The following is a 72,089-nucleotide window of genomic DNA, read 5'->3' on the forward strand; positions in this document are numbered from 1 at the left end:
AAGCAAAATTAAAACAGATGAGGAGTTTTGATATTGTAGGTTTGTTTGCTGAAGGAAAATTGGTATTTTAAATTCTATAATTCATCTGAACATTTTCAGCACCTGAAGATGAATCGTGTGCAGTTACATTTCTTTCTTCCAAAGTGCCTCTCAAACATACGACTGATGTCATATTTGGAACCCACAAATTAACTTTTCTCTGCAATCTTGTCAAGTCGCTCTGGGAACTTCGCCATAACGTCATATTGCTAGTAAGACAGCATGCAAGTGACCGTGAGATCTGCAGTTTGATCACGGAGCTCTATTTAGAAGCAGCAGACGTGAGTTGGGAAAGTATCCTTTTGAGATTATTTCTTTTTTTACTGTTTGCATCTTTTAAAATGGCTAGGAATTGAACTGAACCCAAAATTAGAGAACTGCTCTCCATCTGGGCCAAGGATGAGCTAATGAGGTAGCAGAATGGAACATCTCAAACAATTTATCCAGCTTCCTGCTTTACCAAATGAAGCCATATGAGACATATTAGATGAGTTTATATAAGTTGCACTTTTTGTTGTCTTTAAAGGGACAGTTCTTCCTCTTTCAGCTACTCCCATTATGGGTAGTCACTGCAGGTCAGACGTTTCCATCTCACCGTGTCCTCTGTATCTTCTTCTGTCACACAACCACCTGCATATCTGTCTCAGCACATCCATTGACCTCCTCTGTGGCCTTCCTTTTCTCCTCCTGCCTTGTGGCTCCACCCTCAGCATCTTTATGCCCTGGGTCTCTCCTCTGTACATGTCCAGACCATCTCAATCTTGCCTCTCTGACTTTGTTTGCAAAGTGTCCCACCTGTACTGTCCCACTGAAATGTTCATTCCTAATCCTGTCCATTGCTGCCATTCCCAAAGAAAATTGCAACATCTTCAGCTCTGCCACCACCAGCTCTGCCCCCTGTGTTTTTGTAAGGGTACTATCTCACTGGGTTGCAACAGTTGGAGAGTAATTGGAGATGCAAATTTGTGACTAAACACGCGAATGACTGACAAATTCACACTTGGTATCTCACTGAATTCATAACAACACATTAGCTCAAGTTGAGGTGAATGTCAGCCAAATATCACATGGACTTACTGCAAAAATGTCTGCACACATATTGCATGAGTGCCGCTAGAATGCTTCATGGGAGTCTCTTGAATGTCGAGTGCCAATTGCAGCTGAAATGATGACATGTTTGCAAACAAAGTGCTCAGGGCAGTGCTGGTATTATCCTGCTGTTATCCTGCTATTATGTGAAAAGACGCAGTGGAAATTCCCTTGACTGCAGCCAGGAAGGTACAGCCCTATAAATAATAATGAAATAAACTAAAAAGTATATATATTTTTTAAAAAAGCCTAGCATGGCCACACATAAGGGGAAAAAAAAACAGGAACAAAACTATGGACAGCACACTCACCACCTTGCAGAATGATGTCCCTGCTGGATTCACTGGCCGCTCCTTCTAGGAAAAGCTGGCACACATGTGCGCTCAGCTACATGTGTGCACGCTCAAAAATTGCTGATCACTTTCCTGCATGTGTGCCCACACCAAATAACTGATTCTCTGGTGGGTAAGAGAGAGAGGGTGGGCGTACCACGGGGGGAAGGGGGGCTGATGCGTTAATGTCAGGACCTGCTTTACCTACTGTATTTTATCCAATATATGGCCTGTTGTGTGTCATATAGGGTCATCTGTATATGGGTTCACTGCATTGCACTGAGACTGATGGCCATTCAGTAATAATGGCTGTGGATGTGCACATTGGTGATCAGATGTCCACAATAATCCAATCACATATGCGCTACAGTGATGCAATAGTCAGGTGACCCTGGTTTACATGTAATCTGTCCATGGGTTGGCACCCAGCAGTGTGACATGGCAGGTCTTCAACAAAGCGGACCATTGTGGAATATTTCATGCTGTTCTTTTTATTCTTTGTCTTTTATATTTTATTTTGTTTTTATTTTCTCATGTTATGTGCTGTGTTGTGTCACAGTCGACCTGTACTCAGGTAGTCGAAGAGCTGCTGCACGCCGAATGTGTGCTTATCATTCGAGGTGGTTTCAAAAGACATTCTGGGTATTCGTACAGCATTCTTACATGGCTGTACGAATGTCTGTCCTGGATGAATATGGCTCAAATTCTGTCTGTTTATCCCCTTTCAGCTGATTCGTCTGGCATTCAAGTCTGGGATATATCATGTTTCTGGATCAAGACTAAGAGACTGGCTTTTAATGGCTTTGTGGTCTTGGCCATCAGATGTGTATCTGAATGTGGTGAAAGTGTTGAACTTGTGGAGACATTCACTTGTTTTGACAGTGATGTGCATGTTTCTGAGTCCCTGGCTTTTGATATTAAGATATGTCTGTGAAGAGCTCATGCAGTTTTTGGTGATGCTAATGTCTTTATGGGACAATGATGATCCAAGTGTTTGGAGTCCTAGTGCTTCATGTCTTATTATGTGGTTGTGAGACTTTGACATTAACCAGTGACCTAAGGCAGTGACTGGATGCTTTTGATACAAAGTCACTCTAGGAGTACCCAAGGATTCTCTGAAGACACCTAGCACCAAATGAAAGTGTTGAGGACTCCAACAGATGCAGATGACCAAGGGAATGTCCATGCTTGAACTGGCTGCGTTAGACAGATTTGTACGTTGGAGGGGTGAGGGTGCCTACCGAACAAGGCAAACAAGGTTGACCTACATGCAGCACCAGTGCTGCACACAAAAACACACACCCATCCATTTTCTGTACCCACTTACTCCAATTAAGGGTAACCAGGGGAAAGCAGTCATAGGGCGAGAGGTAGGGCACATCCTCAAATGGATGTCAATCTATCGCAAGGGTCACATATAGACAAACAAACACATTCACACCTGCACCCACACCTAAGGACAATTTCAAGTGTCCAATTCACCAAATGCAGGTCTTTGGATGTGGGAGGGAACTGTGCAAACATGAGGCGAACATGCAAACTCCACACAGAAAGGCCATAGGTGGGAAGCAATCCAATGACCTTCTCACTGTGAGGCAATATCCACAAATCCAGCAAGGATGGCATATGGTTCTCACCACAAGTACAATAAAAAATAATACATATAATTTTTAAGATGGCAATGATAATCCTTTGAGATAAATGCCATCTGTCACATTGCTATTGGCAGTGTGTGGAATAAATTAGCTGACTGTTAATGGATGGGAACACTGCCATGAAGTGATTTACTGGGTTTATCACATACATGATACATGACGTATTAACAGTGAGCAACGATTGTGTATTTAATTTATGATTCAATATTAAGCACCTCTATACAAATTGGCTCCTTTGATTTATTTCTTGTTGGTGATTATGTGGCAACAATGGGAACCAAATCAGCTAAAATAAAAAAAAGGGCTTTTCTTATAATTGCTAAAAACAGAAAGAATATTGTTATTAGATGCAGTTTTTACTCCCTTTGGCTCTGAGTAAGAAATTATTTCAGTGCATATCAATAATAAAACTGTAAAATGAAGCATTATGATGGATGTATCAAAAGAACTTGACCGACAAAGGAAAAAAGGAGCATCATGCCTGACTGGAGTTCAAACTGTGGGATGACAGGAAAACAGAAACAAAGCAGGACATGGGACAATGAGCTCACAGGGTTATATCTGTCTGCAGCTGTATGGGCAGGAAACATATTGGAACATCCAGCAAAGGTAGGATGGCGGCTGGTGAACAGCCTGAGGAGGAGTTTCACACAGATCCATCCCAGTTGGTACATGAATTATTCCAGCTCTACTCATTGCACAGGGTTCAGAAAACAACAAAGGCTGCAAAGCAGATTATAAAGATGAGTGAACAACTACTTGAATGAAGGGTGTCGGGGAACTGATCCATGACAGGCTGTGAACACCAGATAGCTTGCAGTTGATGCAACAAAAGACAAAGGTGAAATAGAACTCGACTCTCCTGTTGTCCCAGCATGCTTAATTTTTCATTTGAATAAGGCAATGCAGCATAACATAAGGCAATGTTGGGAAAGTGTAGTGACATGGACCCACAACAGGGGGCGCAAATGATCGGACAATGAAAGAGTCGAATATGAACACTTTACTGTTGTGAAAGAGCACAACAAAAACACAGAGGATTACAGAATTTGAGCAAACAGTCAATCCACAAAGGTGACATGTGGGCAGGCTCGAGGATAGAAGACATCTGTCCTGAGAAGAACCGGAACCACACGATTTCCTCCGCCACCGAACCTGGAGAATACTGGAGCCGCCAAGTCCCGAGTCCCCAGGTGGCCACCGTCTCCGAATGTCGGATCTGGTACTGCTGGCGAGGAGCAAAAACAGTCATATATTGACCCCTACTTGGCCCCCTATTGAAAATTCAAATGGCTAACCTTTTTATTTTTATCTACCAAAAGGTATACACAGTCAAACTTTGGTGCTTGTAACCAGATTTGAAGGATTCCCCTGCAAATATTCTGTTATCTGATGCACTATACAGCTTTATTCCAAAATGGATGAAATTCTTTTTTTTTTTTGTTTTTTTTACAAATAATATGACATATAATGACAGTGTGAAAAAGTCTGACATTTTTGCAAATTACAAGAAATCACATGTACATAGGTATTCACAGCCTTTGCCTTGAAGCTCAGATTTGAGCTCAGGTGCATACTGTTTCCACTGATCATCCTTGAGATGTTTCTACTGCTTTTTTGGAGTCCAATTCAGCTGATTGGACATGATTTGGAAAGACACATACTTGTCTACATATAAGGTCCCACAGTTGACAGTGCATGTCAGAGTACAAACCAAGCATGAAGTCAAAGGAATTGCCTGTAGCATTCCAAGACAGGACTGTCTCGATGCACAAATGCGGGGAAGGGTACAGAAACATTTCTGTTGCTTTGAAGGTCCCAGTGAGCACAGTGGCCTCAATCATCCATAAATGGAAGAAGTTTAGATCCACCAGGACTCTTCCGAGAGCTGGCTGCCCGTCTAAACTGAATAATTAGAGGAGAAGGGCTTTAGTCAGAGAGGTGACCAAGAAGCTGATGTTCACTCTATCAGCACTCTTCTGTGGAGAGAGGAGAACCTTCCAGAAGGACAACCATCTCTGCAGCAATCCACCAATCAGGCCTGTATGAGAATGGTCAAATGGAAGCCACTCCTTAGTAAAAGGCACATGGCAGCCCACCTGGAGTTTGCCAACGGGTACCTGAAGGACTCTCAGACCATCAGAAACAAAATTCTCTGGTCTGATCAAAGATTGAACTCTTTGGCGTGAAGGGTAGGCATTGTGTTTGGAGGAAACAGGCACCGCTCAATATCTAGCCAACACCATCCCTACAGTGAAGCATGGTGGTGGCAACATCATGCTGTGGGGATGTTTTTCAGTGGCAGAAACTGGGAGACTAGTCAGGATTGAGGGAAAGATGAATGTAGCAATGTACAGAGACATCTTGGATGAAAACCTCCTCCAGAGAGCTCTTGACCTCACACTGGGGTGACAGTTAGTCTTTTAGCAGGACAATGACCCTAAGCACACAACCAAGATATTAAAGGAATGGCTTCAGGGCAACTGAGTGGCCCAGCAAGAGCCCCAAACATGAGATCTAAAAATCAGTGAAATCTGTGCACCGGCGCTCTCCATCCAATGTGATGTTGCTTGAGAGGTGCTGTAAACAGGAATGGGCAAAACTGCCAAACGATAGGTGCACCAAGCTTGTGGCATCATTTTCAAGAAGACTTGAGGCTGTAATTTCTGCCAAAGGTGCATCAACAAAGTATTGAGCAAAGGGCATGAATACTTGTATGCTTTCTTACTTTTTAATTTTAATACATTTGCAAAAAAAAAAAAAACAAAAAAAAAAACTTTTCATGTTATCATTATGGGGTGTTTTGAGTAAAACCTTGGGGGAAAAAATGTATTTACTCCATTTTGGAATAAGGCTGTAACATAAAATGTTGAATAAGTGAAGTGGTGTGAATACTTTCTGGATGAACGATGTGTGTGTGTGTGTATATACTCGTATATATACAGTGAGGAAAATAAGTATTTGAACACCCTGCGATTTTGCAACTTTTCCCACTTAGAAATCATGGAGGGGTCTGAAATTTTCATATTTGGTGCATGTCCACTGTGAGAGACATAATCTAAAAAAAATATAAAATCTGGAAATCACAATGTGTGATTTTTTTTTTTAATATTTTATTTGTATGTTACTGCTGCAAATAAGTATTTGAACACCTGCGAAAATCAATGTTAGTATTTGGTACAGTAGCCTTTGTTTGGAATTACAGAGGTCAAATGTTTCCTGTAGTTTTTCACCAGGTTTGCACACACTGCAGCAGGGATTTTGGTCCACTCCTCCATACAGATCTTCTCTAAATCTTTCAGGTTTGGAGTTTCAGCTCACTCCAAAGATTTTCTATTTAGTTCAGGTCTGGAGACTGGCCAGGCCACTCCAGGATCTTGAAATGCTTCTTACGGAGCCCCTCCTTACGTGCCCTGGCTGTGTGTTTAGGGTCATTGTCATGCTGGAAGACCCATCCACGACCCATCTTCAATGCTTTTACTGAGGGAAGGAGGTTGTTTGCCAAAATCTCGCAATACATGACCCCATCCATCCTCCCTTCAATACGGTGCAGTCGCCCTGTCCCCTTTGCAGAAGAGCACCCCCAGAGTATGATGTTTCCAACCCCATGCTTCATGGTTCGGATGGTTTTCTTGGGGTTGTTCTCATCCTCTAAACATGGTAAGTGGAGTTGATTCCAGAAAGCTCTATTCTGATCTCAACTGACCACATGACCTTCTCCCATGCCTCCTCTGGATCATCCAGATGGTCACTGGTGAACTTCAAATGAGCCTGGACATGTGCTGGCTTGAGCAGGGGGACCTTGCTGCCCTGCAGGATTTTAAACCATGACAGCATCATGTGTTACTAATGTAATCTTTGTGACTGTGGACCCAGCTCTCTTCAGGTCATTGACCAGGTCCTCCTGTGTAGTTCTGAGCTTTCTCAGAATCATCCTTACCCCACAAAGTGAGATCTTGCATGGAAATCCCAGAACGAGGGAGATAGACAGTCATCTTGTGTTTCTTCCACTTTCTAATAAATAATCGTAACAGTTGTTGTCTTCTACCAAGCTGCTTGCCTGTTGTCCTGTAGTCCATCTCAGCCTTGTGCAGGTCTACACTTTTGTCCTTGGTGTCTTGAGACAGCTCTTTGGTTTTGCCTATGGTGGACAGGTTGGAGTGTGATTGATTGAGTGTGTGAACAGCTGTCTTTTATACAAGTAACAAGTTCAAACAGGTGCAATTAATACAGGTAAAGAGTGCAGAATAAGAGGGCTTCTTAAAGAAAAATTAACAGGTCTGTGAGAGACAGAATTCTTGCTGGTTGGTAGGGGTTCAAATACTTATTTGCAGCAGTAACATACAAATAAATTATTAAAAATCATACATTGTGATTTCTGGATTTTTTTTTCTCTGACAGTGGATATTCACCTAAGATGAAAATTTCAGACCCCTCCATGATTTGTACGTGGGAGAACTTGCAAAATCGCAGGGTGTTCAAATACTTATTTTTCTCACTGTACATATATATATATATATATATATATATATATATATATATATATATATATACGAGGTCTATTAGAAAAGTATCCGGCCTTATTTTTTTCAAAAACCATATGGATTTGAATCACGTGTGATTGCGTCAGACAAGCTTGAACCCTCGTGCGCATGCGTGAGTTTTTCCACGCCTGTCGGTTGCGTCATTCGCCTGTGAGCAGGCTTTGAGTGAGGAGTGGTCCAGCCCCCTCGTTGTTGTTTCATTGTTCCATTTTCCGGCAGATTTCACTTTTAACAAGAGATTTTGTCATGGAAAGCCAAGGGGAGGCTTTGCGCATCACGATGGATTCGTTACTGGAGCGAGACAAAACCACCTCCATTTTGGTCTCACAGGACAGCTTTGAGATGGTGTTCAGACAGCTGTCGGTGGTTTTTTCCATCGAGTGATTATCCGAGAAATTGTGGATGTGCCTGGACATGCCAGAACATGTCCCGTGAGGCTTCATCACGGTGTTGCTGTGCGCCATGCGGCACCGCCACGACGCGCGGAATTCCTCCGCACGTCTGTCTCAATGTGCCGAAAAAGTGCTGATGTCCACGTCTTTTCACAATTCCTGTCAGACGACGTCCCGGATAAAACACAGCGTCCAGTTTGGAAATGAACGGCACATTCCACTGTTACAGGAGTTTTTGTCATGGAAAGAGGAGTGGAGGCTTCGCGCATCGCGGTGGTGCTGCATGACGCACAGCAACGCCGTGATGAAGCCTCACGGGACATGTTCTGGCATGTCCAGGCACATCCACAATTTCTCGGATAATCACTAAATGGAAAAACCACCGACAGCTGTCTGAACACCATCTCAAAGCCATCCTGTGAGACCAAAATGGAGGTGGTATTGTCTCGCTCCAGTAGCGAATCCATCGTGACGCGCAAAGCCTCTGCTCGGCTTTCCATGACAAAATCTCTTGTTAAAAGTGAAATCTGCTGGACAATGGTTGATGTCCAGCTCTTATGATAACCAGAGAAATGGCACACGATGGTCACGGATCCAGACAGCCATCAGTTTAGAAATGAAATGGTCGTTCAGCCTGTCGATGGCGGTTTCGGAGCGCGGCACGCCCCACAGCTGCTGGGGGCCGTCCTTAAAGCGACAGTAACACTCCTTATTCTCTACCAAGCCCATAACATTTTCACCGAAAGCCAGATAAATTTTTCTAATGGTTTCCAGCTGCCTGTCTCTAACAGTTTCTGAAAAAATTCTGATGGAAAAAAAGCCCAAATCATTCCGCCATTTCCTGGCAATGAAACGACGACGAGGGGGCTGTACCACTCCTCACTCAAAGCCTGCTCACAGGTGAATGACACAACCAACAGGCGTGGAAAAACTCACGCATGTGCACGAGGGTTTAAGCTTGTCTGACGCAATCACACGTGATTCAAATCCATATGGTTTTTAAAAAAATAATAAGGTCGGATACTTTTCTAATAGACCTCGTGTATGTATGTATATATATATATATATATATATATATGAAAAAGTGAGACCTATACAGGTCCTTTGTTGTCAGTGCTTATACCCTATACCCTCATCCCACAGTGGGGACTGGATGAGCGACTACATATGAATCCTCCTTGGATGGGTTATTCCCCCAGCCAAGGTTCTTACCCACAAGTGTCTTGTCCAAGGACACAGACATGTAATATAACTGGGAATTGTAACTAGAGCTACATATTGGTAACCCAGCTACTTTTCCCACTGATCCACTTACTATTCTGCACCTGTCTTACATACACCAAGTTGAATTTGTCTTTAAACAACATGGAAAATTCCAGAAGCTGTATTATTTTCTGGTCTGCTGTGCACTCCAACTATAAGTCTTCCAATGGTTCAAAATACAATGGCTAGAGTTTTAAACAAATGCTAAAAACTTGAATACACCTCAGCATTAGCTTCACTTTACTTTCTCCTTGTGCAGAAAAGATCAGATTTCAAGGCTTTCTTATTGACATGTAAAATGGTATGGTGCCTTCTTTTTCATAAGGTAGTCATCTATAGCCCGCTGACCTCTTTGTAACCCTTGGGACACACTTGAAGCCTGCATTCTGATCCATGTGATATGAAAATGCTTAACTGTGAAAAATGTTAGCAACAAAATGTTATAAGTTACATTCACAGAATGGTGACATTGGCAGCACCGCACATTTCACTGCACCTTTATTACTCCAAATGGATTGTTTTATTTTCTCTGCTGCTATTCAGAACCTGATAAATCCTGATTGCTGCTTTTGCTGAGTGTTCTGAACTTGCAGAAACTGTAACAAGGACAAGACATACCTTTAGAAAACACACTTGTGTTGAGGTTTTTTTTTTTTTTTTTTTTTACATTTCGTTAAGGTTGATGTACTTGACTCTATGTGGCCAGACTACCAAAATACCAATAATATTTACAGTGTCATTTGTTAGTCAGATATTTTTATGTTTCCTTGTCAAGAGAATCCTTTACCTGATGAAGTTCAAGGGTGACATCAAGACTGAAAGAGATGCCATAAACTGCTACAATTCCATCTAAATTTCACAGGCAGCCTACTAATTCAGAGTGCCATGCTCACTAAATGAACAACAATAAATACAAACTTGCCTGTCAGAATAATCTACATCTAATGAGCAATCACAGACGCTTATGTTTCTGTGCCTAATTGCACTTTTAATTTACTTGATCCCCAGTTTAAGAGTTAAATGCATTTCTAATTGTGAGACACTCCAATTATCTATTTTTTTCTACATCCATTTTGTATTGAAAATGGATCCATTTTTTATTATAACCCTTGATGCCTCTTTAAAACTCATCTAATAAAAAGACTACTTATTCAAATTCCTGAGAGGCTCTTTCAACACCATTTTAGAGAGTTATTAGCAAAAGACAGCAAAGCTACAATCTATAAAAACCTGTCAGCTTTCAACCTTTATTAGTTTTCAATCGAGAAATGCGTATAAAGCTCCTCATGTATGAGACATCAAACGTCTCATATCTGCATGTTTTTACTGATCTTATCAGCAGAAAACCAAGTTGCAAAATAAGAACATGAAGCAGAACATAGAATAAAATAGTCACCCTGCTGACTAAAATGGGCACAGACACATAAAGCTTGTAGAGCATGTTTTGCATTTTATGGTTTTCAAAGATATCTTCAACAGATCTTTATTCAACATTTTAAAGTATTGGCATTTATGCTGTAAGATTCATTAACTAGTTAGATGGATAGATAGAGTCCCACCCAGTTTGTTGACATGATACCTCAAAAAGATTAGTTGCTATCATATGACAATGAGGACAAACGTGGAAACTGGTGAACCTTGATGTGTCAGGTCAATTAAAAAAGACACCTGGTTTTGTCTATTTAATATCTTATAGATGTCTCTGCCACCTGCTGGATGTTAGTATACGCTGGAATGATGATTGATTAGGAGTAGATGCCTACTAGCCTACTAGGTAGCAATCAGTTTATGTGTATGTTCAAACACAGTTTAAATCACCAAATTGAATCCCCAAAAATCCAAGCAGTCAAACATACTGCAGAAAGTAGGTGCAAATGCCAAGATGATTTATTTTTCCAATACAAAATCCCACAGTGCAAACATGAGTTCAAAAATGGGTCTAGCAAGGGGCTGAGAGTCCAAAAAACAGAAAAACACTACAGAGGAACCAAACCCAGCAAACACAGAAACAGTAAATACGGATAATAACAAAATATTTAAACAGAAGAATAGCTGGAACACAGGGAATCTACAGGCAACTGAACAGGGGACTGGTGAGGGCTTAAATACAAAACAAACTAATGAGCAACAGGTGTGTCGAATCAGGGGAATGAGTAGGAGCAAGTGCATGAGGAACCGACTGAACAAAATGGAGGACTGGTGTCGCAGACCGAATGGTCCCTCCTAAAATTCTGTCCTCCCTGCCTTCACTGCATGCGCAGTGAAGGCAGGGAATGGCCTCGTTTCTGCTTAAAACTGACTTTAGAATGATTTAAGAGGTTTTACCTCGTCATCTGATGGTTAATAATTCCATTAATCCATTTAATCACTTTGGGCTCTGTCTCAGAGCTCCGAAATAACGCATGCGCAGTGGAGGCAGGCAGACCAACATTTAGGGGTGGACCGTTCCGTCTGACACCGGTGTGTGATAGGGTCAAAGGTGATGTGCCAACTAATAACAAAAGGTGAACAGAAACTAAACAGTCATCGGCAGGTGAGTGGAACATATTTATCATGATGATGAACACATGAACTACAATAGGGGAAGTCACAAAACCAACAAACACGTAAATAAAAGTGTGAGATACAACAACCAATGTGGAACTCAATGGTGAAAAGAAAGTGTGAGAAAGCAAAAGAGGGGAAACTAAGGGCCCTGTCCCACTGGGGAGAGGATTAATTGTGCATAAATTGAGTATATAAATCGCGGGCGTTCGTTGTCGTTCGCAACAAAAATGGCCAAAAATGACAAATGTCCCAGTATGAATTACGGATATATTAATAATATATAGTGAATATATGATGAACAATCACAGTTATATAACTGATCCGACACATTGAGATTATCACGGCAGTATTACGTGTTGTGCGTGCACGGCATCTGCATTGCGGTCATAAAAGAAGCGCATTCGGGCAGTCGGCATCACTATTCACACCAACAATACAACCTCTAGACCATTTGCTGGACTTGGACAAGTTGATCACAGAGTGTTGTCATGCAAGGGTTAACTGTTCATGAGTTTGAGGAGTGGGAGTGGGGAAGCCGCTCTGGGTGTGAGACGGTGTTTTTTTTTTTAGTGAGTTGTGGATAAACAGCAACTCTTCCTTTTGTTGGTGTTAAATAAGTCCTGGATTGCAGCAGCTATTATGTCTTTGTGGATCTACACAGCCGGACCGGCACTGACTGGCAGGTATGTCGCTTTCTCCCACACGTTGGCTTTACGTGACGTGTTTGATATGCATTCACAGACTGTCCGCAAATCAGCTGCAAAGCAGATGTAATAAAAATGCTTTATTCGTGGCCAGTTTGTATGCACTCGCTACAACATATTTTAGTTTGTGATGTGGACATGATGGGCACGATATGTATCTGTTTTACACACTGTCCCAGTCCGCTGCCAAGCCGCAAATCCCCGTCAGTTGCGGATATCAGCGGTTAACGGCAGATATACAGCGCATAGAGTGAGTATGTATTGTGTATGAATTGAGTATATATGTAGTATGTAAGGCGGATGTCATTCGCATTCAGATTTTTGAACAGCTCAAATATCCTGGCTGCGGACGTGCGTGCCTCTGCGGATGATCACGGGCGTGTTCAGATGACGGCCAACTCATACAGGCATGTTACATGGATATTGCGGATGTTTGGAGAATATGGGCCAGCCTTGTGTGCAATACATACACAAATCCTCCTAAATGCCAGTGGGACATGGCCATAAAGTACACAAATACAAACATAACCAACAATTCTGAAACTCGCATAAAAGCAAAGCCAGCAACTAAAGTGAACAATAAACCAATGCAACCTGACCTTGTAAACTGATGGAGAAAGACAGAGGCACAGGCACACTAGGAATAACCACCAGAGGGAGACAGAGGACAAGGACCAATACAGAAAGACGCAACACCAAGGACAGACACAAGAGGGTGGCAGAGGATAAGACTAGCAGACAGGGATCAACACAAAGACACCAAGAAAGAGGCACAGAGAAGCATACCCACAACAGTAACCCCCCCCCCCCCCCCCCCCCCCCATGGGCTGACCCCGATGGCCTAAAACAACCCTACTCCCAATATAGAACAGAGAAAAAAACAAGAAGACTGGGGAAAAAGCAAGAACCCAAAAATAACAAAACAGCTCTAGAAACCCAAACAGAACACAAAACCAGATTGGAGGAGGGGGCTGGAAGGTGGAAACATCACAAAACACATCAGCAACACTCAAGTGGCCAGACTGCAACAATACATCATGACAAAAATGGCCAAACGGCCAGTGAAGTCCACAGTTCCAGTGCAGTGGCAGGCCCAGCAGCCAACTGGAGCTATAGCTGAGGTCTTGAGGCTGAAAGTGCAACCATCCAGAGTCCTGTAGTGTCTGGAGGGTGGCCATGCAGCCAGCAGAATTCCAAAGCTGTGTCAGGTGGACGACCGTGCAGTTGGCTGGATTAAACTGCAGAGACAGATGCCCGACTGTGTGACCCTCTTGCGTCTACGGCAGAGTCAAGTCAGAAGCCATGTGACCCTCGTGGGTCCACGGTGGAGTCAGGGCATAGGCTGTATCACCCTCCTGGGTCCATGGTGTAGTCAGGGCAGAGGCTCTGTGATCCTACTGGGTCCATGGCAGAGTCAGGGCAGACACCATGCAACCCTCTTGGGTCCACAATGGAGTCAGGGTGGCGATTGTGCCACCCTCCAGGGTCCATGGTGGAATAAAGGCACAGACCGCACGACCCTCCAGGGTCCACAGCAGAGTCCAAGCATCGAAGAGTCCAGATGCCTACCTGTAGCAGACAGGTGTTTACTTTGAAAAGGTGGAGATGGATTGTTTCTGCTTGGGTGGATTTCGTCCAGGACCCAAGGCAGTTCTGTTGTGTGGTGAACGCAGCATCTTACCTAAACTCCGGTTCTGTGCAGAGTGGGATAGTCCCTTTCTTCTTCCCAGTGGATTCTGGTGTTAATGAGGAATTGATTATGGCTCCTACTCTGTCCAAAGCTCACATGAACTGGGTGTTGGGTGGGGTTGTGGAGTACTGCAACAAAGGTGTCATTGTTGTTGAGGAAACTGTGACTTTGTGGTCAATTCTGTAATCTTTGCAGAATCAGTGAATACCTTGATTTTTGCACCTCTGCAGGTCATTGGATAAATGGAATATCTGGCTTTGTGACTGTCCTGGACTAAAGCCCCGTTTACACATAGACGGTAAGAGCTCCGGGAAGCATCCCGGAAGAGTTTGTGGCCGTCTTAAGGATCAAACACCGTTGTCAATGCCAGCACTAGGGGGGCGTGGCTTACTTCCGGCTTTACCGGGAATCGTCGAAAAAATTATTCAACATGTCGAATAATTCCGGGAGCGCTCGCGGAGAATTCGCGTGACAATGGAGACAACGCGAACAACGGCGTTTGATACTTTTTAATTGCCATTTTTTATCCTGCCCCTTCCTGTAGTGCCGCAGTTTACACCGCCGTAACTGGCGGCCGGCGTTGTATCCCTTACCAACGGCGTGTAAAACGACGATAGAGCCCACATCAGCGTCCTCAAAGGCGTTTTAACCGGCGACAGAGGCAGACAAAACAGCAGCGCTAGCGGACAGTACGCCATTCTAAACGCCACCTCCCGGTTAACGGCGTTCCAAACGGCCGATAGGCGGCGGTCAGTATAAAAACGCTAGCGCGCTGCATGCAGGCCTCTCACTCATGGCCAGCTCCAGATATTTTTGCAGAGAAGCTCCAGTATGACTCCTAAAAGAAAATTGGCAGCGTCAAGGACTTACCAAGAGGTCTGGTTCAGAAGCAGAGGGTAGCCCTGTGGTGGAGACGAGTAACACATTGAGGAGGGGAAAAAGGAAGGAGAAGAAAAGGCTGAAAGATGAGCTCCCTCCCCCTGCAGTGACAGCTGCTTCAGCCTATTATACTCTGGGGGCGGTGCCTATATGCAAAAGTTCCTGGAGTAACACAGCATTTGCTTGGATAAATCCAGCGGTACACAGGGCATTATCGGTGGCAGCAGAACACCGCCATTCTCACGCGCGTCTTAACCTGTGATTGTAAAGGATAGAACTGGGTATTAACCCCTGTTGCCTGACGTGTGCCGGATGCTACGGCGTCAAAATGCCGCTTTATTCGGCGGATTTAGCGGCGTTTTATCCACGTATTTGCAGCTAGTACGGCGCTCAAAACGCTGGCGAAATGCTCCGCCCCTTTCCACCACGAAAATAGCTGGAACTACCGCGAACTTCGGTCTACGTACTACCCGCCGACAAAACCGTCTATCTGTAACCTGGGCTTAAGATGCAGATCCAGGCTTTCAATGACTTCTTGTACTGCCATCAGAAGTGTTATCTGTTTGCAGTGAAAGTGTCAAATGCACAGATTCACTTATCTCATCCGCAGCACTTATGTCACTGAATCTTCATCTTTGAGACCGATAGATGCTTGGGACAAGCTTATGGATTCATGAGGTCTCCAGCAATGCCATTAGCTTTCCAGGATAAGGTTGATGTCTTTATGGTCCTGGTGATTCTGTTCTTAATGTATGGTTTTGAGGTGTGGACACGAAACAATGACTAAAGTGACTCTTTGCGAAGTACTGGATAATACAGTATATTTGCCTATATCATTAAATACTAAAATAAAACAACACAAGCCATGGAATTTTATGATAAAGGGGTTAATAGTTCCTCGCTGACTTACCTCTGAAATATTAACTTCTTATTTTCTGATGGTTCCTCCATTCCACCTTTTCTCAAATCAGTTAATTTTAAAAATGATAGACAATATTTGCCTCATTTCTCCTCAATGAGCTCTTTTTTTAAATGAATGGCAAATGTAACTCAGTGTACTATCCCAGAACAGATCAGTTCCCAGAATGCATGGGATTTGTGTTGTCATTAGTTTGAAGTGATAATTAGTATTTTATCTGTGTTTCTGTGTGAATGGTATTCATGCAGCAAGTTTTCAGAGCACACCTGGTGTAAAATTGTGACACCATATATGAGGAGTTCTTCCATGTGTTTGAAGTTGTGAAGGAATAAGACTGCTGCTTTTATCGTGATTGCATCAAAACAGTTAACAGTTATCACTTAAAAAGGAGTCATTATAACACAACATCACACTTATATAAACATTGCAATTAATCTGTGGCTCTGTTCTTAATATAAGCTGCTACATTCCATTCAAGCATGTGCTGGAACATTTCATCAAAGCTATGTAAATGCTGTCGGAAGCACTCGTAAAAACAAGTACTCTGATTTCGGCAGCCTCTATAGCTGTTTGTTGCAAATGTTGTATACTTTGGGACTGGTGGCAGAAGTGCACAAAGTAATTCCAGGGTATCATCAGATGTCACTAACAGCCTAAATCTGAGGGTTTTTTTTAATGATTTTTGTGTGACATATCCTATAATTAATATATCAAAATGCAAGCAGTCCAAATGTTGTTATGTTTTACAGCAAGGTGGTATAAAATTTGGTAAATCCTGACCCGGTCCTTAAAATATTGATAGTTCATTCTTTAAAAGAATTAAATGAGGACTGAATGTACCTGGGTTTTTTTTTTTTTTTTCTAAAATGGAATTAAAAAGCCTTGGACTGGTTTCACTGAGAAAAAAAATGCAGATTTACGAGTACAAATTGTGAACCCATTATGTTTATATGGAAAAAAAAAATAGGTGCTACAAAATCCATGATTTTAAAAGTTCACAAGTTTCTCTGCCAGTGGGTCTGACCATAGATAATACATTTTACCTCACCTGAGGATGATGGAGTTTTTTTGTTTGGTTTCTTTGCAGGATTAAGCAGAAATTGATTATCTATTAATTTAACTGGATAGTAGGGTGGGACATAGGCCAAGCAAAAAAAAAAAAAAAACCCACAATGTTTTGTACTAATTCAGATCAAGATCTAACCAACATTTTTGTGTGAGCCCCACATGGATTATGTTTTGGCTAAAGGGATAAGGAGTGTAGGCTCAAAAAATGGACATGTTGTCTTGGTAGGACCAAGTCAAGTGGTTTCTCTGTGTTCTTGTTAGATGCCTAGTATGAAATAAGTGCCTATGCTCAAAACTGGATGCAAAAATGGGACCTATGAATGGATTTGAGCAGTGCAAACACAATCAGTCCCATTTTGACTGATTACATAGGTTCCAGATAGTACTTGTACATATCCACCATTGAAAACTATACTTTTCTAAGTCAATCTAATCTAAATATTAAGTTGAAAAATGCCAGCATTCATTTTACAGTTTTCAGTGTCCAATTTTGTGTTCTTTCAGTCATATTGCTACTGTCACAGTATTACTTACTGTGGGCTCATTTTGCACTGCATCTGCATGTCCATCACCTCTATGGAAACACCACAATCATGGCAAAAAAGCCTTGAGAACTTAAAGTATTTTACTGAGGATATCCAATGTTAATGTCATAAATTAAAAAAAGAGAAGATGAAGAAGGGCCTCTTTTGTAATCATATATGCATAAAACAAAATGTGTCCTCTGTATTTAATCCATCCCAATTACAGTTAGACACAGTCCAACCACTAGGAGCAGTGGGCAGCCACAGTCCGGTGCTTGGGGACCAACTCCAGATGTATACTCTCCCTCGGTTGGGGGCAGAGAAAGGAGAAGACCCTAAATAAGCATGAAACCCACGCAGACACGGGAGGAACATGCAAACTCCACACAGAGAGGCTGGGAATCAATCCCACGCCCTTCTTGCTATGAGGCACTGTGGCTGGATTGAGAGGATGAATGCATAACTAATTTTCTTTTCATCATATGAATTACATGCAGCCCATGAAGGAAGATAGAGGAAAAACAATACAAGCTGTTCCCACCAAACCTTTGCAGAAGTTGCACTGTATTTTTATTATTATTATTTTCAAGTTCTTCAGTGTACAAGAACAGCACAAGTTGTTCTCAGTAAAACCTTACATTTTCTTAATAAAGTATCTGCAGTCATACCACTCTTTGTACACCTGATCCTGTCTGAAATCAGAAGTGAAGCAAAATACATCCTGGTTTGTACTCTTAAAGTGCATGTAACTGTAATGCATTGGTTACAAGATAAATAAAATGGATAGAGCTTTTAGAATTAGTTGAAAAGTAACTGAAAGTATTTTGGGCTGCAATATGTAAACATTCTACAGATATCTTAAAACTAGAACACTCTTAACACTCTTAACAACCTTAATTCTTACACAATAATAAGATTTTATCAGTCATTGTGTCAAAGTTACAACCACTCAGTCACTGGTCATATGTTTTTGTTTGCATCAACAGACAACCTATAAAATGAAAATGGGAATGAATCATAAAAATAGATTGGGAAGAGTGTAGTGTGGTTACGTAACTGAGATTATAGTGTGTAAGTTGGGGAGGATACTGTGTGTAAGTTAAAATATTGCAAAGTTTGAATATGGAGAGTACACTAGATTATTAGTAGTGAATATACCAGCCATTGTCCTATGTTTTCAGTACGTTTTGTTTATTTTTGTTTGTTTATTGCTGGAGTGCTTAAGTGAAGTACTGTGCCACTGGTCTACGTTTTCCAGATGAAATGGTTCATGCATTTTCCATAAGAAAAAAAGTTGATTAAAATCCACAGCATGCAACAGGAATATTTCTGTTAAGGATAAAGAATCAAATAACTTTCTGCAATATAATCTCTCAAACACAACGATCCTTGACTTTCCTTGGTTGTTTCTCTTTTCTTTTCTTCCATTGAAGCCCAAAAGTGAAAAAGGTATCTACTTTGTTGTTGCTGTCTGTGAGTTCCACGTAGTTCGACCATTGGGGTTTTTACGTAATTATTGTATGGCCTTGCCTTACAATATAAAGCGCCTTGGGGCAACTGTTTGTTGTGATTTGGCGCTATATAAATAAAATTGATTGAATTGATTGATCGTTCCTGGAGAATTCTTTTTGGCATTTTTTTTCTTCCGATTTTTTCCCCCATTAGTAAGTAATCTGCATGACCCCAGCCTCGCTTTCAAGCAATAACAATGAGGTTTCCCATAATGGATGCCAGCATTCTAAACATCTTGAGGTTAAATCTATATATCAGCACACTGGGGATGGTGGTATGTGTGTTCCTCGATCTTGTGTCCTCTACTAGTCTGCTTTGAGTTTGATGGTTCGGTGCAGTGTCTTGGCTGTTCCTAAGACTGCACTGTTCTGGACAGAGACCTCTGATGTTCTGCCTGGACTCTCCTAGAGCCATTCTTGTAATTTTGGGGTTACATCTCCTAGTCCTCCAATTACCACTGGGATCACTTTGAACTTTGCCTTCCACATCTGCTCCAGTTGCACGTTCAGCCCTTCATACTTCTTGATTTTTTTCATGCTCCTTCTTGCTGTTGTTGCTATCAGCTGGGATTGGCACATCAATCACACTGCAGTCTTCTTTCCTTTGTCAAGCACCACTGTGTGTGGTTGGTTGGCCAGTAGCTGCTTGTCTGTCTGGAATCTGAAGACCCTCAGGACCGTAGCTCTGTCGGGATGTGGGGACTTCTAATACATATGAGGCACTAATGTTCCTGTACATAATTCCCAGCACTTGGTTGTGCATCTCAGTGTATGCTGTTCCCGCTTCTATCTTACATCCTGCTACTATGCACTGGACTGTATCTGGGGCACATTTGCACAGCCTGCAATGTGGGTCCTGTCAGCTGTGGTAGACTCCTACCTCTATGGAGCTGGTACTTATGGCTTGTTCTTGTGCTTGAGCAACAGGCATATAAATAAAGCCATACCGGCTCAGATGTCACCTGGGTTAAAAAGGTCCCAGTTAGTTGTTGAGGAACCAGAGCACACTGATGGGAAATGGGCTGCTGGAACAAGAAAAACATGGATAAAGACTGACAACATGGAATATATATACAGTTTGAGAAACCAACATTTCTCAACATTTCACCCATTGCTTCATCATAATTGAGTGGGCTGTATCAGCCTCATAAAATACAATACTTTAAGTCAAAACTTCACACATTGTAAAGAAATGTTTGTTTGTGTGTGTGTATATATATATATATATATATATATATATATATATATATATATATATATATATAATATAAAACTACTGGATTCATTTTCATTAATTTGTCAAAACTGTGGGGGCCTTGGCAGAGAAAATAATAGCGATTTTTAAAAATTACATTTCAGTGTCACTTTGATGCATTAATTGTCTTGGCAGTGTTTATTTGCTTCTGCTGCTTGTGATGATGTTTGTGTAATTCTGCCATTTCCTAAACACTTACATGGTGTGTCGTGTTCTGTAAAATTTGCCATGTTTCTATTCCAGGTTAAATCCAAAAATTTTTTACATGTTATTTTAATAATAGAGGGGGAAAAAATGGTTTCTGCACAGTTGTTAAGATGTGATGTTTTCTGTCTGCAAAAAGCTCCATCAACATTTCCCAGAAATCTGCTGATTTTATTCTATCATTACAATTCAGATGATGAAAAGAAGAAAAAAAAAATCAATGACTACAGTTTTTTCAGGTGAACAAACAGGTTTTCATTGGAAACCACGTTCTTTCATAACTACAGTACCGCAGAGTTTATCTTTTTTAATTTACTGTAATGCATGCAGAGCTTGCCCATGGCATCAATCGTATAGACAAATGGTAAAAGCGACAAGGACTCACACTGGTTCACCAAGTAAGGGGGGGGGGGGGTGTTGCTAGGCTTAGGGGTAATGGGTTCCATAAAGAAATATTTTGCACCATCTGTCATACTTAGTTAAATGTTATGTGGTAGCATATGTCATATGACATAGAATCCAAAGGCCATTGACCTTGGTTAATTATTCCTTTGTAGCCAAAGCATTCACTATTCATTCAGAATTCTTCCTTTTGTTAACCCTATTAGCACAACCAATCATTTGCATCACTTCTTAAAAGAATTACTTCAACTGCTGACAATGTGCAAACTGAAAATTCCCTTTGTCACCACTTTTGCTGTTTTTTTTTTTTCCCCCATAACACCTTAACATTCAGTCATCGACAGTCCAAACTATACCTTTTTGGAATCCCTACACTCAAACTGTCAGGTTTCAGTCCTGTTATGTTCTTGGTTCTCGTTTTTCCCCATTTCACGGTTTGATATTATAGGCTTTAGTTTTGTTTTCAGTTTTTCATTTATTCTCTGGTTATCTTTCTTTCATCATGTGTTTAGTTTTTGCCCAGTCTGTTTTTTTGTTTTTGTTTTTTTTTTCCCATTGTATATTTTCCATTTTGTTTCTGGTTTTATTTTCTGCTTATCTTTGTGTAATCATTAGTTATATCATTCCTTTTTTTCTGTGCTTTATATGGTTGTCTTGGGTTTTGTTTTCTGTTCTGTCGTTATGCTGTTTATGCTTTAGGTTACCTTGTTATGTTTATTATTTTTTATATTTTAGCCATGTCTTGAGGGTCAGTCTAGTTTAGTTTCATCATCATTCTGTAGTCACTGATTGCACTGTCTGTTGTTTTTACCGTTAGTATTTTATTTACTCACACTCTTGCATCTGCCTATCTCATCTTTGTCTCTGTCTGCCTCGTTCATTCACTCACACTCTTGCGCCTGTTTCATCTTTGTCTCTGTCTGCCTCGTTCATTCACTCACACTCTTGCACCTGCCTGTTTCATCTGTCTCTGTCTGCCACATCCATGCCCTCACTCTCTTGCCTTTCTTCCCGTCTCTTGGGTTCACCTGACCACGCCGCCCTTTCCTGAACATTCCCCAACACACACATCTTGTTCCCCTAATTACATCACCTGTGTATTTAAGCCCTTCACTTTCTCCACTCCCCCACCAGCTTGTTGATCTCTGTATCCTCATTCCAGCCTTTTCTCATAGTCCTGTTTTTGACACATTGTGTATTGACCTTGCTTTGTTTTTCGGACATCGCTTTGTGCCTCAGCCCATGTTAGTGTCTCTCCGTGCCTTCGAACCCAGCCTGTTTTTGGACCACATTTTTGCCTTGTACTTACCTGTACCTCTGCTTCACTGCCTGCCTTCCTGTGTACTGTACTCCTGCCTGTCTTAAAGATAAAGTCTATTTTGACATCCAACACTTTGTCAGCAAGTCTGCATTTTGTGCCCTCCCACTTTCTGTGCTGTGCATCCTCAAGTCTTGACACAAACAAAGAATGTGGTACACTTCTCAATATGACTGCCTGACTTGCCAGGTAGGGCTGAATGATTACACAGCGTTCACAATTTAAAAATATTCCAGTCATATTGAGAAGCATGAAGTATTACATTATTTGTCATATTATTTGTCATGGGTGTCTTGGTGGCTTCCCTCACAGTCTCTGTGTCTAACGTAGATATAATGACCATGCAGTGCCCTACTGTTTGTTTTTCTTAACCTTTGATGTCAATGGAGCCTAAGACGTATTAAGCAACTTGGAAATAAATGCTGCAGCTTATTGTCACAAAAAAAATGTTGTAAAATGTATGGAAAATTAATACCCAAAAATTCATACATGTTGGACATAATTTCCACTGGGAGGCAGTGATGACATCACAACAATAACTTGGCAGATTGTCTGAATGAAAATAAAATAAGGTAAATTATATTACTATTGTTATAATTATTTTTGTTATTCTAACCCTTATCCTAGTGCCAAGCCTAAAAAGTGAAAGTCCTGGTTCTGAACATTAAATGTGAAACACACATTGTACATGCAAGGATAAATTCATAGAAACATGCATGAAATATTGCGCTCAACTTTGCAAATCGTATCATAAGAAATATGTCATGCAAATGTGTTGAATGTTCATATATCCATTCCCTGACTTGTCTAAAGAAAATTGCCTATATAACCCTTGATTTGTGTACAAAATAGTCTTTATATTTAGTTTGTCCAGTTACTTATGAGCTCTGAAAGTGGAGGCATGATGTAGTATAGAAATGGCTGTAATTCAAAAAATGGTTAATGTTACATTTTTTAGTTAAAGAGCTTGAATTAAAATTACAGGTCTACTCTACAAGCACATATTGATTGTTTCATTTCAACTCCATTCAACACAGAGGCAAAATTAGAAAAATTGTGCCACTGTCCAAGAACTCATGGACGTGACTGTAGGTACCTTTACAGTTTTAGTTGTTATTTGTTCCATCTGGAAAGCCCACTGAGTTTGTGTGAATTGATTTTCAAGAGTTCAGAGCTCTTTTGATGTGTTCAGGGACCTCCAGGAAGTAATTTGTAAACACAAAGTAACTTGCTCAGCCATTTCTTCACCGTGCAACATAAAGGTCTCAAACTCGGAATGCCTGAGGGTCACTGGCCAGGTTCTGTTTCCCTGGTGGTGCATTTTCACTTAATCGGTCAAACAGAATGATTCATATTTCTCTCATAATAATTCAGTGGATTGTATCAGCCTCATAAAGTACGATACATTAATGAAGTTGAAGGCTCCTGAAAGAGTCGGTGAAAGAGTCTTTGCTTGTTTCCAACTGAAACTGTTTTTTTTTTTTCACACCCATTGACCAGTGTTTTAATAGTAAGGGTACTTGCACTCATCTCTGTTATCATGGGTGTGTTGGTCAAAAAATGAGGCTCAGTTTTGTTGCATTCCTATCTCAAGGTAGCAGAAGGTGATTGCACCATAGAGCACCAAAGTGCAATTTTTTTGTGCTGTTTTGCAGAACATCATACTACGATAAAACAGAACTGAAAATGGCAACTTGACAATGCAATATAAATAAAAATGAACAAGAAAATGCAAAATATTAATGATTCCATTGTTATGCTGGTTTTGCAGGTGGGGACAACCAAGATGGGGCTGGTCATAGTGTCCAGGTGCACCTGGGATGGGGGAGGGCAGCTGTGTGTGCATGGTTCAGGTTGTTGCAGGAGGATGATGAAGAGGTTTTGCAGAAAAGAGGCAGTCAAATGCTTCACCTCAGGGAGCTGTGGTGGATGACTGTTGCTCTGTGCTTGTACCCTTTGACACATCGCAAGGAAACTTTTTTCCTCATATGAAAACCACCCACATTTTACCATTGAAATAGCAATACAATAGATGGTGCCACATTTCTGTCTGAAAGAGAAGGACAGATGAAAATCTGTTCGGTTTATTGAATGTTTTGTGCAAAGCACAGCTGAGTAATTAAGTGACTCAGTACAAGCTTTTTTACACTCTCTCTTACTTAGATTACACAAATTGCAAAGCAGTGCTGAACATACCTCAAATGCATTTGCACTATGCAAAATGCACTTTAAACTGCGTGCCATAGATTATCAAGACAGGGCCTGTGTGTCACATTTTCCAAGTCGTAATTCCTTTTTACTTTTGAAACTGTGCATTTTAGTCGCCAGCTCTCTCCAGTGTCTAACTAGCAAAAATAAATAAATAAATACATAAAATAGGCTAACCACAATTTGTTGTATGATTTATACAACAAATTTACACAGAAGCTAAAGTTGACATTGCACACAGTTAATGTTGACATGATGCCCAGATACTGCTTTACTCTGTTTGAAAATGTATTTCCTAATTATTTGGGTGGGAAGACAATGATTTGATATAATATCTGGCATATTGGACATCTTGTATTGTTTAACATGAAAAGAAAGTGATCAAACAAGGAGAACATATGTCTGCTGTGAGCCATATGGTTTAATATTCAACAGTTTGAAATAGAATCAGAATTGAATTTATTGCCAAGTAAGTTCTTACATACAATGAATTTGATCTGGAAGTGTTGGTGCATAAACAACAATAAAAAGCAAAAGGAAAAAAAAAACACTTCTATAAGAACTGAAAGAGTCAAATAGGCAAAACTATGTTCACTGTCAAATAAATATAACATAGTGGAATAGAACTGTGCAAAAAGCATGCGATTGGTGTGCAGATGTACAGTACCTTCCAGTGCAGGGATGACCAATCTGTACTTTGTGGAAGTGGGGGGAGAGGGAGCCAGAGTAAATGGGGTTCTCTGACATTATTTATTAGTCTAGCTGCAGATGTAACAAAGCTGTTTTTGTGTCTTGAGGTTTTAGTGTTGATGCATGTCAGCCATCTGCCAGAGGATCGGCCACTATCTTCCTTGCACACCTCAGGGCCCTGGAGGTGTACAGGTCCTGTAGGGATTGCAGATTGCAGACCTTTGATGTAGTGGTTATCATTATTTTGGACCTCTCTGTGCAAAGGTTAGTGGAATGCAGGTTATGTGGGTCACAAACCAACAAGCAGGTAAAAACTAAGCGTTCATAGTGGAGTTAAGAAGGTATATGTGATTAATAAGGAACCAATGCAGATGGCATCTGTATGTCAGATAGAATATGTTGCAATGGGCATTCGTCAAGAAGAGCAGTAGTTGGTAATACATAGTTCCCACATGTAACACTCAACATTTGTTGTGGGAAATATTTTTGTTAAGACAAATACCAATGTGCCCATGTGGGAAGGTCATTTCATCACTGAGGAGAAATGAGACATCTAGGTGCAGGGGAGGTAAGTGCCTTCTAAGAGCGAAACTCCAGCCCAAAGCAGTCAGGGTGCTGCATACAAACAACAGGCTATTGAAATTGATATAACCGGCTCTAGGCAATCAACGGAGGAAGTAAGTGCAGAGGATTTGGGTAATTTACGTTTGATGAATTTTCACAGGCTTAAGAGTATTTCTGGAGGCCAGCTCAGAATAAGTGGAGATGAGAGATGACAAGTAGTTGGACAAAGAGCTGGAGGGAGTCCCAAATCCCTGGAGGGATGTCCTGTATTACAGACTATGTACAAAATGTAGTTGTGTAAAATTCAACTGAGTTCGCTGTCTGGGGAATTAGTCACAGCAGAGGTGGAGAAGGAAACCTAAGACAGAAAAGACCCCGAGACACCAAGGTTCTGAAAACAAAAGTGTGTGCTTTGTACAAGCTTTATGCAATTTAAACAAAGCACACATAAACAGGATGCAATGCCGTCCATCAAAATTGGCTTCAGAAGGGAAAGCAATCTATAGTTTGTTCACTCTGCAAATATCCTGTTTATGATAATATATCATATTATCCTAATTATCAATTAGGATAATAATCATAATCCGAATTATCATATTATCAAATATCCTGATAATAATAATAATAATAATAATAATAATAATAATAATAAATTAATATTATTATTATTGTTGTTATTATTGTTATTATTATTATTAATCATTGGTATTTTTCTTCATCAATGAATATAACACAGAAAATAAAACATATGATCGAATACCAAAAGACAACTATTACTTAGTTTCATTATCATTATAATAATCTCTATATAACATTCACTATATAACTTCAATTTGCAGAGAGGTGCCCATTACAGCATACCAAAGATCACTTTCAGAGGATCCTGGAGCACGTTCCTCACTGATAAAGTGAGGAACCTTGGGGTAATTTTTGATCCTACTTTGTCCTTTGACCTCCACATTAGAGATATACTCAACAAAAATATAAACGCAACACTTCTGGTTTTGGTCCCATTTTGTATGAGATGAACTCAAAGATCTAAAACTTTTTCCACATACACAATATCACCATTTCCCTCAAATATTGTTCACAAACCAGTCTAAATCTGTGATAGTGAGCACTTCTCCTTTGCTGAGATAATCCATCCCACCTCACAGGTGTGCCATACCAAGATGCTGATTAGACACCATGATTAGTGCACAGGTGTGCCTTAGACTGCCCACAATAAAAGGCCACTCTGAAAGGTGCAGTTTTATCACACAGCAGAATGCCACAGATGTTGCAAGATTTGAGGAAGTGTGCAATTGGCATGCTGACAGCAGGAATGTCAACCAGAGCTGTTGCTCGTGTATTGAATGTTCATGTCTCTACCATAAGCTGTCTCCAAAGGCGTTTCAGAGAATTTGCTAGTACATCCAACCAGCCTCACAACCGCAGACCACGTGTAACCACACCAGCCCAGGACCTCTACATCCAGCATGTTCACCTCCAAGATCGTCTGAGACCAGCCACTCGGACAGTTGCTGAAACAATCGGTTTGCATAACCAAAGAATTTCTGCACAAATTGTCAGAAACCGTCTCAGGGAAGCTCATCTGCATGCTCGTCGTCCTCATCGGGGTCTCGACCTGACTCCAGTTCATCGTCGTAACCGACTTGAGTGGGCAAATGCTCACATTCGCTGGCATTTGGCACGTTGGAGAGGTGTTCTCTTCAACTCTATGCGAAGGAGATGTGTCGCAGTGCATGAGGAAAATGGTGGTCACACCAGATACTGACTGGTATCCCCCCCAATAAAACAAAACTGCACCTTTCAGAGTGGCCTTTTATTGTGGGCAGTCTAAGGCACACCTGTGCACTAATCCTGGTGTCTAATCAGCATCTTGATATGGCACACCTGTGAGGTGGGATGGATTATCTCAGCAAAGGAGAAGTGCTCACTATCACAGATTTAGACTGGTTTGTGAACAATATTTGAGGGAAATGGTGATATTGTGTATGTGGAAAAAGTTTTAGATCTTTGAGTTTATCTCATACAAAATGGGACCAAAACCAAAAGTGTTGCGTTTATATTTTTGTTGAGTGCTTTCTTCCACCTGCAAAATATAGCAAAGATTCGTCCCATCCTGTCTATGGCTCTGGTGTGTGTGTGTGTGTGTGTGCGCGCGCGCGTGTGTGTGCGCGTGTGGCTTTGAGCATGCAAAAACCATGGAGAGCTGACGTTTGCCGTTTGGCATGCTAATGTATTTTGGGTCAAGGATAAATGCTACAAAAACGGAAACTTGATAGGACAAATATTCTTGGAGAAATTAGCAATTTTAGCTCACCAATAAACAATGGATGCTGTGAATGCAATGCACCATGGGAGTTTGGGGATTTGAGGTTTTAAATGTTGTTATTGTGTTTTATGTTAGTTTAACAGTGTTGTTAGTGTTATTGACTTATTGTGTTTTTGTAGCTCAGTTGGTTTATTCAGTTACATAAGTTTCATGTTGCTATTACCATAAGTGACTTAAGTTCCTGTTGGTACCATGATTTGTCTTTGTTTGTCAAATTAAAGCCACTTGCTTACAGCAGCTTTGCATGCATGTCACTCACTACTTTCTGGACTCATGCCACTCCAGCAAGGGACAGTAAGTGATATTGATATTAAAAGTGTGAGTGTGGTGAGTGATTTTAAGTTCAATGTAGGTATATTATTGTAAATACATTAAATATACATGGATGGCACAAAAAAAGTCAAAACACTTACTTCCACTGTGGTCCATTTAAAAATCAAATGACAACATAGAAGTAGAAATAATATTGGTGTATATGATAACAAGAACATAAACCATTTATTAATATATTAAAACAGTCAATTAACATTTTTAATCGCCGTTTCATCCTGCCCCTTCCTGTAGTGCTGCAGTTTACACCGCCGTAATTGGCGGCCGGCGTTGTATCCCTAACCAACGGCGTGTAAAACGGCGATAGAGCCCACATCGGCATCCTCAAAGGTGTTTTAACTGGTGACAGAGGCAGACAAAACGGTGGCGGTAGCAGACAGTATGCCGTTCTACATGCCACCTCAGGGTTAACGGTGTTCCAAACGGCCGATAGGCAGCGGTCAGTATAAAAACGCTAATGCGCTGCATGCAGGCCTCTCACTCGCGGCCAGCTCCAGATATTTTTGCAGAGAAGCTCCAGGATGCCTCCTAAAAGAAAATTGGCAGCAGCAAGGACTTACCAAGAGGTCTGGTTCAGAAGCAAAGGGATGGCCTGTGGTGGAGACGAGCAACACGTTGAGGAGGGGGAAAAGGAAGGAGAAGAAAAGGCTGAGAATGAGCTCCCTCGCCTGCAGTGACAGAGGCATGTATCCCTGCTGCTTCAGCCGATTATACTCTGGGGGCGGTGCCTATATGCAATAGTTCCTGGAGTAACGCAGGATTTGCCTTGATAAAACCAGCAGTACACAGGGCATTATCGGCGGCAGTAGAACACCGCCGTTCTCATGCGCGTCTTAACCTGCAATTGTAAAGGATAGAACTGGGTATTAACCCCCATTGCCTGACGTGTGCCGGATGCTACCGTGTCAAAACGCCACTTTATTCGGTGGATTTAGTGGCGTTTTATCCATGTTTTGCGGCTAGTACGGCATTGAAAATGCTGGCGAAATGCTCCGCCCCTTTCCAGCAGCCGAAACTACTGCGAACTTCGGTCTACGTACTACCCGCCAACAAAACCGTCTATGTGTAACCTGGGCTTAAGGTTCTAAAAACATTCTGGACTCACATGCCATTCCAGTTCATTATACAAGCTTTGCTTAATTTATTACCACCCTTACTACAAAAATGTCAGCTACCTAATCTATAAACACTACCTAATCTAGAGCCCAGGGATCCCCACGGGCAACACGCTAGTGGTAATTATTTATGTATTATTAATTTATTATATAACTTAATATATAGCTTATTCATTGTATTTGATTATAATTTACAGGGCTTTGTGCACATTGCTCAGTGTGCCGCTCTCTACTATTTTGGCATTGTGGGATAGCTCACCCAAAAATTGAGCTCACCGGACTACTTTCACCTGACCCAGTTTCCGTTTTTTTGCAAAATGGTGCTGAATTTGCTGATATGAGAAGATGCTGCTGGATGAGTGTGAGTATTGATTTATGATCATTTAGGTGTAAAAACCCACGACATACACAGGTGTTGTAACAAATATACTCCTTATTTTTTTTGTTACCTATGAAAATGCACTGTCGTCGCAGGTCTACTTTTGGCACAGGAATTCATCAAGCATGTTGGCCGTGGGCGCATACTAACACAGAATATACAGAAACTATATAGTTGTTTAGCCAAAATAAGACTGTCCATTGTTGGCTTGCCATAAGCTAGTGGCATATGTGAGACTATGGGCTTTGCCTTGTTGCTATAGTCTGGGGCATTTCCACAGCCTCTTTTCACATAATAACAGAGTAACTGCTCACAGCCATCCTGAGCAATTTCTTTGCAAACATGTCATCATTTCAACAGTGAGGAGTGGAGACTGACATTTGTGAGAGTGCCGCAGGGCATTCCAGCAACACTCGTGCTGCACTAGGGCCTTATGAATGTAGACTACTCGCAATTTTTGGTGGAAAAAATGAAAAACTTCACCTTAGTCCTTCATCTGAGAGAGATTTGCCTATTATTTCAACAGAAAAGTTGGACTTTTAGTTGATGCCACTGTTCAAACAGCAGTGCACTCTGGTTCTTAAAGGGGATGGCAGTTCACAATCTTATTAATATATTTTATGTTATTCCCAAAAATACATCCCCTAAATGTGTCTCTTTTGTGCCCTGCATGCTACTTTAGACTCACATTATGCTGCCTATTAATAGCAAAGTGAAGTTGGACACAACCCGAATGTACTTGCTCCATCTACTTTAGGCAGTGTGCTATAGATCCTCAAGATAAGGCACAAGGAGTGATTTGCACATTTATTTAGACTCCCTCCAAACAAAACTTAGGCGCTTAGGAGCTGCTGGAAGTGTTGACATTTATTTCCCATTTGTACACTTGTAGTAATTTTACTACAGAGAGCAATTAGTTTGTACACATTTGCAATCATTTGAAGAGCAATGAAACTGTCACTTTATGTTTGGGGGTTGTAGATTTCAAACAAATGTATAGAATATTTCACTCTCATGAGAACACAAAACACAACCCACATACCTTTGAAAGATTTCAAACAAAGGTGTAATTGCAGGCACTGTGCTTTCAACTAAATCTTCTGATAATCCTGAGAAAGATGTACATAATCCATCAGCAGTTGATGCAGGCAGTGCATGTTCTTATGTGATGTCAATATAAGGTAGGCTATGTTCCAACTGCAAAATCATATTTTTTTTGCAGAAGACTTCCCAGACTTGGATTTGTGTATCCACAGTTCTCAACCATTGACATCATATATGTCATTCTGGGTTGCTGTGGTACAAATGTTGCCATAGTGGTGGCACTGGTGGCATTGATAGTGGATATGAGACCATGTCCTAGCATGTGGAGCATGTTCAAAACCACTGGGATGTCCAATGCCACATTTCTTGTGTTACATGATAAAGTGGATTGTTTGGTGTTATGTACATGCATATATACATTGCAGGCAGAAAGGCACACTGGGGTGCACAGTCATGCAGACATGTTCCAACTATGCATGTGATACACACGTAATGGCACGATCACCTGTGGAAAAAATCCACCAACTTCCATAATTTGTGTGAGGAAGAAGTGTGTTTTCTATTTTTAAAACCCTAAACTAGAACAGACAAAAGAAATAAAAAAAACCCTGCAAGCACTGAAATGGCCTGATTTTGAAGGTGCACACATGAAGGTGGCTACATCTACATTTTGGTTGAGACTCCGGCGATGGCCGTCGCATCTCCTCCTCTTTCTGTGTTTCTCTATCTCTGCCCCAACCTTCAAAAGTCCCAACTTCACCAGACTGTGAATTCTTCAAACTAAAGTTGGAATAACCATGGAATTGATCAGCTGGTCTCTCAACACTATTGACACCATCTTTTCAACAAGGAAATCAGGGCTGGGGGACCCTGCTTGCCCAGATGGAACCTATCCTGCAGGCTATGTTCTTGATACCTGGAAGAAGTGGCATGTCGCATGCTTGGCATCACTCTCCGTGGAAGGCGAGGATTTATTCGTATTTGCTTTTATGTCAGGAGGGCTTTTGCTGATTAGGCAGTGCCCTGATCTACTGGAAAACTGGCAAGATGGCTGCTATCAAAACCACAACCCCACACCTGTCCATCATGATTAATGAGGTGGGCAAGGTGGTACCATCTCAGACTGCGTTAACTCTCGAACTTAAATGCAAATTCGAAATCATCTCGGTGCAAATGTCTGCCTTGCAAAGGAATTGATGTTGGAGACCACTGAATATTCACAATTGGGTCTGGACAGTTAAAGACAAGCTGTATTGGAACTCTGTGCTTCTCTGCCTAACCCAAACATGGCAGCCTTATCAGCTACCGAAGGTTAAAATGCCCCATTTGTTTTCCTCCAGAAGGATTTCAACGGCCTTGGTGAAGCATCTGACTTTTAATTCTAATGTGTGCCATTATTACGTCCAACTTGTAATAATTGTAGATGAATTGCTGTATTTTTGTTTGAGGTAATTGGGTGTGAAGATGAATTGCCCTTTTAGGGATCATTAAAGCTGTCTGAATCTTGAATCTTGAACATCCATGGGCCTCCTTGGCTATTGAGGGAGAAAAAAAAAATCAATCAAAAGTATAGCACTCAAAATGCTATTGTGTGTGCAGAACATATCATTTGTCCCACAGTTTGATTGTTGAAGAAACTGAGAACCCACTAGCTGGAGAAGGACAAAGGTATGCCCACATTTCTTCTAACATATACGGCATATACGAGGGTAGGCTGAAAAGTTCTAAGGCTGACTATGATGCAGTTGTCGAATTGAACAAATTCAGGGTTATTTTTCTACATAGACTATACATACACTTCTTCCAGCGGTGCTTGAGTGCTTGATTCCCTTGGCATAGAAGTTTTCATCTTGAGAGTCAAAATAGTCCTCAACGGCAGCCATCACCTCATCATTGCTCCGATAGTGCTTCCCAGCCAAGTTTTTTCAGGTTTGGGAACAGATGAAAGTCAGAGGGTGCCAAGTTAGGGGAGTATGGTGGGTGATCTACCAGTTCGAATCCAGACTCGTGGATAGTGGCCATGGCCACTGTTGACTTGTGAGCTGGGGCATTGTCTTGATGGAACACCACCCCTTTCATCAGCTTTCCTGTTCGCCTGTTTTTGATAGCCTTGTGTAACTGTCTCAGTAGGTTACAATAGTACTGTTCATTTATGGTTTGTCCCTTTTCAAGATAGTCCACGAACACAATGCCCTTGGCATCCCAGAAAACTAAAACCATGACCTTCCCCTCAAATGAAACGACCTTGGCCTTCTTTGGAGGTGGTGACCTTGGGTGTTTCCACTGCATTGATTGTTTTTTTTTTTTGTTGTTGTTTTTTTGTCTCTGGTTCAAAGCGGTGAACCCAACACTCATCCTGGGTAAGAAAATGTTCCATGTAATTGGCTGGATCCTCTTCAAATTATGCCAAGTTTGCCTTCGACATGACTAGCCTGGTGCGTTTCTGATCAGGCGTCAAGATGTGGCACCCACCTTGCTGACACCTTTGACATTCCAAGTTCTTTATGCAGAATGTGTTCAATTCTCTCACGGGATATTCCCACAGCATCTGCTAGCTGATTAGTCGTCGATTGTCTGTCATCCATCACCATTTCATGAACAAGGTTAATGTTTTTCTGGGTTGTGGCTGTTGCAGGCCGCTCAGACCTTTGGTCGTCTTCAAGGATCTCTCTGCCCCTCTTAAATTCAGCTGCCCACTTCTGGACTGTAGATATGGATGGAGCTTCATCCCCTAATGTAGCAACCATATCCGCATGAATGTCCTTCGGCTTTAACCCCTTCTTATGCAGGTACTTAATCACACCACGATGCCAGATTTTGTCCATTTTATGCCATTTCCCTCTACCACGAACTTTCAAACTTGGCTATGAACCACAAACTACCTCACAACCTGGAAGAAAATAACAGTTAGTCATCAGAAGAGTTGAACTTAATGCATGCCAAGTTTTATTGAAATGGCATTTCTCCTCCTTGGTGAGCCTTAGAACTTTTCAGCCTACCCTCGTAGATGGTTATGTATGGGAGGTGTGGATGGATCAGTTTTCTATCGTGGTGGTTGCTATATGGGTTCTGGTATGGTTCTGTGCTGTAGTGGATGTGGAGACATGCGACACCTGCCCATGCTTTCAGACTGGACTTGACTTTTATTAACACTGTGCAGGTAGAGATATGGCATTGTAGGTCAACAGTCACTGACTGTGATGGGAAAAAAACACCTTTGATATCTGATTTGTGCATCCAGATTAACATGCATCTGCAGAAATCTGATTGGAGATGTATTTCAAACTACTTTGGCTGGTCAGATCTTTAAAAATCAATCTGGATTTGTTATGGATATGTTAAAAGTTATATTTGGACTGAATCTGAGGATTTGACTGGAGTAAATAAGTAAATTGCTACAATGTTGCTAAAATGAAATCATTGTGCAAATGTTCCACAATCAAAAATGAATCAGTCCTTAGAGGAATTGCTCTACTTTACTTAAGTTTAGCAACATTTCCTTTTTCCATTAATATTAGTCCAGGTTTATTTCAGCAAAATAGTCCTACAACTAATACATCTGTGATAATAAAAGTGTCACTGCTGTGTTCTTCTAAGCCTTTGCTAAAAGCCAAAGGGAATGGTGGCCCTCTAAGGACCCCTTATCTCTGCAGCAAGTACTATAAAGAAAGTGTTTAGGATATAGTACCCATTGAATACATATTTCATGCCAAAAGAGGGGACATTTTTAGTCAGCAGCAGCTCTTTGACAGGACTGATGCTGTGGACAAGGTAACTGAAAGCCACAGAGCACAGTAGAGTACTCAGGAGACTATTCAGAAACATACTTACAAATCTCCTCAGGATGGTGCACAGACTTTTCAGTCAGGGGACAAGATGAGAATTTTTCCTAAGTTTTTTTTTTTTTTTTTTACATAGATGACTTTGAGATTTGCAATCCTCTGGGTGTTTCATGCAGGAACATCAACTTTGTGGTATCTGTTGGAGTTTGAATAATTTGCTTGCAGGCTCACATTCACCGCTGTTCTCATTTTACTTGACAGATGTGTGTAAAACTGATGATGTGAACAAGTGCAGTTTTGACAGTGTCTTAAATCATCTTCTTCAAAGTATGAAAAGTCTAGAGCAACAGGGAGTTGTCATCCCACCGAGTGGCAAATGTCTTAAAAGCCAAAATCTTTTTTTTTTTTTTTTTTTTTTTTGAGGCTGATAACTTGGATGTTCACAGAATAGTTGATTTTATTGAGAGATTTTCTGGTGAGTACATAAGCACATATTGCACATGGCAAGAAAAGACATCCAAACAAAAGATGTAAAGCCAGGGGTGTTCACACCAAGGAGAAAATAACTCCACAGATGCAGAGAGTTGGGAGGAAAGTTATGAAATTAGCAATGAGCAGAATCATTACGCAACGGGACACAACACTGGAAGTCTAGTGCAGTGATTTTCAACCTTTTTTGAGCCGCGGCGCCCTTTTTCTATTTACAAAATCCTGCGACACACCACTGTCATGTGTCACGTGTCACGCACCACTAACTCGACTGCCTCTACATGGTGCGTTAGCACGTTAGCAACATGTGCGGTACAGATATGACGTAACATAGTATACTATAGTCATGGAGCTGTATATAAGAACTAGAGAGCACATTCTGAGTGCCGGTCCCAAGCCTGGATAAATGAGGGTTGCGTCAGGAAGGGCATCCGGCGTAAAACAAGCCAACCCAGCTATGCAGACTCAGAATCGAATTCCCATACCGGATCGGTCGCGGCCCGGGTTAACAACGTCCGCCACCGGTGCTATTGCCCAACAGGGTGCCGGTGGAAATTGGGCTACTGCTGGGCGAAGAGGGCGAAAAAGAGGAGGAAAACGTTGCCACGAACAGTGGGAGAAGAAAACTAGAATGGTGGAAATGAGAGTGGGGACTTTGAATGTTGGTAGTATGACTGGTAAAGGGAGAGAGCTGGCTGATATGATGGAGAGGAGAAAGGTAGACATATTGTGTGTGCAAGAGACCAAGTGGAAGGGAAGTAAGAGCAGGAGCATCGGCGGTGGGTACAAGTTGTTGTACCATGGTGAGGACAGGAAGAGAAATAGTGTTGGGGTCATTTTAAAGGAACAGTATGTTAAAAGTGTGTTGGAGGTTAAGCGAGTGTCTGACAGGGTGATGAGTGTGAAGTTGGAAATTGAAGGGGTGATGATGAATATCATCAGTGCATATGCCCCACAGGTAGGTTGTGAGATGAAGGAGAAAGAAGATTTCTGGAGTGTGTTAGATGAGGTGGTGGAGAGTGTGCCCAAGCATGAAAGAGTGGTGATAGGAGCAGACTTCAATGGGCATGTTGGTGAAGGGAACAGAGGTGTTGAGGAAGTAATGAGTAGATATGGTATCAAGGATAGGAATGGGGAAGGACAGATGGTAGTTGATTTTGCAAAAAGGATGGAAATGGCTGTGGTGAATACCTACTTTAAGAAAAGGGAGGAGCACAGGGTAACATATAAGAGTGGAGGAAGGTGCACACAGGTGGACTACATTTCTTTATAGGAGATGGAAGCTAAAAGAAATCACAGACTGTAAGGTGGTAGCAGGAGAGAGTGTCACTAGACAGCATAGGATGGTTGTTTGTAGGATGACTTTAGAGGTAAAGAAGAAGAAGAGAGTGAGAGCTCAACAAAGGATCAGATGGTGGAAGCTGAAGGAGGAAGACTGTTGTGTGAAATTTAGCGAGCAGGTGAGAGAAGCACTAGTTGGAGAGGACGCAATTTTGGACAACTGGAAAAGTACTGCAGATGTGGTGAGGGAGACAGCTAGGGCAGCACTGGGTATGACATTTGGACAGTGGAAGGAAGACAAGGAGACTTGGTGGTGGAATGAAGAGGTCCAGGAAAGCATAAGGAGAAAGAGGTTGGCAAAAAAATTTTGGGATAGTCGGAGAGATGAAGAAAGTAGACAGGAGTACAAGGAGATGTGGCATAAGGCGAGAAGAGAAGTTGCAAAAGCAAAGGAAAAGGCATATTGCGAGCTGTACAAGAAGTTGAATAGTAAGGCAGGAGAAAAGGACTTGTACCGATTGGCCAGACAAAGGGACAGAGCTGGAAAGGATGTGTAGCAGGTTAGGGTGGTAAAAGATGCACATCGTAATGTGGTGACAAGTGAGGAGTGTGTGCTGAGAAGGTGGAGGGAATATTTTGAAGAGTTGATGAATAAAGAAAATGAGCGAGAGAAAAGGCTGGATGATGTGGTGAGAGTAAATCAGGAAGTAAAAGAGATTAGCAAGGAAGAAGTGAGGGCTGCTATGAAGAGGATGAAGAGTGGAAAGGCAGTTGGTCCAGATGACATTCCAATGGAGGCATGGAAATGTTTAGGAGAGATGGCAGTAGAGTTTCTAACCAGATTGTTTAATAAAATCTTGGAAAGTGAGAGGATGCCTGAGGAGTGGAGACAAAGTGTGCTGGTTCCTATTTTCAAGAACAAGGGTGATGTGCAGAGCTGCAGTAACTACAGAGGCATAAAGCTGATCAGTCACAGCATGAAGTTATGGGAAAGAGTAGTAGAAGCTAGGCTTAGAAAACAGGTGAAGATCTGTGAGCAGCAATATGGTTTCATGCCGAGAAAGAGCACTACAGATGCAATGTTTGCTCTGAGAATGCTGTTGGAAAAGTACAGAGAAGGACAGAAAGAGTTACATTGTGTGTTTGTGGACTTAGAAAAAGCTTATGATAGGGTGCCAAGAGAAGAGTTGTGGTATTGTATGAGGAAGTCTGGAGTGGCAGAGAAGTATGTTAGGGTAGTGCAGGACATGTACAAGAATAGTGTGACAGCGGTGAGATGCACAGTCGGAATGACAGACTCATTCAAGGTGGAGGTGGGATTACACCAAGGATCAGCTCTGAGTCCTTTCTTGTTTGCAGTGGTGATGGACAGGTTGACAGATGAGATCAGACAGGAGTCCCCATGGTCTATGATGTTTGCAGATGACATTGTGATCTGTAGTGAGAGTAGAGAGCAAGTTGAGTCTGGAGAAGTGGAGATATGCTTTGGAGAGAAGGGGAATGAAAGTCAGTAGAAGCAAGACTGAGTACATGTGTGTGAATGAGAGGGAGCCCAGTGGAATAGTGCAGTTACAAGGAGTAGAAGTGGTGAAAGTAGATGAGTTTAAATATTTGGGGTCAACTGTTCAAAGTAATGGAGAGTGTGGTAAAGAGGTGAAGAAGAGAGTGCAGGCAGTGTGGAGTGGGTGGAGAAAGGTGGCATGAGTGATTTATGACCGAAGAATATCAGCAAGAGTGAAGGGGAAAGTTTACAAAACAGTAGTGAGACCAGCTATGTTGTATGGTTTAGAGACGGTGGCACTAACAAAAAGACAGGAGGCAGAGCTGGAGGTGGCAGAGCTGAAGATGTTGAGATTATCTTTGGGAGTGACAAGAATGGACAAGATTAGGAATGAACATATCAGAGGGACAGCTCAGGTGGGACAGTTTGGAGACAAAGTCAAAGAGGTGAGATTGAGATGGTTTGGACATGTGCAGAGGAGGGACCCAGGGTATATAGGGAGAAGGATGCTGAGGATGGAGCCACCAGGCAGGAGGAGAAGAGGGAGACCAAAGAGGAGGTTCATGGATGTGCTGAGAGAGGACATGCAGGTGGTTGATGTGACAGAGGAAGATACAGAGGACAGGGTGAGATGGAAATGATTGATCTGCTGTGACGACCCCTAACGGGAACAGCCGAAAGACAAAGAAGTAGTCCCATTGCTGCACACTAAACAAAAACGTCCCTTCATGCACAGCGACATGACGTCTCCTAACCGGGCAAAATATTGACGAAGTACCCGGATGTTAATGCATTTTCAATGGAGATTCGCGACTGAACACACTCAGAAAAATGCTCGCAAAATACGTGTTAAAATGCCATTTTGTCCTGGATATCGAGCCAGTAAAATTAAATTACATTAAATTATGTCAGGAAAGTATTAAACTTACTCTGACACACACATATTCACAAATATTAGTGTTGAAAGTTACACGGATCTGCGCTGATAAGCTACGCTGCTCGGCTGAGCTGCTGCTGTGTTCAACGCAGCGCGGCTCCTAAAACCATTACAATACATTTATATATATTATATTTTTACACAATTATCCTTTATTGACCGAGTTTCATTCATGAAGTCAGCGGTGTGTGTGTGGCAGCACAGCGCGGGTCATTAATCTCATTATTTTAAGGTGCAAAAAAAAAAAAAAAAAAACTCCCCTGTCTTGTCGAACAATTTTTAGTCACTAACAACAAGAATTTTAACTAGGCATTGGTCTAGCAGTGGAAAATATCAACTAGACATAAGTGAAATTAATGATCCGTGTCATCGGGCGACACAGGTACGGCAGGAGACATACAGCTGTTTATCATCCAAATATCACGGACAAAGTGACAAGAAGAACCAAGCCCACTTACTTATGGAATGAATTATTGTCTCCCTTGTTCCTCCGTTTGTGACTTTGCCAACATGCGCAGCTTTCCGGCATATTCCACCTGTTTCTTGACGGGACTAAGTGAACTTCTATGCACACAAATCACTAACTTGCCCGGAATTAAAATGGCGAACACGCCTCCTTGTCGGCACACAGCTCAGCGCTACTGCACGGTTTGCTCCCATCTACTGGAATAAAAAATCATTACACCATCTGCCACACTATTACAGCACATACACCCGATAATGGTGATATGTGATAATTGCCCACGGCACCCCTGACGATCGATCACGGCACCCTAGGGTGCCGCGGCACCCCGGTTGAGAATCACTGGTCTAGTGACTACTGTGAGGATTCTTCAAGAAACACCATAAGTGCACCATGCACATAAGGTGTCTCAGGTGGCCTTTCATATAGTCATCACAGGTAAATTCATGAATGACTGGCCCTACATTGTCCACAGGTTCATACTGAGACTCAACTGTAGCATTTTTTAAGTTAAGTTAAAAACAGTTCATTCTGCATCTGAATGGAAATTCACTATTGTGCACAGTGATGCATATGGAGTGAACAAGCTTTCTTTGTCTGGGCGCCCTGTTAATCTTTATTTAATTTAATGGTTATTTTCAATTCACTTTCACTGTGTGTATGAGCAGGGTGTACAATATGTGTGTCATGAACCATCATTTGTTAGCTGTGGCTGAGTGTTATAACTATTGAATACCACAAATTATACGACACTACTCATCTAACTTTAGATGAGTAGTTTTGGCTGGTCTATGGCACAATCATGTTCTGCTGCCAGATGACCCCGATGTCTGGAGAAGGCCAAGGGGATGCACTCATTTCACCTGGTTGTGGCAGATTGTTAGTTATTGTGGAGATATGGGAATTGAATGGTTTTCAGCTTGAGTAGTTACCATCCGGAACGCAATGTGGATCCATAGTGTCATGCTCCCAGAATTGGCTTGACTTGTCAGTGGGTGTGAAAATCAAAATGTCAGGTGAAGACTGTAAATGTTGAAACTGTGAACAAATCTATCCTATATATCCATTATACATGGGCAGACAAAGAAAATAAGCCACATGTCAATCGGCTGAAATAGCAATTAGAATAGGATCCTGTTAAAACATTTCAGAACACAGACAAATATTAGAAAATCTTGTATCAGGTGTGCAACTGCCTCCAAAACATCATTATTTACATCAGTATCACCAACTGACCCTGATGTTTGATCCTTCTGTGGGACTCTGAACCATGCGGCCAAGCAGGCTTTTTTTTTTTTTTTTTAGGTGTGGTGTGTGACAGTTACTTTTAAAACCTTTTCCTTTTGCTGGATATTAAGCATCAACTATTGATTTCATGTCACCAGAGATCATAAATGTATCAAACAGTTGCCTTGGACATTTTGAAATGAGAAATATGTCAGGCTGTTGAACAGGATGTCTGTGAACACATAAGCACAGGAGCCCATTGGTACCTGTACTTATATCTGGAAGCTGTGGTGCATATCAGATTTGACTCACAAACACATCTGTCCCTGGAAAGGACACCAGTCCATCGTAGGTAAGTTTCCTAGCCAAGGCTAAAACCTATTTGCAGCTGAGTGAACTGAGACAATACAGTGTCTTGCCAAGGACACAGGCGATCTAAACCAGGTCTACATTTTAGTAGCCCAGTGTCTTTTGCAAGTGAAATGCAAGATTTTGGAGACATTTTTCAGATTTTTATTGTCCAGAAGAGACTGTGGTACACATCGGGCAGGCTGTCTCGGTTGCACGGGGAATATTTCCGAGCCTTTGAGCTGACTGCATCCACAGCCAAATAAATACTTTTGATTGAGCTCAATGAAGTGGCTGATTACTACCCTTTGGCAAATGACTTTATTGCACCTCTCAGAGTGGTGCCATTAAAAAGACACAAACATATAAGTTATGATAAACTTCAAATTAAATGCTGAATGCTTCTTTTGGCTGATCATTGCTCTGTTGAAATACAGATCTACTGTTATTAAAACAATGAATCTTCTTTTTTCACTTTTGCAGCCTGTCGTGAAATGTCTGCTTAAGTTCAGCACAGAATCATTCTCGGATGGGATTCCAAAGTCTTGTCAGGGAACTTGCATATCAAATGCAGAGACCATGTGGAGTCAAAGAGGACTTCAGGCTTCATTTACTGGATGATGAGTTTGGGATTGAATTCAACAACAACTTCTCTGCTATTCAGGACAAACGTACCATCTAGGTCACCTTCAATTCAGCTGCATGTGCCCAGACTGATGGCTACCCACGCCTTCATTATCATATGTTGTTCCTCTTCTGTGCATGCCATTAAACCTGACCTAGCACTTGGTGGTGGGGTGGGGAACTTGTTGAGTTCTTGTTTACATTACGTTTTTTTTACCTGACCCTGCGATAGATTGCCATCATGACCAGGGTGTACCCCACATCGCTCCCTCTGACTACTGAGATAGGCTCCAGCCCCCATGACCCTATTTGAATATGTGGGTATAGAAAATGGATGGATGGATGGATGGATGGATGGATGGATGGATGGATGGATGGATGGATGGATGGATGGATGGATGGATGGATGGATGGATGGATGGATGGATGGATGGACTTTGTGTATCATACACCATCTGAGGTTCTGGTGAGAATTCATCTGGTTCTGTGGTTCCAAGTCAAGATATTAACTAAACGTACTAAAGCTATTTTTTTACTTGATACTGAAAAATGTAATAAAATCATTAAATTGCTTCAACTGTTTCTTAAATAAATAGTTCATTTCAGTCTGTCATGGTCCTGAAATTCTCTCCGTGTTTGTTTCTGCTGATTTCTTCCTCTTTGCTCTCACACCTGTTCCTACTTTCATTGATTGCTTTCATAGTGAACCCGTTTGGCATTCAGTTTCAATTTATTTCATTTATATAGCACAAAATCACAACAAAGTTGCCTCAAGGCGCTTCCTACAAGTAAGGTCTAACCATATCAACCCCTAGAGCAAACACACAGGTGACAGTGGTATTGAAAAACTCCCTCTGATGATTTGAGGAAGAAACCTCAAGCAGACCAGGCTCAAAGGGGTGACCCTCTGCTTGGGCCATGCTACTGACACAATTAACAATACGATTACATAGGAAATTTTGGGAGATCGCCCTTGTTTTTACTCATGGTCACCACAGTAGATCCAAGGTGGATCTGCATGTTGATTTTGCACAGGTTTTACACCGGATGCCCTTTCTGACACAACTCCATATTGGAGAATGGGCAGGGGTGGGGTTTGATAACCTTCCGTACTGGAACCATGTACACTTAACCACTTGGCCACAACCCCTGCCTCATTGATTGCTTTCCTGGTGTATTTAAATTCTTCTCTATAGTTCCTCAGTGCCAGAATGTCTTGTGCCTTACCAAGTCTTCCAGTGATTATATTTCTTTGTGTCTTGAAATTGTTGACTGTTGCTGTTTCACTTTGATTTCTGATTTCAGGATGATACTTTTGAGCCTGGCTCTTGATATGTCCATCTCTTGTGCTTTGATGTTCTGCCTGTTTGTATGACTTACTTCAGTGCGTTGTCTATTTTCTTGCCCCTAGACCAGGGGTGCCCAAGTTCGGTCCTTAAGATCTACCTTCCTGACACTTTTAGTTGTCTCCCTGTTCTAACACACCTGAATCCAATGAAAGTCTAGTTAGCAGGCTTTTAATGAGTCTTTCACTGGATTCAGGTGTGTTGGAGCAGGGAGACAACTAAGAGTGTCAGGAAGGTAGATCTCAAGGACCGAACTTCGGCACCCCTGCCCTAGACTGTGAATAAACAACCGTGTACTTCCTCTTGTGTCACTGTCTGCGAAAAGATCCCTAGTCATGGTTCATTCATTCATTCATTATCTATACCCCCTTATTCCAGTTAAGGGTGGCAGGCGAGGTGAAGCCTATCCCAGCAGTCATAGGGCGAGAGGTAGGGTACAACCTGGATTGGATGCCAGTCTATTGCAAGGCCAAATATAGACAGACAAATGCATTCACACTCTCACCTTCCAATTCCAGTTTCCAAATCAACTAATCAATTTCACAAAGACCTGGAGTTCAACTTTTGCCTTCAAGATGCTTTGTCATCAATCCACTTACACCCCCCCCCCCCCCCCCCCCCAATTTATGAGACATATATTAAAGACATTCAGATGTATACACCCATATTGGCCTCTCTTTGTTGGCTTCCTGTTAATTCTAGAATAGAATTTAAAATTCTTCTTCTTACTTATAAGGTTTTGAATAATCAGGTCCCATCTTATCTTAGGGACCTCTTAGTATCATATCACCCTAATAGAGCGCTTCGCTCTCAGACTGCAGGCTTACTTGTAGTTCCTAGGGTTTTTAAGCGTAGAATGGGAGGCAGAGCCTTCAGCTTTCAGGCTCCTCTGCTGGGGGGTTCCCATGATGCACTGAGTGTTTCTTTCTCCTTTTGCTCTGTATGCACCACTCTGCATTTAATCATTAGTGATTGATCTCTGCTCTCTTCCACAGCATGTCTTTTTCCTGGTTCTCTCCCTCAGCCCCAACCAGTCCTAGCAGAAGACTGCCCCTCCCTGAGCCTGGTTCTGCTGGAGGTTTCTTCTTGTTAAAAGGGAGTTTTTCCTTCCCACTATCGCCAAGTGCTTCCTCATAGGGGGTCGTTTTGACCGTTGGGGTTTTTCTGTAATTATTGTATTGCTTTTGCCTTGCAATATAAAGCGCCTTGGGGCAGCTGTTGTTGTGATTTGGTGCTATATAAATAAAATTGATTTGATTTGATGTATACCATTATTTAATCCTGGTCATTGTAAGTATAAAATGGGCATTCAAAACTTTATTGGATCATTGAAAGATCAGTTATTCTTGATTGGATAAGCTTATTATGACCACTTAGAATTATCTGCTCATGTAATGATTTTTTTTTTTTTTTTTTTTGGATAAATATTTCAGGTTGTTTTATGTTTGACATATATGACATGTATGAACATATACACACTGGATGTCAGATTGTCTCATTGTGCAAGCATTTTTTGGAGTGTTCTTCGTGTGAGGTTAATGTTAAATTTAATCCCATGCTTTCCTGAATCTAACTCGAAGGGAGGAGAAGCTGATATGACTGTCTGGCTGGAAGACAGCTTCCAGACGCCTCTCCTGTCGGTTTGTCACGGCGTGTTTGATAACACCTTCAGGTGACAGGTAGGCTGTCTACTGCCTCTGCTGAAGTCAATTTTCAGCCCAAGTAACACTGAGCTGATTTTGGTAGCTTTAAATCTAACCTTGAGAAAAAAAAAAAGCTAACACTCCAAACATATGTAGAAGACTCTGTTGACTCCACACTAAGGCAACCTTAAGAATTATGCACTGCTTTTGTAGCATTTGTCTTGTGCCTTGTGAACTCTGACAAACAGAATACTAAACTCTATACCCGTAATTTTCAGCCGATGGTTATAGCTACAGTGCTCTCCAAAAGTATTGGGCCCCTTGGTATTTCACACATTTTAATTTGTTTTTGCTATTTCAAATTTAAAAAGTAAATCAGGCTTATCAATATAAAAATTTCCATAAACTCAAACTCAAAGCAACTTGATGTAAATTAATTAAAAATATAAAAGATTAGATGATAAGTTGCATAAGAAATGGGCCTGTTTGGTATAATACCAGTAAATAATCAGTTTTATTGCCAGGGGATGGATACATGAACTGTTGGGAAAGTGTAGTGACACGGACCCACAACAGGGGGCGTAAATGAACGGACAATAGAGGAAGTCAAATTTGAACACTTTACTGTTGTGAATGTCACAACCACACACAGCAGATTATAGAATAAATACAAGTCAATGAATGAAGGTGTCGTGTGGGCAGGCTCGACGATAGGAGACGTCCGTCTGGAGATGAACCGGAACCACACGATTTCCACCGCCACCGAACCCGAAGGATACCGGAGCCGCCAGGTCCCGAAGTCCCCAGGTGGCCACCGTCTCAGCGTGTCGGATCTGGTACTGCTGGCGGAGAACAAAGACAGTCATGTGTGGGTGTGTGTACACCCCGTAACAATAACGGTGGGAATTCCACCTCCACCTCTAACACACACTCGTGCAGCGTCTGAGTACCACTTATCTGGTGGGAAGTAGGACGAAACAGTCGCGACCCACGCCGGTCCTCTGGGTAGACAGCTGCAACACAGTAGCTCTTGGAATCAATTAATATAGTACGCAGGCAGAGAAAGTTACCTCTCAAAGAAGTACGATATCTCGGCGACGTGGTGGAGGTGTCATCCTGCTTTTATCCGGTGAGAGGTGCAGATGATCAGTGACAGCTGTCATAGTTGATGAGTGACAGCTGTCACCTCGGCTGTTCCTGTAAGGCGGCAGCGCCCCCTCGTGCCTGAAGCCCGCACTTCAGGCAGGGCGCCCTCTGGTGGTGGGCCAGCAGTACCTCCTCTTCTGGCGGCCCACACAACATGAACATTTCCACGTCACTGAATATGTCTTGAACTTTATTTATGTCAATTATGAAAAAATAAAGAGCGTGGCACTCTATGGTAAATCTGTGTGGAGTAGACAGTTCTCCAAACCTGAGTGACTGTGCAAGAAGTAGAAAAGTGAGGAAAGCCACCAACATAACCCAGAAGAAGTTATAGGCTTATGTGGCTGTGATTGGAGAAATTGTGCTTAGTGCATGTTTTGCATTTTGTATCACCAGTTATACAAATTGATGGTGAGGATTTTCTTTGACATCAGATCTAGGCTTGCATCTCAGATGTACCTTCTGGTAAAATGTAGCTGACCTTTCAGGTCTTCTTTTTAAGAAATGCATGCAGTTGTTTATCTAGCTATCTATCCATCTAGTTAGCTAGCTATGACATATCTACCAATGCCAGTCAAATTTAAATTTGAAGAAAAAGCAAGGTGCTTGAGATATTTGGTGACCTGAAGTATTCTCTGAGGAAAAATGAGAGCGTGAGTTTCAGGTCTCGTTAGCTAGATAGCTAGCTAGCATTTTGTTTTATCTTGCCATATCTCTTTCTTTAGTTTTCTAACTACAACTGCCATTTTTTTCCATGTAACAGATCTGTTGAAGCTTTGAAGCTGCCTTGGGACATTTTTGAAGGTGCTGGGATGCATAAGAAGAGGAATATCCTGTGCATACAAGTGAGCTCCAGTGTTGCAAACTCTGCCAGCGTACAATGGTTGTAGGATGTTTTGTGAAGGGCATATAGTAGTCTACTCATGCAAGGGGTACGAGATAAAATGAAGCTATATAGGGGGAATGTCATCCAGCATTTTACTATTTCACTCCAGTGTAGCATCCTCACCATGGTATCATTCTGCCATAAAAGCAGGGTACACCAGTGTAGGAAAGTTTGTAATTAGCATTGACGCTATCGCTCCGGTTGCAAACTTTGCTGAAATTCTATTGCCAAACTAATGAGTCATTAAAAATGCAGAGGTTGTATTAACTGTTGCAAAGTAACATAAAATTAAGATTCCATTCAAGGGATCTTTTCATTTGGACTAATCAAAGTAGGCAATGGTTGTTGTCAGATCCCACTTTTTTAGATACACGGCACACGCTCACCCTCCGATGAGTGCGTTTGTGTACAAAACCAGCTCTCCGTCTCTGGGGTCCGACCTTCGTGTCTCCACGGGTATTACCCGGCAGGGCTGCACAAAGGCTGTTCAAGCTGGTGGCGAGGAGATTCGTCTAGCCGCTCACTGCCTCCATCCGGACGTCCACCCTGCTGAAGCTGATCTCGCACCCCGGTCGAATAGCCTTCTCAGGAACCAGGATACGAACCGGCCACACCCGTTAACGGCAGCTCTCCTCTTATGGATCAGGGCTCTTGGAATGTTGCTAGATTTTGAATTTAGTGACTCCCCAGGATGTGTTATTTTCATTAAAAAAAAAAAACAGACTAACCTTTAGAGCCTTTTTGATGTTGTACACCCAATAAATTTTAACTTTTACACCTTAAGAAGCATCAATAAATCCAATGTCCGAGCCGTAACACTTTAACTGCATGCTTGGAAATGTATTGCAGGTTTTGCAAGTGCCAATAACATAATCAAAATAGGTTATATGGTGATAATTTCACAACAGTATTCAAGTATAATTAGAATAACGATTGGCAGAGATTTTTGTTTTTAATTCAATAATTCTGACTGATCTTACTTCGACTGGGACTGGATTGACTTCTTAACAATTTTTTCTAGGAGTGAGGGAAGGAGGTTTTTGAGGTTAAAGTCCCCAGCTCGATGAACTTAATTTCCTCTTCATCAGCTATTAATTGTTAGCTGACCATGATCCTTGTGTGATGTTGTAATCCTTCAGGAAGTTAATCCACATAAGAATTTATTCCGTCTTCAATCAACCAAAAGTTGATCTAATCCATTCTGGTATGCGGTGATGTTCCTTGAGAGAGAAATCGTTGAACATTCCCCACTCAGACTTAAGGCCAGTGGTTACTCTTCCGTTGTTCTGCTACTCCGTGACTGGACGGCCTGAGTGGGAGTTGAATACTCTCTCAAATGATCTTTATGGCTCCAATCCTCTCACTCCACGATTCCAATTGCTGCTCACAAGATGGTCAAGTCTTGTGATCTCCTCGTAGCAGGGGAGTAGTGGCAACAGCACCTCTCCCTGGAAGAATAACCCCGTTTTCTGGTGTTTCACAGTTTATATATGTGCTTGACTCTTGTTGTCCTCAGATGATCTTGGTTACCATGGGGATGCTGGTGACTCAAAACCTCCTCCCTTCTCCTCCCACTTACTGGAAGTCATCTGCAGCCCCTTGCCAGTAACTTATTTCTCAAGTTCCTCTTTTCTGTTAACACTTCAGCTTTTCTGAGAATTCATTCTTTTAAATCATTTCTTCAAAATCACATCAATCATATTCAATCATTTCATTACAACTCTCTTTCACATAAAAACAATTTATATGATCATATACAAACATTTTCATTCCTTATTATTCATTTCATATTTTACTAACATTTTAATCATTTGATCAGTTGTTTAACATCAGCTTTTCTTGCCCTGCTTGCGACATCTTCTTCACTTCCTCTTTTCCTCTGACCCTGCACTCTTTATGAAAAACAACTCATATAATCATTCATTTCACTTATTTGTAACATACTTTTTCTAATCAACTCTTAATTTCAACACATTAATACTTCATTTGATCATACTTGTCATGTTAGAATCGTTCTTAGACATATTCCATCGTCTTCACCACCGAGTTCATTCCGTAGGCCTCCCCATTTGCAATGGAAAAGTCCGGTATGACCTCACTTACTCCTGGAAAGTACCAAAAACTGTGCAGTAATCCAACAGTATGTATATTAATTCCATGGCACGTATTATATTCCAAGATGAAAACAAGCTGAAAGCAAGCTTAAAGTCATCTTTCTCGACATTGTGTAGAGCACGGTGGGCAATGAAGTGCTTTATATAGTACCCAAGTAGGCAACTCTGTGGGACAGAACTTTAGATGACCTTTGTCCTTGAACATCACCTGCATTATCACATCATGGTGCATGGCGGTATCATTGTTGAACTTCGGCCTGTGTGTGTGTATACGAGGTCTCTTAGATAATAAACCGACCCTTTTTTTTTTTTTAACTATATGGATTTGAATGACATGCGATTACACCAATCATGCTTGAACCCTCGTGCGCATGCGTGAGTTTTTTCACGCGTGTCGGTGACGTCATTTCCCTGTGGGCAGGCCTTGAGTGAGATGTGGTCCCGCCCTCTCGGCTGAATTCCTTTGTTTCACACGCTGCTTGAGACAGCGCGCGTTGCTTTATCAAAATTTTTTCTGGACCTGTGAGGAATATCCGAGTGGACACTATTCGAGAAATTAAGCTGGTTTTCTGTGAAAAGTTTAACGGCTGATGAGAGATTATGGGGTGTTTCTGTCGGTGTAAGGACTTCCCACGGAGCGGGGCGTCCTGCAGCGCTTCCAGGCGCTGTCGTCGGCCTGTTTCGAGCTGAAAACATCCTAATTTAAGGCTTAATTCACCCAGGACATCGTGAGAGAACAGAGAAGATTCAGAAGAGGCCGGCATGAGGAATTTATGCAGACATTCCACTGTTTAATGACATTTTTTTAATGAAAGACGTACGCGCAAATTCGCCGAGTCGTTTCCGTGACGACTCGGCAAATCTGTGTGCGCCGCGACAGGAAAAACACCTCCGTGTTGAAAACCATTTGTAGAATTCAGGCGGCTTTTAATGGCTTTCAACAAGTGAGTAACTGAGAAATTGTTTAACAGCTTGGGCATGTTCCAACTTGCCCGTTAAGATTTCCAACGGAGGTGTTTTTCCTGCCGCGACCCCCCGCGGTCGGGTCCAGCCCAACATGCGACTCTGCCTGCACGTTCTTTCATTACAAAATGACAGTTAATAATGGAATGTCCGAATAAACTCCTCATGCCGACTTCTTCTGAAAGTTCTCTGTTCTCTGACGACTTACTGCGTCAACAGAGCCTGAAATGTGGAAGTTTTCAACTTGAAATGGCGAGACGCTGCCGCCTCGAAGCGCAGATCGCCGTCAGGCGCCGTGGACTGTTGTGAAAGTGTTGGAACACGGACCCACAACAGGGGGCGCAATGAACGGACAATGGAGAAAGTAAATAACAAGTTTTACTGTCGTGAAAATGCACAACCAATACAACAATTGACAATTTGGGTTTACACCGAATTCCATTGGTGTCATGTGGGCAGGCTCGAAGGTAGGAGACGTCCGTCCGAGTCGAGCCGGAACCACCCAGATTTCCCCTGCCACCGAACCCTGGAAATACTGGAACCGCCAAGTCCCGAATTCCCAGGTGGCCACTGCCTCCGCTCGTCGGATCCGGTACTGCTGGCAAGAGAACAAACACACAGGTGTGGATGCGGCTGCACCCAGTACACAGAGAGGGAAGAAGCTGACTCCACCTCACGTCAATACTGCAGAAAGGTGAGTACTTCTCCAAGCAATTTAGCTCACAATAATCAGCTGTCCTGCAAAGGTTTAACAAATCTTTTAGCCAGTTAATCAGAATATTAATGCAGAGAACGTTACCTCTAACGTAAGGCGATATCTCGGCACTGAGGTGGAGACGCCGTCCTCCTGATATACCTCTGTGCTGAGTGGAACAGCTGAGTCTGGTGATGGGTGACAGCTGTCACCCAGGCTACTCCCATAAGGCGGCAGCGCCCTCTGGTGCCTGGAGCCCGCACTCCAGGCAGGGCGCCCTCTGGTGGTGGTGGGCCAGCAGTCCCTCCTCTTCAGCGGCCCACACAACAGGACCCCCCCCTCAACGGGCGCCTCCTGGCGCACGACCGGGCTTGTCCGGATGGCGACGGTAGAAGTCGGCCAGGAGGGCCGGGTCCAGGATGAAGCCCTTCTTCACCCAGGAGCGCTCCTCGGGTCCGTACCCCTCCCAGTCCACCAGATACTGAAAACCCCGGCCCATCCGACGGACATCAAGGAGCCGGCGGACAGTCCAAGCCGGTGCTCCGTCGATGATCCGGGCAGGAGGCGGCGCCGGACCCGGGGTGCTGAGGGGTGAGGTGTGAAGAGGCTTGATCCGGGAAACATGAAAAACTGGATGGATCCGCAGTGAGGCCGGAAGCTGGAGCCTCACTGCGGCGGGGTTGATGACCTTGAGGATCTTATAAGGTCCGATGTACCGTTCTTGTAGTTTTGGTGAGTCAACCTGTAGAGGAATGTCCTTGGTGGACAACCAGACCTCCTGCCCAGGACGATACTTGGGGGCCGGGGCTCGCCGCCGGTCTGCATGTCTCTTCGCCCTCGTCCGGGCCTGCAACAAGGCAGAGCGGGCGGCCCGCCACACCCGACGGCACTTCCGTAGGTGGGCCTGGACCGAGGGCACACCGACCTCTCCCTCAACCACCGGAAACAAGGGGGGCTGATACCCCAAGCACACCTCAAACGGGGAGAGGCCGGTGGCTGATGACACTTGGCAGTTGTGGGCGTACTCGATCCAGGCCAGGTGGGTACTCCAGGCCGTCGGGTGCGCGGCTGTCACACAGCGAAGTGTCTGCTCCAGTTCCTGATTCGCCCGCTCTGCCTGCCCGTTGGTCTGGGGGTGGTACCCAGACGAGAGGCTGACCGTGGCCCCCAGTTCCCGGCAGAAGCTCCTCCAGACATGTGAGGTGAACTGGGGACCGCGATCGGAGACGATGTCTGATGATATGCCATGCAGACGGACGACGTGGTGGACCAGGAGGTCCGCTGTCTCCTGGGCCGTTGGGAGCTTCGGGAGGGCCACGAAGTGGGCCGCCTTGGAGAAACGGTCCACTATCGTGAAGACGACGGTGTTTCCCTGGGACGGCGGGAGACCCGTGACGAAGTCCAGACCGATGTGGGACCAGGGGCGATGAGGCACGGGCAGTGGCTGTAGCTGCCCTGAGGTCTTTCTGTGGTCGGCCTTGCCCCTGGCGCAGGTGGTACAGGCCTGGACGTAGTCCCGGACGTCGGCCTCCAGGGATGCCCACCAGAAGCGTTGCCGGACGACTGTCACGGTCCTTCGCACCCCTGGGTGACAGGCGAGCTTAGAACCGTGACAGAAGTCCAGGACTGCAGCCCTAGCCTCTGGTGGGACGTATAGTCTGTCCTTTGGTCCGTTTCCGGGGTCCGGGACACTGGTCAGGGCCTCCCGGACGGTCTTCTCCACGTCCCAGGTGAGGGCGGCCACGATAGCGGACTCCGGGATGATGGGATCCGGGGGATCCGACGGTTCCGTTTTGACTTCGTCTTCGTGCACCCGGGACAGTGCATCCGACCTCTGATTCTTGGTCCCGGGACGGTAGGTAATCCGGAAGTCAAAACGGCCAAAGAACAGTGACCAGCGGGCTTGCCTGGGGTTCAGCCGCTTGGCGGTCCTGATGTACTCCAGGTTCCGATGGTCAGTGAAAACCGTGAATGGCACGGCTGTTCCCTCCAACAGATGTCTCCACTCTTCGAGGGCCTCTTTCACAGCAAGGAGTTCCCGATTGCCGACGTCATAGTTCCGTTCAGCGGGGGTCAACCTGCGAGAAAAATAGGCACACGGGTGAAGGACCTTATCGGTCTTCCCGCTCTGGGAGAGCACCGCTCCTATCCCTGAGTCCGAGGCATCCACTTCAACCACTAACTGGTGGCTAGGATCGGGCTGCACCAGAACTGGTGCAGACGAGAAGCGCCGTTTCAACTCCTTGAACGCGGCTTCGCACCGATCCGACCAGGTGAAGGGAACTTTTGGTGAGGTCAGGGCTGTCAGGGGGCTAACTACCTGACTATAGCCCTTAATGAACCTCCTATAGAAATTAGCAAAACCGAGGAACTGTTGCAGCTTCCTACGGCTTGTGGGTTGGGGCCAATCTCTCACCGCCGCAACCTTGGCCAGATCAGGGGCGACGGAGTTAGAGGAGATGATAAACCCCAAGAAGGACAAAGAAGTGCGGTGGAATTCACACTTCTCGCCCTTCACAAACAGGCGGTTCTCCAACAACCGCTGCAGAACCTGACGGACATGCCGGACATGAGTCTCAGGGTCCGGGGAAAAGATGAGTATATCGTCCAGATACACGAAGACGAACCGGTGCAGGAAGTCCCGCAGGACATCGTTTACCAACGCTTGGAAGGTCGCGGGAGCATTAGTGAGACCGAACGGCATGACCAGGTACTCAAAATGGCCCAACGGGGTGTTAAATGCCGTCTTCCATTCGTCTCCCTTCCGGATCCGAACCAAATGATACGCATTCCTAAGATCAAGTTTGGTGAAGATATTGGCTCCATGCAAGGGGGTGAACACCGAATCCAACAGGGGCAACGGGTATCGATTGCGAACCGTGATTTCGTTCAACCCCCTATAATCAATGCATGGACGAAGCCCGCCATCCTTTTTACCCACAAAAAAGAAACCAGCACCCATCGGAGAGGTGGAATTCCGGATCAACCCGGCAGCTAATGAGTCCCGGATGTAGGTCTCCATTGATTCACGCTCCGGCCGTGAGAGGTTGTACAGCCTACTGGACGGAAACTCACTGCCTGGAACCAAATCAATGGCACAATCATACGGGCGGTGGGGAGGAAGCGTGAGAGCCAGATCCTTGCTGAACACGTCAGCGAGGTCATGGTACTCCGCCGGCACCGCCTTCAGATTGGGCGGGACTCGGACCTCCTCCTTAGCTTGGGAGCCGGGAGGAACCGAGGAACCTAGACACTCCCGATGGCAGGTTTCGCTCCACTGAACCACTACCCCGGACGGCCAATCGATCCGGGGATTGTGCTTTAGCATCCATGGAAACCCCAAAACCACACGGGAGGTGGCCTGAGTCACAAAGAACTCGATCACCTCCCGGTGGTTACCTGACACCACCAGAGTTACTGGAGGTGTCTTATGTGTGATTGGTGGGAGTAGGGAGCCATCTAGCGCCCGAACCTGCACAGGCGAGGTAAGAGCCACCAGAGGGAGCCCTATCTCCCTGGCCCATCTACTGTCAAGCAGATTCCCCTCAGAGCCCGTGTCCACCAGTGCTGGGGCCTTCAGGGTTGAATCCTCAAACAGGATCGTGACTGGGAGTCGTGTAGCAATGTGGGTGTGTCCCACGTGAATATTTTGGCCCACCCCTGGCCCAGTCTCTAGGGGCGGGCGTTGGAGTTTAACCGCTCGGGGCAGTCGTTGGCGAGATGCTCACTCGAGCCACACACATAACAAGCTCCGTGGGCCCGCCTCCTTTGTGCTCCAGGTGCCCTAAATGTTGCCCTGCTCGTGTCCATAGCTTCGTCAGCAGGGGGAGCCATAGGCGCACGGAGCGCAGGAACAGAGGAGCGTGGGGAGGGCGGAGCTCGATCGGACCCGGAAGGGAGAGGGACGACGCGTGCCTGGCCACGCCCTTCTCCTCGTTCCCGATGGCGTTCTTCTAACCGGTTGTCGAGTCGTATAACTAGATCGATGAGCCCATCTAAATCCCGCGGTTCATCCTTAGCCACCAGGTGCTCTTTTAGGACCAGTGACAGTCCGTTTACAAAGGCAGCGCGGAGGGCAGTGCTATTCCAGCCGGATCTCGCCGCCGCGATGCGGAAGGCGACTGCATAGGCAGCTGCGCTCCGACGCCCCTGTCTTATTGACAGTAGTGCGGTTGAAGCGGACTCTCCTCTATTGGGATGATCGAACACCGTTCTGAGCTCCCGTACAAACCCATCGTATGTATGAAGGAGCCGTGAGTTCTGCTCCCAGAGCGCTGTAGCCCAAGCGCGTGCCTCCCCGCGAAGCAGATTTATCACATAAGCTACTTTGCTAGCATCAGTCGCGTACATCACGGGACGCTGTGCGAAGACGAGCGAACACTGCATCAGAAAGTCCGCGCACGTCTCCACACAGCCTCCGTACGGCTCTGGAGGGCTTATGTATGCTTCTGGGGACGGAGGAAGGGACCGTTGAACGACCAGTGGAACGTCACTTTCGCGCGCAGGGTCCTCGGGAGGGAGAGCCACAGCGGCGCCCGAAGGGCACGCCTCCACTTGTGCGGCGAGAGCCTCCACCCTGCGGTTCAGGAGAACGTGCTGCTCGGTCATTAAATCGATCCGAGAGGTGAAAGCGGTGAGAATCCGCTGCAACTCACCGATTACCCCTCCCGAAGCCTCCGCCGCGCCTTGGTCTTCCATTGGCCGTTCAACAGCCGGTTGACGCCCCTCGGGGTCCATGACGCTGGCCGAGATATCCTGTTGTGAAAGTGTTGGAACACGGACCCACAACAGGGGGCGCAATGAACGGACAATGGAGAAAGTAAATAACAAGTTTTACTGTCGTGAAAATGCACAACCAATACAACAATTGACAATTTGGGTTTACACCGAATTCCACTGGTGTCGTGTGGGCAGGCTCGAAGGTAGGAGACGTCCGTCCGAGTCGAGCCGGAACCACCCAGATTTCCCCTGCCACCGAACCCTGGAAATACTGGAACCGCCAAGTCCCGAATTCCCAGGTGGCCACTGCCTCCGCTCGTCGGATCCGGTACTGCTGGCAAGAGAACAAACACACAGGTGTGGATGCGGCTGCACCCAGTACACAGAGAGGGAAGAAGCTGACTCCACCTCACGTCAATACTGCAGAAAGGTGAGTACTTCTCCAAGCAATTTAGCTCACAATAATCAGCTGTCCTGCAAAGGTTTAACAAATCTTTTAGCCAGTTAATCAGAATATTAATGCAGAGAACGTTACCTCTAACGTAAGGCGATATCTCGGCACTGAGGTGGAGACGCCGTCCTCCTGATATACCTCTGTGCTGAGTGGAACAGCTGAGTCTGGTGATGGGTGACAGCTGTCACCCAGGCTACTCCCATAAGGCGGCAGCGCCCTCTGGTGCCTGGAGCCCGCACTCCAGGCAGGGCGCCCTCTGGTGGTGGTGGGCCAGCAGTACCTCCTCTTCAGCGGCCCACACAACAGTGGACCGTCCTTAAAGCGACACTACCAGACCAAAATCTCTCATCAGCCGTTAAAATTTTTACCGAAAACCAGCTGAATTTATTGAATGGTGTCCACTCAGTTGTGCCTTACAGTTTTGAAAAAATTTTTATCAAACAAAGCAACAGTCTCTGAGCCATTCCTAAACAATGAAAAAAATCGACGAGCGGGTGGACGACTCCTCACTCAAAGACTGCCCACAGGCGAATGATGTAACCGACAGGCGTGAAAAAACTCTCGCATGCCCACGAGGGTTCAAGCATGTCTGATGTAATCACACGTGATTCAAATCCATATGGTTTTTGAAAAAAATAATAAGGTCGGATACTTTTCTAATAGACCTCGTATATATATATATATATATATATATATATATATATATATATAATATGCAGATGTGCCGGTTTATTAATTTCAAATTTATAAAATTTCATATTTCTTTCAGTCAGTTTAATGAAATACCTTATTAGAAACTCGTTGTATTGAGATTAAGGGCTCATTGTGTACGCAGATTAATTTATTTTGTGGAAAAAAATCTCAAAGTCAATGTGACTTTGACATATCTGCCATTGCCAGACAAATTTATATTTGAAGAAAAAGAAAGATGCTTGAGATATTTGGTGACCTGAAATATTCTCTGAGGAAAAACAAGAGCTTGAGTCTCAGGTCCCCGTAAAGGAGCAGCAGGGATTTTTTTTTTATTTTTTTTTTTATTAAAAAAAATAATAATAGGTGTGATTTGAAAACAAGCAGACTGATTTTGCAGAGGTGAGAAATCATTAATGTTGACTCCAGGAGTTTGAAGCTGTGTTTCCCTAAGCTGATTATTGTTTGTCTGGAAGATGGTGGTTTAACAAGTGTGTGGACACAGAACTGATTATTCACCACAGTTTGGTCACTAGCTCAGCAAGACCATGATCATTGAGGTTTTAAACATTTATAGGCTGGATTTGATTCGCAAACTCGTCAGCCAGCGAAACCAAAAAGTCACCAAAGACATTAATGGCGAGAATAGATATTTAGATAACTTTACTGGAAGGTGAACTCAGACAGTGGATCTGCTAAGGGGATAATGACCACCCAGTAATAATCTCCACTGTCCAGCTTTTATCATCAGCAAACCTTTATGACATTATAAGACTTATTATATCTTCATCTTTTCCTATGTTTAAGTGGTGTCTGTGCCTGATGGACTTTCTCTCCACAGTCTGGTCCAGCAAGTTTTTCTACCAGCGTTCTTTGCCCTATCCATCTTCTGCCACAATGCCCCAATAGCTTGTCCCTATTTCTCCTGTACTTCCTTTCTCATCTGTCATTTACTGACATATTCATCCATCTTTAATAAACGAAGACAAAACATTCTCATACCTAAGTCATCACAGTTTGACGCACATGGCTCATTTTGACCAAACGTCAATCTGTGATGAGTCAGGTAAACCTAACCTCACCCCTAACCCTAACGCTAACCATAACCTTACTCATAACCAAAACCAAGATGAATGTTCCCTGATGATGCAGAAGTGTGACAGAATGGGCCACTAAAGCATAACAAGTTGATAGGTTGGGAGTGAGAATGTATTAACCAAGGAACTGGAATGACAACTGCAGGAAGACCACAAAGGTTGTGTGTGTGTAGGTGCGCGTGTGCATGTAAGTATGAAGTAAGTCCCTTTGGCTGCTCCCTTGTTTTCACTCAGGGTTGCCACAACAGATCCAAGGTGGGTCTGCATGGTGATTTGGCACAAGTTTTACACCGGATGCCCTTCCTGTCGCAACTCCACATTCTAATCCAATTACATTTTTTTCCACAAATCTGATTGCTTCATCATGTGACATAATCAGACGTATAATATCTGTGGAACGGAACAAAATATTACACCGGGGCCAACGATGTACGACTCCGCATCCTGACCGGTGTTCTGACGAGATGTCATTACCGTTGAATGTCATTCCTGTACTCCATGTGCAACAGTATTTTCAGGACGCGGAACATAACCCTAACCCTAACACCACCTGCGCACTCTGCTAGCTGTTAGCATTGTTAGCTCAGAGTGAGAGAAAGCCGCGTGCTGTCGCCGAAATGGGTGAATTTAAGCTACCGTATGAAAGTATTGATGTGGATTCTGATCGAGAATTACCGTTTCATGTTTGATGGATTTGATGGATTTTCACATTTGATGGATTACTCCACACCGTGACGGCTGTTGGAGAGACAGTTTGTTGCTTCATGGTAAGCCTACCCTCACTGACCGAATTACCTACAGAAAATTCAACCGTGCAAATGATGGGATTGGATTAGAATAGGAATGACCCCCTTGTGTCTGATGATGTTGCGGACGGTCATGCTGTTATATAATATCCTATAAACTCCTTTTAAAGCAGTATTTTTGACCGTAAATCCCAGCATGAACTTCCGACACAGTAGACACAACAGGGTTATTCCCTAATTGCATGGAGAAATGTGGCAGGGGTGGGGTTTGAACCGGGAACCTTCTGCACTGAAATCAAGCACACTAACATTAAGTTTTACATCAGATGCCCTTCCTGACGCAACTCCAGTATTACCTGGAGAAACACACACAACCACTGGTCTTCAGAAGAGGTCTCCCATCCAAGTACTAATCAGGTCCCACACTGCTTAGCTTCTGAGATCTGACAGGATCAGGCTGACACAGAGCAGGCCAGCTGCACGGTAAGTCACTGTAAATAATAACTACACTCAACAAAAATATAAACGCAACACTTTTGGTTTTGCTCCCATTTTGTATGAGATGAACTCAAAGATCTAAAACGTTTTCCACATACACAATATCACCATTTCCCTCAAATATTGTTCACAAACCAGTCTAAATCTGTGATAGTGAGCACTTCTCCTTTGCTGAGATAATCCATCCCACCTCACAGGTGTGCCATATCAAGATGCTGATTAGACACCATGATTAGTGCAGGTTAGTCCCATTGAGATCGAGCTCTCTTTTGCAAGGGAGACCTGGACAATTATAAACTTTCTAATTCACCTAACCTGTGTGTTTTTAAATGTGGGAGGAAACCAATGTCGGAGACGGAACGGTCTGCCCCTAAAAATTGGTCCGCCCTGCCTCCACTGAGCATGCGTCATTTCGGACTTTCTTCACCCAAAGCGATCAAATGGATTAATGGGATTATTAACCATCAGATGACAAGGTAAAACCTCTTAAATCATTCTAAAGTCAGTTTTAAGCAGAAACGAGGCTGTTTTAAGCAGAAACGAGGTAATACTCTGTGATGTTCACGCGGAATGAATGCAAAATCATAAAATCATCCATGCATTTCAAACCTTCACTGCCCACATACTTATATATGTCCTTTATGTTGGGTCCAATGTTAAGAAAAGCAACCACTAGAGGGCACTGCAAGCCCTTTTGAAAGTTTCTCAAAATGTCAAACTTGGCCTTAGACACCTTAGACTGGCATCCTGTCTAAGATGTACCCTGCCTCACACGCTATGACTGCTAGGATTGGCTCCTGCCACCCCACGACCCTTAATTGGAATAAGGGGTATCGGAAATGGATGGACATTCCACGTCTCAACAGCCAGTGGCTGTGAGCACGGACCGGGCCGCCGGGGCACCCGCCTCGACTGCCACCCAATCCTCTCTGCACCTGACCCCCATGGCCCCCTCTGCAGGTGGTGAACCCACAGGAGGGCAGGCCCACGTTGCTCTTTCGGGCTGAGCCCGGAGTCGAGCCGCTGCTCCTCCACGTTGAAAGGAGTCAGTTGAGGTGGCTCGGGCATCTTTTCTGGATGCCCCCTGGACGCCTCACCGGAGATGTGTTCCGGGCACGTCCCATTGGGAGGAGGCCCCAGGGAAGACCCAGGACGTGCTGGAGGGACTACATTTCTCTGCTGGCTTGGGAACGCCTTGGGGTTCCCCCGGAGGAGCTGGGTGAGGTGTGTGTGGATCGGGAGGCCTGGGCGGCTTTGCTTGAGCTGCTGCCCCCGCGACCCGACTCCAGATAAAGCGGAAGAAAATGGATGGATGGATGGAAATGGATGGATGGATCAAACTTGCTGATGGCTGAAGAGGTCGATATACTTCTCTGTAAGATTACATAAGTAGAAAACACTCGTCAAAATGTTTAACATTATTATCTTCATGGCAGCTGTGTCTTGGTTGAACATTGGCTACACTGCCCCTTCCGTAAGTTTTCAGAAAAGTGTACGGAGTGTGAACAATACACATCATATTTAACATTGAGCATATATGTGCCTTACATGTCAAAGATCATTCCAGGAATTCTAACTCTTTGCCTACGATGAATCACACAAGCATACAGTTTCAAAATTATTACATCTGTAATTCTAGCTAGCAGATACACCACCCATTGTTTGTGTTTGTTCTATGCAGCACGACGTCTTTTATTACGATAGTGTATTCTTGAACAAGGGCTTCAGCTGCAATATTTACAGCATCTTGGCATGATTACTCATTAAATACAAAATGCTGACCTTGGTGAGACACAAATGGATCTTTAAGAGACAGGGTCTTCCATCACGGTGAAATGGAGCGCTCCCCATCTCAGAATACTGCTATTAAGTTTCATCAAGGCTCATTACATGCTGACTCTGTCATCTCCTGTGCACTGTAAAATCCCTCCCTGCAAATGCACAATACCACAAAAGGCATATTATCACACATCCTCGCTATTGTTATTGGCAAGTGCCTCTTACAATAGAAATTAATTCTGTTGAGGTTTCCAATAGATAATACTGGATTTAAAAGAAAAATGGCTTGAGGATAAATGTTCCTGAGAATTTTGTTACGAATGTGATTTTTTTTTTTTTAATGTTGCTTTAATGTCTTTTATCTCCAATCTAATGCCACAACTGTGTTCTATTCGATGACTGACACATTCAAGGAAAAGTAGCTCAGCAACACTCCAGAGAGTTAAATGGGAGAGGCCTGAAATTGAGAGAGAGAAACCAAGATAGACAGACAGGAAGGTGGGCAGACACAGCAGCATGCTTATATGATCTTGACCCAGCAGTCGATAGGGAAGGGCGGTGAAACCTGATTACAGACAGCCCACATCCTTGCCTGCTGGTTTCATTTCCCTTATGATGCACAGTCGGGGATAGAGGTGTGATGTTCTACGGCATGACTACTGCACAAGTTTGATTACACTTTAAGTTGCTTTTTTTGCTCAGAACTGATCATGTCTGCCATCACCACATCAGAATGATGACTAATACCAGCGGTGTGCCGTGAGGCTCGCTCTATGGTAGACAGAGGCACAAATCAGAAATGGCACAGAACATCTCCGCAGTGAGGAAAAAAGCCACAAACTGTTGTCGTAAAAAGCCACAAACTGACGGTAGACGAAGGCACAAACTGGAAATGTCACAAAAAATCTCTGCAGTGGGGAAAAAACACACAGACATTATAACGAAGAGCAGACACCGCATTGGTTGCTGAGGCACAAGAAATGCGGCTGCCATCTTGGAGGGGTCATCGTAGTGATTCTATCACAAGGCACAGTGAAGGCTTGATTTTATAATCTTATTTTCTTTTTTAATCTTTCTGACATAATATGTGTGAAATACAAAGTGTTCCAATACTTTTGGAGGGCACTCTATCCTAAGCTTATGATGAGTGCAAAATGCTTGTGGTATTATTACTGTTTTGTTTAAGAATGTTTAAGAATGCTGCACCTTGTGTACAATCGTAGTCATATCATATATCATATTGATATGACAATATTGCAATATAATTACACTATGTAACAAATTTTTATTTTTGTTTTGTTCTTGGGTACACAGTGTGTTTTCCTAACCTGTTATGCCTTAAATAAATAGAAAATAGCTGTTATTCCACAGAAACTTTGCTTCAGGATAATGATATTTTGAAATTTGTCTGTTTTCAGGAATATTCTCGATTTGCCTTCACTACTACTGCGTAGTCTTCTGGAATATTCTTTAAGTGCTAGAACTGTCCAGAATGTTCTAGAAGTTTCCAGAATTATCTAGAAATTTCAAGAAACTTTTAGAACTTTCTAGAACGTTAAAAAAATAAAATCAAAGTTTGTGCTGAATGTAGTCATTTTTCCATAGACTTTAGACATAAGCAGTTGAAATATAACACTTAGAAGCCAGGAACAAAAATTGTGTTACATAGTGTAATTTGACCATATTGCAGACAGAAAAAGTAAATTGCTTAAAAAGGTGTGTGTGAGTGTTGGGTGGGGGGCGTCTGGGAGTGTGTGGAGCTCCCCCAGAAGCTGAAAGGCAAAAAAAAAAAAAAAATTAAAAGGAGGAGCCCCCCCCCCCAAAAGCTGAAAAGTTTTAGCCATGCTTATGCTCCACTGAGGCATTTACTCAAAAAAAAAAAAAAAAAAATAGTCTGAAGGACCTAAATGACATGGTGAGATGCTGAATTGCATTTCAACATGATGAAATTGAAACAAAGCAACTAATTTAATATTGTGACATTACTCACAATAATCTGTATATTTGGTTACTGATTTATCAAGAATAAGAGATTAATTTGTTACATGTTTTGCACTATTCACAGTGTGGAATCACTGCCATGTTGAATGAAATGGCAGCTGGGTGCCACCATCGACATTATATACGCTGGACAAACCCGTATGATTTGACTCAACAGTTTACTGTAAAGATCCGGAAAAGCTATTTTGAAGCCCAAAATGTTGTTCTGAGTGTTGCTATGTTGGGAGTGCCATTTGTCATGCCTTGATTTTGGCATTCCCATGGCATGTTTGTGTCACTATTTCATGTCATACACACTCATTTCCTAAACAATCAGATTTTGGTAGCAGCATATCACCTAATATTAATCAAATCATGGCAAGCATTATGATATCAGCAAATATTGTATTGTTGACCAAACAACTGATATAATATGTGTAATATATAATACATATGTTATACAATATACATCCATCTATCCATCTTCTACGCTTAGTCCAATTAAGGGTTGCTGGGGCTGGAGCCTATCCCAGAAGTCATAGAGCCCGAGGCGGGGTACACCCAGGACAGGACGCCAGTCTGTCGCAGGGCCACAAACAAACACAGGCACACCCACACACACACAGCCTCCAATCCACCTAACCCGCATGTCTTTGGACGTGGGAGGAAACTGGATCACCCGGAGGAAACCCACGCACACACGGGGAGAACATGCAAACTCCCCACAGAAAGGCCACGGGAATTGAACCCACAACCTTCTCGCTGTGAGGCAACAGTGCTAACCACTAAGCCACCATGCTACCTATACAATATGCATACAATACATATATAAAAATTGATATAATAATACATGCAACTTCCTGTGCTTTGTCCCAAGATAAATTTCCCCAAGAGGGACAGTAAAGTATATCTTATATTGTTTTGTGATGAAACTTATAATACCTCTATGAAATACCAATATTGGTTTATTAGAATTTATCATGGAAACTAAATGAAAGGCTTGTGTCGGATTGCATTGTATCACATTGACTCCTTCCAAAATAAAATGCTGCATTCTGGAATCATATCATAACCCATGTACTTTGATATGTATGAAAACATAAATTTATACCTGTGATTGTTAATGTTTTGATCATTGTTGAACTTGAGAATGCCTAAATAAGTCAACTCATTTTTGTGTTATTGTATAGTTTTGTTTTGTTTCTTTGTTTGTTTGTTTTTTTGTTGTTGTTTTTTTTTTGGGGGGGGGGGGGCTCCTAAATAAGATAAGCAATATGTTGCTTATCTTATTTAGGAGCCATAACTCTTTAATTTTGGAGATTGTCATCTGGTGAGAACTGTTCCAAAACATCAAAAGATTATGAGGTGTTAAAAAGTCAACAAGGCTACATGGATCTGAAATTTTAAGTTATTCACAAAACCTTATCTGGCTTAAAACAAGTACCAGAAGCTCTAAACTGCCAAATTTAGGAGAAATTACTTCAAGTGTAGGCGTCATTGTTCATTTTAGGATCCTTTGAATTGATGACAGAGTTTAAGTAATTTAAAAACATTTACATGCAATCCAGCCACTAGGAGCAGGGGGGAGCCAGAGTCCAGTGCCTGTGACTTAGCACATTTGTGTTATGCACCTACGTAAACATTGATTGTAATTTGTCAAAATATCTGGGCCATTATTGTAGCAAAAGTATTTGCAATTGTGTATTTCGACCTGTGTGTATGTAACCAAATCTACAAATGTGTAAAAAAAAAAATCTGTGTATGTATTTCAATTTGGGCGTGGGTAACCAGATCCAGAAATGTGTAAAATAAAATTTAAAAAATAATGTGTTATTAATATAATAAATAAATAGTGTTCTTACACATGACTTTTGCTACACTCATGCCGCATTCGATCTGTAAATGCATGCAGAGATTTGTGTGCGCGTGTGTGGAGATTTGTCTGTGCCGCTGTGGCTGTACAGCTTCACACCACCAGGGGGAGCAAGCACCGGTTAATATCGGTCACCCCTCCCGTTTTGAGTCTGGCCACCACTTCAAGTTGGATGCAATCCATTCTGAGTAAAATGTATTGATAAATAAATGTCCTTATTCTGTAGATTGCAGTGCCTTATGTTACTGCTGTGGTTTCTTAGTTTCTTAGAGCTTGTTAAAATTATATCCATAGGTGCTTTTGATGTCTAAATTATGAAACAACATGACACCATAAGTGAGTGGTTGGGTTATTTAATGTGGAGTGTGCAATGTACAGTGTGTATAGTGAATTAATGTTCCACGTGGTGTGAAATATGAGTCCCCATTAGACCTGAACATCAGCTGTCAAGTCTATTTTCCAAAGTCTCCATATCAGAGAATGGGATTTTGCATTTTCCTGAAGAATTGGCAGAAAGATTTAGGAACTGGAACACGTCATTGCTCAGCTTCATGTCTGTAGAGAGAAAGTCCTGATTTCCACTGTCTTCTATTGGCTCAAGCACACCATGGATCTAGCGAGCCCTTAAGGCCAAGAGGAATACAAAGGGGATATTTCAACTGCTTAACATGATAACATGATCCCTTGGTTTACCATTTATGATAACCTGCTGCTTTCAACCAGTGCTTAACAGCTGTGGTCACATCAAGCCTGATAACATCCACAGTGGTGCCTGGAACACTACGCAAGCTGCTCAAATGCAAAAGGATGATCCTTTAGGGCCCTTATCTCTCTCAGGTCCACCTAACAGCCAGACACAACAGCTGAGATGAGAAGAAGATGATCACTCAATTCTGCAGGTGCTCCTAAGTCTGGCTGCAGCAGAGCAGCATAATATACAGTCTTTGGACAGAGATCCCTCACCGACCAGAGCTGATAGCAGCGAGCCAATCATCTCCGCCAAGAGGAAGAGAGAGCTTGGGTACATTTTTCATCGACTAGCAGTTGTGCACTCAGTGTGGCTTCCCACAGTGTCCTGCAGCCTACGAACAACAGCTGGTTTGACACATCTTTCTGCAGGGACTTATGCCAGAGCTGGTGTGCCATGTCCACATTGCCATGCCAGCAAGGCGTTGCAGGAAATGGAGCGACATGAGGCTGGTCAGTGGTATAAATGTAACCTATGAACTTTACTTTGGTTCACAATTCATACTTTTCCAGAAAAGAGAAGTTAAATGATCCTATTCATGTTATCCACAGCAGCTGTCTTCTTCTGGGCTTCATCTATGTTGTGCTTTCTGCTGCTGTATGTGGTGTGGCCTCTGGCAGTGAACAAAAGATGAGCAGAGGCAAAGTGCTGCAGCACACTAGCAAAAACCTGTTTTCTTGTTAAATATTTGTGGTGTAAAAATCGTATCATGAAGCCTGTATCAAATTGTATTTTTTTAAGACTTGTTTCAGAAAAATCATAAATGATTTATAAAATATACAAATAGAAAATGCAACATCAAACCGTAAATGAACTATATTTATACAGTGCTTTTCCATCTGCAGCAGAAGCTGAAAGTGCTTTTCAATTATGTCTTGCATTCGCACAAACACTCACACACCAATGTCAGGGTGCTGCCGTGCAAGGCGCTCACTACACACCGGGAGCAACTTGGGGATTAAGTCCAAGGGCCCTGAGTAATTTTCTGATCTGGCTGGGTCACCTAGTGTAGGGGTATATTACAACCCTATGAAATATGTATATGAAGAGAAGTAATGCCAATTGTGGTTTATTAGAAATTATCATGGGAAATAAGCAAGGGATTGTGTCTGATTGCATTATATCACATCGACTTGCTCCATAATAAAACTTCAAAAGTTTCATTCTAAAATCGCATCATAGCCTATGTATTTCCCATGCATATGGCATCGTTGAGCTCACTTGTCCCAGTGACATCAAATTTTAAGGTTCTGCCACTAGCCTATAAATTTCTTCACAGACTGACACCTTCCTACCCAGCTGACCTATTTAAACCCTACGTACCGGCGCGGGTTTTTTTTGCGTTTTCAAGTTGCAGGACTATTTAGTGTCCCTAGGGTGAATAAAAAGTCTGCGGGTCACAGACTTAAGATGCACTTATTTTCCCTTTCGTATAGCTAGCATACGGGCATAGAATGTTTCTATGCTTTTTACTCTTTTAAGTTATTTTATTAGGAAATGGAGCGTGCCGCGGCCTCAACCTTACCTAAATTCTGCGTCTTTTAGTGAAGCTTAGGGCTAGTGGCCGGCGATCACCTTAGTATTTCTTCTGTTTTTCTTGTTGCTTAATGCTGACAAATTATACTGTATTTGTTGTCTTTCTGATGCTTGATTCTGCTTTTTTTTCCCTTTTCTCTCTATTTGAGGTGCGGCTCCATCCAGTGATGGGTGTGGTATCCATTCCAGAAACTATCCTGTGCACCGGCAACATTTCCTGTATGTTCGTTTTGTGAATTGTTCTGTACTTTATGTCTGTAGCATGGCCCAAGCAGAGGGTCACCCATTTGAGTCTGGTCTGCTTGAGGTTTCTTCCTCAGAGGGAGTTTTTCCTTACCACTGTTGCTCTGGGGGTTAGTAAGGTTAGACCTTACTTGTGTGAAGTGCCTTGAAGCAGCCTTGTTGTGATTTGGCGCTATATAAATAAATGAAGATGAAACTGTATAAGGGAAAATGCATGCCCCTACTTATATTCTGTATTAGTCTATAGGCAGCCATATTGTTATATGTAAAGGTAAAAAACAAATTAGTGTATGTGTGGGGGGGGTAACAAACAGTGACCATAATACAAGCTCTTTTTGTGCATACATCAGACCTTTTTGCAATTATTTAATTTTGATTTGATCTACTGGAAGTCATTAAAGTCTCATAGATGCCATCACTTCCTAAGCAAAAATTGGTAATCAATACAAAATTTTGAAAAAGAAATGCAACTGTGCAATGTTGCAGTTAAATGTGTTCATGTAAATGGCAGCAATGGAAGGGCCCACTTATTATGCCTCCTAAATTGAACAATTAAATGCATTTAAAAGATGAGATTTCCCGCCATTATACAGTAGTGTTCAGAATAATAGTAGTGCTATGTGACCAAAAAGATTAATCCAGGTTTTGAGTATATTTCTTATTGTTACATGGGAAAAAAGGTACCAGTAGATTCAGTAGATTCTCACAAATCTAACAAGACCAAGCATTCATGATATGCACACTCTTAAGGCTATGAAATTGGGCTATTAGTAAAAAAAAGTAGAAAAGAGGGTGTTCACAATAATATTAGTGTGGCATTCAGTCAGTGAGTTCGTCAATTTTGTGGAACAAACAGGTGTGAATCAGGTGTCCCCTATTTAAGGATGAAGCCAGCACCTGTTGAACATGTTTTTCTCTTTGAAAACCTGAGGAAAATGGGACGTTCAAGACATTGTTCAGAAGAACAGCGTAGTTTGATTAAAAAGTTGATTGGAGAGGGGAAAACTTATATGCAGATGCAAAAAATTATAGGCTGTTCATCTACAATGATCTCCAATGCTTTAAAACTGACAAAAAAAAAGAGATGTGTGGAAGAAAACGGAAAACAACCATCAAAATGGATAGAAGAATAACCAGAATGGCAAAGGCTCACACATTGATCAGCTCCAGGATGATCAAAGACAGTCTGGAGTTACTTGTAAGTGCTGTGACAGTTAGAAGACGCCTGTGTGAAGCTAATTTATTTGCAAGAATCCCCGCAAAGTCCCTCTGTTAAATAAAAGACGTGCAGAAGAGGTTACAATTTGCCAAAGAACACATCAACTGGCCTAAAGAGAAATGGAGGAATATTTTGTGGACTGATGAGAGTAAAATTGTTATTTTAGTGTCCCAGGGTCACAGACAGTTTGTGAGACAGCCCCCAAACTCTGAATTCAAGCCACAGTTCACAGTGAAGACAGTGAAGCATGGTGGTGCAAGCATCATGATATGGGCATGTTTCTCCTACTATGGTGTTGGGCCTATATATCGCATACCAGGTATCATGGATCAGTTTGGATATGTCAAAATACTTGAAGAGGTCATGTTGCCTTATGCTGAAGAGGATATGCCCTTGAAATGGGTGTTTCAACAAGACAATGACCCCAAGCACGCAGGTAAACGAGCAAAATCTAGGTTCCAAACCAAAATTAATGCCTCGCAGATGTGAAGAAATCATGAAAAACTGTGGTTATACAACTAAATATTAGTTGAGTGATTCACAGGATTGCTAAAAAAAAGCAGTTTGAACATAATAGTTTTGAGTTTGTAGCGTCAACAGCAGATGCTACTATTATTGTGAACACCCCCTTTTCTACTTTTTTTTTACTAATAGCCCAATTTCATAGCCTTAAGAGTGTGCATATCATGAATGCTTGGTCTTGTTGCATTTGTGAGAATCTACTGAATCTACTGGTACCTTGTTTCCCATGTAACAATAAGAAATATACTCAAAACCTGGATTAATCTTTTTAGTCACATAGCACTACTATTATTCTGAACACTACTGTATGTTGGACCAAAAGGATTTTTCTGTACTCTTCTTCCAGACATACAAAATCAGTTTTAATGTCCAATTTCTGTCAGCAGAGAATGTTGTCACATCCATTTAGAGGTGGGAACAGTATGTGTACAACCTGTAACATTACTGCAATAACACTGCAATCACTTGTGTTTGTATATCAACAGTCATTGCATCATTTATGTTCCATGTGCCATGTGTGAGAGAAGCATAACTTACAGATGTGTCTAAACACACCAATTTGATGCTCTGCATTCTGTGCCCTTGGTGGGACATAAAGACAATCATAGTGCTCTCACAATACTCTGTGCCTGAAGATCCCACATAATCCTACGTAAATTGCATGGGAGATCGAACCTTTGCACGTTGGGGTGGAGAAAATTTTGTTGGTGAATATATGCGCAACTGTCAGAGAGGGGTAACGTGACATGTACGGTTGGGGGGGTTGTTTTGGGAGGTTTCTATCTGTTTCTGTGTCCTAGTGTGTCCCTGACCTTCTGTCCTACCCTGCTCCTCCCATGATCCAGGCATCTTTCATGCATGTGCATGGATCATGTGTTTACTTCCCAGGTCCTGAGTGTGTATGTGCATGTCTGTGTCTGTCTTGTCCATGAGTGCATGTGTGGTCTTTTATGTTACATATACTTCTGGTCCTCCTCGGCTGTGTCTCTTTGTCTGTGTGAATACGCGAGCACGTTTGTCATCCATGATTTGCGTGTGATGTTATGAAGTCTTGCGTGTTTTCGTACCTGCGCACTGTCGTGTCTCCATTGTCTCCGCCTTGCTTCCAGTCGTGTCTGTCCATGGTCAGGTGTCCCATTCCCCGCTATCATGTTTTTGCCACTTTGCACTGTTATTCAGCGATCAGTTTAGATGTTCACTTGTTTGTTCTGTTCCTTGTTTATGCTAGTTGTCAGGGTGATACCTCATCCTTCTCGCACTTAGCACTTTTTTCCTGTCTTGTCTTTCATTTACACTCCCCAGGGTTTTGCGTCTGGATTTTTTCCTCCATCGTGTAGTGTCAATTGGGTTTAGCTATATATCTATATTGTGCATTTATCACTTTGTGTCTTCCTTTGTCTACTCCACCATTATGGCCATGTTGAGTCACCCATGTGTTTCCTGTTATCTGCTGCCCCCTTGTGTTATTGTTAATTGATTACATGTCTGTTCTCAGTGATTTAGTGATCTTTTTTTTCCACCTTCTCACCCTTAGTCCCATCGGTATTTAAATCACAACTGAGTTTGTGTGCCTCACGAGACCATTACGTTTGTTTATGGTCAGTTGTTCACATGCCATGTGTCACGTCTGAGTTTATTCTCACTTCTTCACTCCCTGGACCTCCCTCACCCTGAGTGACTTAAGACTGCATTTTGCTTCCATCCTGCCCTTAACCTGTGTTTTTGCTTCTGCTTATCAGTTGTAAATAAATCACCTACAGTTTGACATTCATTCCTCTTGTCTTTTATGACCTGCGTCTTGGGGTACATATCTGACTCTGTTCCTGGCACCAACCAAATACAGTGGATGGAATAAAAAAAATATATGTCTGAAATAGATTATTTATGTGTGATTTCTCACACAGACTCCAATATGTGTGTCTGTGAGTTGTCCACCAGTTATACATATTTATTCTAAAGGAAACAGACAGACAGCGTAAATGTAAATATGCATGATGTTCACAATGAACTGTGTGTGTGTGTGTGTGTGTGTGTGTGTGTGTGTGTGTGTGTGTGTGTGTGTGTGTGTGTGTGTGTGTGTGTGTGTGTGTGTGTGTGTGTGTGCGTGCAAACATCTCCTCCTTGCATGTTCCCTCCCAGAATTTTGCACACTCAGGTGGACAAACCACAAACTGCATACTCATGAAGGCAAAAGTGCAAAATGGACAATAGTAACTCAGCACGCAGGTGTATTTTTGAGTATAATGGTGTTTTTTGCACATTTTTATAAGTGCAAACCTTTAGTATAAATCATGGCCTTTATCTTCTGATTTGAGTGTTATTTTTTAATCTTTTGAAAAATCACTTAACACTGGAATTTGGCTTCTTTATGACATATCAGAGAGTTTGCATGCTTTTAAAAGGCTTTTAGGCAAAATGTGGTACTTTTGGTTGGTATAATTTTCTCTGGGAGTGTGGTTCTGGAGACAATAGGTTCATATAATTAGCTTGCATGAATGGCAGCCACCCCAACACCCTTGTCAAACTTGGAAGCTCCTAATGAGGAGAACACCACATTTTTTTTTTTACCCAGAATGCGTTTGCATTGCATATGAGGCCAATGTCAGCCTGAGCCTCCATCATCCACACCACTATCCTTAGACAGCAGTGATATCACTGCTCATCCCTTTCTTTATGTACTCATCATTAAATGTGTGGTATCATGCTTGCAGGTTATCCAACCGTGCCCTTCCCAGATGACTGTAGTGGAAATGAGTGGATGTTCTCGTAATTATCATTTTACTGCAGCTTGTTTGCTGGGCACCAGTGTAGTACTGCAGTTCTTAATATGAGAAAACCACCATGTATTATTGTACATTTTGATGTTGATATAACGACTGAAGGATTTTCCAAAATGCTAACAAAAGTAAACCCAAATACAGAATGTTTTCTGTTCTATCTGAGGACTATCTTCACACTCACTTCCATTTCTTCACATTGCAATACTTGGAAACAGTTGGAAGATGCAGTGGTGACATAATTTCAGTCAGTTCAAATGCTAAACCATTTATATATAATCCATGAATCAACACGTGCAGTCAGAAAGCTTCAGACCCTAAGGACCAAGTGTTCTGAAATGCTTATGTGGCTCCTACTTCAGAATGATGCATGATATCAATAATGACTTAGAAAAAAACATATTTATGTATTTCTTTTGTATCCATGTGGTATGAATCATTTTTTGCTACTTCCTGCACATCTTGCAGTTTAAGGAGAATACCTGCGCCTTTTTTCGATTAAATTTGATCCATTACAGCAGATAGACCAAAATGCAAATCAATCATCGATCACTTTGATAAACGTGTATGTCTATTTGGTGGCTGGCTCTCCAATACCTCATAAATCCTTGGTCTGATTTCCACCAAATTTGCATGTTGCTGTTAGGGTTGTGTGTCGGGAACCGGTATTTTTCGGGTATCCTTAAGAAATTATTCCATCCATTGACATCAATAGCCTTTTTGCTTAATAATTCCCTTATTGGTCTGTCAGAGTGGCTGTT

The 72,089-nt window shown here is 42.8% G+C and overlaps 2 long non-coding RNA genes across 2 annotated transcripts in view; one reads left to right on the top strand and one right to left on the bottom strand.

Moving 5' to 3' along the window:
- The window catches only part of LOC117529933, an 11,881-nt gene extending 10,272 nt beyond the window's left edge, over positions 1 to 1,609 (top strand). Inside the window, exon 3 of the long non-coding RNA XR_004566151.1 lies at positions 1,599 to 1,609. This is a non-coding gene — a long non-coding RNA (uncharacterized LOC117529933). The remainder of the gene's footprint in view (positions 1 to 1,598) is intronic.
- A 14,840-nt stretch (positions 1,610 to 16,449) lies between these two features.
- Positions 16,450 to 32,633, bottom strand: LOC117529935. The gene is made up of 3 exons (XR_004566152.1): positions 32,622 to 32,633; positions 25,886 to 25,890; positions 16,450 to 16,579 (listed from the first exon to the last, which is right to left on the bottom strand). It is a non-coding gene; the product is annotated as an uncharacterized LOC117529935 (long non-coding RNA).
- Between the last annotated feature and the right edge of the window lie 39,456 nt (positions 32,634 to 72,089).

The sequence above is a fragment of the Thalassophryne amazonica genome, chromosome 17 (genome assembly GCF_902500255.1).
Source record: "Thalassophryne amazonica chromosome 17, fThaAma1.1, whole genome shotgun sequence".
NCBI classification, from domain to species: Eukaryota; Metazoa; Chordata; class Actinopteri; order Batrachoidiformes; family Batrachoididae; genus Thalassophryne; species Thalassophryne amazonica.